The following is a 69,864-nucleotide window of genomic DNA, read 5'->3' on the forward strand; positions in this document are numbered from 1 at the left end:
CTGGTGGTGTCATGCACGGAGGCCTGGCGGTGTCATGCAGCACGGAGGCCTGGCAGTGTCATGCAGCACAGCGGCCTGGCAGTGTCATGCAGCACGGAGGCCTGGCGGTGTCATGCAGCACGGAGGCCTGGCGGTGTCATGCACGGAGGCCTGGCGGTGTCATGCAGCACGGAGGCCTGGCGGTGTCATGCAGCACGGAGGCCTGGCGGTATCATGCAGCACGGAGGCCTGGCGGTGTCATGCAGCACGGAGGCCTGGCGGTGTCATGCAGCACGGAGGCCTGGCGGTGTCATGCAGCACGGAGGCCTGGCGGTGTCATGCACGGAGGCCTGGCGGTGTCATGCAGCACGGAGGCCTGGCGGTGTCATGCAGCACGGAGGCCTGGCGGTGTCATGCACGGAGGCCTGGCGGTGTCATGCAGCACGGAGGCCTGGCGGTGTCATGCAGCACAGCAGCCTGGCAGTGTCATGCAGCACGGAGGCTTGGCAGTGTCATGCAGCACGGAGGCCTGGCGGTGTCATGCATGGAGGCCTGGCGGTGTCATGCAGCACGGAGGCCTGGCGGTGTCATGCAGCACGGAGGCCTGGCGGTGTCATGCACAGAGGCCTGGCGGTGTCATGCAGCACGGAGGCCTGGCGGTGTCATGCACGGAGGCCTGACGGTGTCATGCACGGAGGCCTGGCGGTGTCATGCAGCACGGAGGCCTGGCGGTGTCATGCAGCACGGAGGCCAGGCGGTGTCATGCAGCAAGGAGGCCTGGCGGTGTCATGCACGGAGGCCTGGCGGTGTCATGCAGCACAGAGGCCTGGCGGTGTCATGCAGCACGGAGGCCTGGCGGTGTCATGCATGGAGGCCTGGCGGTGTCATGCAGCACGGAGGCCTGGCGGTGTCATGCAGCACGGAGGCCTGGCGGTGTCATGCAGCACGGAGGCCTGGCGGTGTCATGCACGGAGGCCTGGCGGTGTCATGCAGCACGGAGGCCTGGCGGTGTCATGCAGCACGGAGGCCTAGCGGTGTGTTCTGCTCGACTTTCCTGGCCCTCTTTTGAGGGAAGGTGATTGGAGGTGACTTCAGTCTACTATCATTCCAGTGTGAGGGTTGGAACCGTGAATAGTGCCTATTTACAAGGCATTTTGACATAATTCTGTATTCCTCTCCTTAGATTAGGGCTCATAAACTTATGCTAGGGGATAGATTCATTAGTACTAGGGAAAATCTGTCCTTTTGTAAGGGTATTAGTATACTTTCTATTGAATTATGCTTAGTTCTGGTCTGGTAGGCCTCAAATGGGAGAGACTCCATCTTTCTTTCTGCTCCGGCAGCTTGAGACGCTTCTAGGTCAAATGTAATGTTTTAGTTATGAGGTGTTGTTCGCCTGGAGAGAACCGCAGCATGCAGCACGGAGGCCTGGCGGTGTCATACAGAGGCCTGGTGGTGTCATGCAGCACGGAGGCCTGGCGGTGTCATGCAGCACGGAGGCCTGGCGGTGTCATGCAGCATGGAGGCCTGGCGGTGTCATGCAGCACGGAGGCCTGGCGGTGTCATGCAGCACGGAGGCCTGGCGGTGTCATGCACGGAGGCCTGGCGGTGTCATGCAGCACGGAGGCCTGGCGGTGTCATACAGAGGCCTGGTGGTGTCATGCACGGAGGCCTGGCGGTGTCATGCAGCACGGAGGCCTGGCAGTGTCATGCAGCACAGCGGCCTGGCAGTGTCATGCAGCACGGAGGCCTGGCGGTGTCATGCAGCACGGAGGCCTGGCGGTGTCATGCACGGAGGCCTGGCGGTGTCATGCAGCACGGAGGCCTGGCGGTGTCATGCAGCACGGAGGCCTGGCGGTATCATGCAGCACGGAGGCCTGGCGGTGTCATGCAGCACGGAGGCCTGGCGGTGTCATGCAGCACGGAGGCCTGGCGGTGTCATGCAGCACGGAGGCCTGGCGGTGTCATGCACGGAGGCCTGGCGGTGTCATGCAGCACGGAGGCCTGGCGGTGTCATGCAGCACGGAGGCCTGGCGGTGTCATGCACGGAGGCCTGGCGGTGTCATGCAGCACGGAGGCCTGGCGGTGTCATGCAGCACAGCAGCCTGGCAGTGTCATGCAGCACGGAGGCTTGGCGGTGTCATGCAGCACGGAGGCCTGGCGGTGTCATGCATGGAGGCCTGGCGGTGTCATGCAGCACGGAGGCCTGGCGGTGTCATGCAGCACGGAGGCCTGGCGGTGTCATGCACAGAGGCCTGGCGGTGTCATGCAGCACGGAGGCCTGGCGGTGTCATGCACGGAGGCCTGACGGTGTCATGCACGGAGGCCTGGCGGTGTCATGCAGCACGGAGGCCTGGCGGTGTCATGCAGCACGGAGGCCAGGCGGTGTCATGCAGCAAGGAGGCCTGGCGGTGTCATGCACGGAGGCCTGGCGGTGTCATGCAGCACAGAGGCCTGGCGGTGTCATGCAGCACGGAGGCCTGGCGGTGTCATGCATGGAGGCCTGGCGGTGTCATGCAGCACGGAGGCCTGGCGGTGTCATGCAGCACGGAGGCCTGGCGGTGTCATGCAGCACGGAGGCCTGGCGGTGTCATGCACGGAGGCCTGGCGGTGTCATGCAGCACGGAGGCCTGGCGGTGTCATGCAGCACGGAGGCCTAGCGGTGTGTTCTGCTCGACTTTCCTGGCCCTCTTTTGAGGGAAGGTGATTGGAGGTGACTTCAGTCTACTATCATTCCAGTGTGAGGGTTGGAACCGTGAATAGTGCCTATTTACAAGGCATTTTGACATAATTCTGTATTCCTCTCCTTAGATTAGGGCTCATAAACTTATGCTAGGGGATAGATTCATTAGTACTAGGGAAAATCTGTCCTTTTGTAAGGGTATTAGTATACTTTCTATTGAATTATGCTTAGTTCTGGTCTGGTAGGCCTCAAACGGGAGAGACTCCATCTTTCTTTCTGCTCCGGCAGCTTGAGACGCTTCTAGGTCAAATGTAATGTTTTAGTTATGAGGTGTTGTTCGCCTGGAGAGAACCGGCTCAGGCTGGCCCTTGTCGAAGGATTGTATTTTTCTTCATGCCGAAGACACAACATCAGGCCGGCCGGCTGGGAACGTGTCCTTGGTACGGGGAGGTACAAGAATTTGGAGGGCGGCAGGCTACTGGCCGTATTTTTCCATGAAGGAACAAGCTTCTATATTAGTGAAAGCACGAAGCAGTTGTGGAGTCAGTCCGTAGGCGGCATCCAGCCGTCAGCAGCGAAGCTATTAATTATTTCAGGGAAGATAGTCACCATTCCAAAGACTGAGAAGAATTAAGAAACTGATACTCTCTTAGAAAGATTGAAGTTATTTTAGTGGAGACGGCTGGAGAGCTTTGACATTAAGATCAGAGCATAAAGAGTGAAGCAGTTAGTTGAACGAACGACGATCCGAGAGGCTAAAACTGAACTACCAAATTGAAGCTGGGAAGTGAAGAGGGTCCGTGAGTGAGACGAGAGAGGAGTAGCGCAGAACATCCAGAGAGAGAGAGAGTAGTCAAAGGGAGAAAGGTTCCAGTGACTTGGAGAAGGGTGAAGGGAACAGCGCATAACGGTGCAGACGTGTATCTGTGACTGCGGAGGTGTGACTTCAAGACGAGCCAAGGCACCAACGAGAAGGGAACCTAGATGACTGCTGAGTCCAGAATTCATATTAATAAGGTGACGTCGACCCTTTCTTATTAGAGTGCACATTCTAATCTTTCACTTTCCTTTGCAGGCTATGTGTTATCGTATGGTGTTATATAATTGTTTGTCGTTTTGAGAAATAAAGTACCCCAGTTCTTAGTGAACCAACATGTGCTTCGTATTCTTGCATGAAAAGGTAACCTGTTCTTCTAGTCAGGTGCTACTATGTGAACAGATGCTAACCCTGGTCAGGTAAGTGGTAACTGAATAAGGGAGAGAGGAGCCCTTGGATTGAAGGATAGGTTGTACGTTATCTAATTTGGCAATTATTGTGTGATCCATAATATTGTAGTACTATACCCCTGGTGAATAGCGAGAAACTGCCGTTGGGGTAGAGGAGTCTGGGTCCGTCTAGGACCGCGAGGCTGGATAAACTGCCGTTGGGGTAGAGGAGTCTGGGTCCGTCTGGGACCGCGAGGCCGGATAAACTGCCATTGGGGTAGAGGAGTCTGGGTCCGTCTGGGACCGCGAGGCCGGATAAACTGCCGTTGGGGTAGAGGAGTCTGGGTCTGAATGATCGCGAGACTGATTGATTGACATCATAGGAAGTCTGGGTATGTACATTATGAATTCCCTGTCCTTAGGTGGTAGATATATGCTGTTACCTGCTGTAAATAGGCCCTAGGGGGGGGGGGGGTTACGTTTTGGCTGAGTTGGTAATGCTCTGATGAGTTGATCCTATCTAATCTGAGAAATCAGTCAGAACACGGTGTCATGCACGGAGGCCTGGCGGTGTCATGCAGCACGGAGGCCTAGCGGTGTCATGCAGCACGGAGGCCTGGCGGTGTCATGCTGCACGGAGGCCTGGCGATGTCATGCAGCACGGAGGCCTGGCGGTGTCATGCAGCACGGAGGCCTGGCGGTGTCATGCAGCACGGAGGCCTGGCGGTGTCATGCACGGAGGCCTGGGGGTGTCATGCAGCACGGAGGCCTGGCGGTGTCATGCACGGAGGCCTGGCGGTGTCATGCAGCACGGAGGCCTGGCGGTGTCATGCAGCACGGAGGCCTGGCGGTGTCATGCAGCATGGAGGCCTGGCGGTGTCATGCAGCACGGAGGCCTGGCGGTGTCATGCAGCACGGAGGCCTGGCGGTGTCATGCAGCACGGAGGCCTGGCGGTGTCATGCAGCACGGAGGCCTGGCGGTGTCATGCAGCACGGAGTCCTGGCGGTGTCATACAGCACGGAGGCCTGGCGGTGTCATGCAGCACAGAGGCCTGGCGGTGTCATGCACGGAGGCCTGGCGGTGTCATGCAGCACGGAGGCCTGGCGGTGTCATGCACGGAGGCCTGGCGGTGTCATGCAGCACGGAGGCCTGGCGGTGTCAAGTCAAGTCAAGTCAAGTCATAAAATTTGTATAGCGCGCTACATACCCAGAGGGTTTCAAGGCGCTAAGGAAGGGGAGGAGGATTATTTGTCAAATATCCACGTTTTAAGCTGCTTTCTGAACGCTAGGTGATTCTGGGTGAGGCGAAGGTAAGCGGGGAGTGAGTTCCAAGTTTTGGCAGCCAGGTATGAAAAGGATCTGCCTCCCATGGTGGTCTTGTTGATGCGAGGTACCGTGGCGAAGGCTTGGCTGGAAGAGCGAAGTTGGCGGGAGGGGGTGTAGAAGGACAGTCGAAAGTTGAGGCAATCTGGTCCGATGTCGTAGAGTGATTTGTGTGCGTGGGTTAGCAGTCGGAAAGTGATCCTCTTATTGACGGGTAGCCAGTGGAGGTCTTTAAGGTGACCAGAGATGTGTTCGTTGCGTGGGATGTCTAATATGAGCCTGGCTGAGGCGTTTTGGATTCGTTGTAGTTTCGCACGGAGGCATGGCGGTGTCATGCAGCACAGAGGCCTGGCGGTGTCATGCACGGAGGCCTGGCGGTGTCATGCACGGAGGCCTGGCGGTGTCATGCACGGAGGCCTGGCGGTGTCATGCACGGAGGCCTGGCGGTGTCATGCACGGAGGCCTGGCTGTGTCATGCACGGAGGCCTGGCGGTGTCATGCAGCATGGAGGCCTGGCGGTGTCATGCAGCACGGAGGCCTGGCGGTGTCATGCAGCACGGAGGCCTGGCGGTGTCATGCAGCACGCGGCCTGGTGGTGTCATGCACGGAGGCCTGGTGGTGTCATGCACGGAGGCCTGGCGGTGTCATGCAGCACGGAGGCCTGGCGGTGTCATGCTGCACAGCGGCCTGGCGGTGTCATGCAGCACGGAGGCCTGGCGGTGTCATGCAGCACAGAGGCCTGGCGGTGTCATGCACGGAGGCCTGGCGGTGTCATGCAGCACGGAGGCCTGGCGGTGTCATGTACAGAGGCCTGGTGGTGTCATGCACGGAGGCCTGGCGGTGTCATGCAGCACGGAGACCTGGCGGTGTCATGCAGCACAGCGGCCTGGCAGTGTCATGCAGCACGGAGGCCTGGCGGTGTCATGCAGCACGGAGGCCTGGCGGTGTCATGCACGGAGGCCTGGCGGTGTCATGCAGCACGGAGGCCTGGCGGTGTCATGCAGCACGGAGGCCTGGCGGTGTCATGCAGCACGGAGGCCTGGCGGTGTCATGCAGCACGGAGGCCTGGCGGTGTCATGCAGCACGGAGGCCTGGCGATGTCATGCACGGAGGCCTGGCGGTGTCATGCAGCACGGAGGCCTGGCGGTGTCATGCAGCACGGAGGCCTGGCGGTGTCATGCACGGAGGCCTGGCGGTGTCATGCAGCACGGAGGCCTGGCGGTGTCATGCAGCACAGTGGCCTGGCAGTGTCATGCAGCACGGAGGCCTGGCGGTGTCATGCAGCACGGAGGCCTGGCGGTGTCATGCACGGAGGCCTGGCGGTGTCATGCAGCATGGAGGCCTGGCGGTGTCATGCAGCACGGAGGCCTGGCGGTGTCATGCACGGAGGCCTGGCGGTGTCATGCAGCACGGAGGCCTGGCGGTGTCATGCAGCACGGAGGCCTGGCGGTGTCATGCAGCACGGAGGCCTGGCGGTGTCATGCAGCACGGAGGCCTGGCGGTGTCATGCAGCACGGAGGCCTGGCGGTGTCATGCACGGAGGCCTGGCGGTGTCATGCAGCACGGAGGCCTGGCGGTGTCATGCACGGAGGCCTGGCGGTGTCATGCACGGAGGCCTGGCGGTGTCATGCAGCACGGAGGCCTGGCGGTGTCATGTACAGAGGCCTGGTGGTGTCATGCACGGAGGCCTGGTGGTGTCATGCAGCACGGAGGCCTGGCGGTGTCATGCAGCACAGCGGCCTGGCAGTGTCATGCAGCACGGAGGCCTGGCGGTGTCATGCAGCACGGAGGCCTGGCGGTGTCATGCACGGAGGCCTGGCGGTGTCATGCAGCACGGAGACCTGGCGGTGTCATGCAGCACGGAGGCCTGGCGGTGTCATGCAGCACGGAGGCCTGGCGGTGTCATGCAGCACGGAGGCCTGGCGGTGTCATGCAGCACGGAGGCCTGGCGGTGTCATGCACGGAGGCCTGGCGGTGTCATGCAGCACGGAGGCCTGGCGGTGTCATGCAGCACGGAGGCCCGGCGGTGTCATGCAGCACGGAGGCCTGGCGGTGTCATGCAGCATGGAGGCCTGGCGGTGTCATGCACGGAGGCCTGGTGGTGTCATGCAGCACGGAGGCCTGGCGGTGTCATGCAGCACAGCGGCCTGGCAGTGTCATGCAGCACGGAGGCCTGGCGGTGTCATGCAGCACGGAGGCCTGGCGGTGTCATGCACGGAGGCCTGGCGGTGTCATGCAGCACGGAGGCCTGGCGGTGTCATGCAGCACGGAGGCCTGGCGGTGTCATGCAGCACGGAGGCCTGGCGGTGTCATGCAGCACGGAGGCCTGGCGGTGTCATGCAGCACGGAGGCCTGGCGGTGTCATGCACGGAGGCCTGGCGGTGTCATGCAGCACGGAGGCCTGGCGGTGTCATGCACGGAGGCCTGGCGGTGTCATGCAGCATGGAGGCCTGGCGGTGTCATGCAGCACAGCGGCCTAGCAGTGTCATGCAGCACGGAGGCCTGGCGGTGTCATGCAGCACGGAGGCCTGGCGGTGTCATGCACGGAGGCCTGGCGGTGTCATGCAGCACGGAGGCCTGGCGGTGTCATGCAGCACGGAGGCCTGGCGGTGTCATGCACAGAGGCCTGGCGGTGTCATGCAGCACGGAGGCCTGGCGGTGTCATGCAGCACGGAGGCCTGGTGGTGTCATGCAGCACAGCGGCCTGGCGGTGTCATGCAGCACGGAGGCCTGGCGGTGTCATGCAGCACGGAGGCCTGGCGGTGTCATGCACGGAGGCCTGGTGGTGCCATGCACGGAGGCCTGGCGGTGTCATGCAGGGAGGCCTGGCGGTGTCATGCAGCACGGAGGCCTGGCGGTGTCATGCAGCACGGAGGCCTGGCGGTGTCATGCAGCACGGAGGCCTGGCGGTGTCATGCAGCACGGAGGCCTGGCGGTGTCATGCAGCACGGAGGCCTGGCGGTGTCATGCAGCACAGCGGCCTGGCGGTGTCATGCAGCACAGCGGCCTGGCGGTGTCATGCAGCACAGCGGCCTGGCGGTGTCATGCAGCACGGAGGCCTGGCGGTGTCATGCAGCACGGAGGCCTGGCGGTGTCATGTACAGAGGCCTGGTGGTGTCATGCACGGAGGCCTGGTGGTGTCATGCAGCACGGAGGCCTGGCGGTGTCATGCAGCACAGCGGCCTGGCAGTGTCATGCAGCACGGAGGCCTGGCGGTGTCATGCAGCACGGAGGCCTGGCGGTGTCATGCACGGAGGCCTGGCGGTGTCATGCAGCACGGAGGCCTGGCGGTGTCATGCAGCACGGAGGCCTGGCGGTGTCATGCAGCACGGAGGCCTGGCGGTGTCATGCAGCACGGGGGCCTGGCGGTGTCATGCAGCATGGAGGCCTGGCGGTGTCATGCATGGATGCCTGGCGGTGTCATGCGCGGAGGTCTGGCGGTGTCATGCAGCATGGAGGCCTGGCGGTGTCATGCAGCACGGAGGCCTGGCGGTGTCATGCAGCACGGAGGCAGGCCTGGTGGTGTCATGCACGGAGGCCTGGCGGTGTCATGCAGCACGGAGGCCTGGCGGTGTCATGCAGCACGGAGGCCTGGCGGTGTCATGCAGCACAGCGGCCTGGCAGTGTCATGCAGCACGGAGGCCTGGCGGTGTCATGCAGCACAGAGGCCTGGTGGTGTCATGCAGCACGGAGGCCTGGCGGTGTCATGCAGCACGGAGGCCTGGCGGTGTCATGCACGGAGGCCTGGCGGTGTCATGCACGGAGGCATGGCGGTGTCATGCAGCACGGAGGCCTGGCGGTGTCATGCACGGAGGCCTGGCGGTGTCATGCACGGAGGCCTGACGGTGTCATGCACGGAGGCCTGGCGGTGTCATGCACGGAGGCCTGGCGGTGTCATGCAGCATGGAGGCCTGGCGGTGTCATGCAGCACGGAGGCCTGGCGGTGTCATGCAGCACGGAGGCCTGGCGGTGTCATGCACGGAGTCCTGGTGGTGTCATGCACGGAGGCCTGGCGGTGTCATGCAGCACGGAGGCCTGGCGGTGTCATGCAGCACAGCGGCCTGGCAGTGTCATGCAGCACGGAGGCCTGGCGGTGTCATGCAGCACGGCGGCCTGGCAGTGTCATGCAGCACGGAGGCCTGGCGGTGTCATGCAGCACGGAGGCCTGGCGGTGTCATGCAGCACGGAGGCCTGGCGGTGTCATGCAGCACGGAGGCCTGGCGGTGTCATGCACGGAGGCCTGGCGGTGTCATGCAGCACGGAGGCCTGGCGGTGTCATGTAGCACGGAGGCCTGGCGGTATCATGCAGCACGGAGGCCTGGCGGTGTCATGCAGCACGGAAGCCTGGCGGTGTCATGCACGGAGGCCTGGCGGTGTCATGCAGCACGGAGGCCTGGCGGTGTCATGCAGCACGGAGGCCTGGCGGTGTCATGCAGCACGGAGGCCTGGCGGTGTCATGCAGCACGGAGGCCTGGCGGTGTCATGCAGCACGGAGGCCTGGCGGTGTCATGCACGGAGGCCTGGCGGTGTCATGCACGGAGGCCTGGCTGTGTCATGCACGGAGGCCTGGCGGTGTCATGCAGCATGGAGGCCTGGCGGTGTCATGCAGCACGGAGGCCTGGCGGTGTCATGCAGCACGGAGGCCTGGCGGTGTCATGCAGCACGCGGCCTGGTGGTGTCATGCACGGAGGCCTGGTGGTGTCATGCACGGAGGCCTGGCGGTGTCATGCAGCACGGAGGCCTGGCGGTGTCATGCAGCACGGAGGCCTGGCGGTGTCATGCACGGAGGCCTGGTGGTGCCATGCACGGAGGCCTGGCGGTGTCATGCACGGAGGCCTGGCGGTGTCATGCAGCACGGAGGCCTGGCGGTGTCATGCAGCACGGAGGCCTGGCGGTGTCATGCAGCACGGAGGCCTGGCGGTGTCATGCAGCACGGAGGCCTGGCGGTGTCATGCAGCACGGAGGCCTGGCGGTGTCATGCAGCACAGCGGCCTGGCGGTGTCATGCAGCACAGCGGCCTGGCGGTGTCATGCAGCACAGCGGCCTGGCGGTGTCATGCAGCACGGAGGCCTGGCGGTGTCATGCAGCACGGAGGCCTGGCGGTGTCATGTACAGAGGCCTGGTGGTGTCATGCACGGAGGCCTGGTGGTGTCATGCAGCACGGAGGCCTGGCGGTGTCATGCAGCACAGCGGCCTGGCAGTGTCATGCAGCACGGAGGCCTGGCGGTGTCATGCAGCACGGAGGCCTGGCGGTGTCATGCACGGAGGCCTGGCGGTGTCATGCAGCACGGAGGCCTGGCGGTGTCATGCAGCACGGAGGCCTGGCGGTGTCATGCAGCACGGAGGCCTGGCGGTGTCATGCAGCACGGAGGCCTGGCGGTGTCATGCACGGAGGCCTGGCGGTGTCATGCAGCACGGAGGCCTGGCGGTGTCATGCAGCACGGAGGCCCGGCGGTGTCATGCAGCACGGAGGCCTGGTGGTGTCATGCAGCACGGAGGCCTGGCGGTGTCATGCAGCACGGAGGCCTGGCGGTGTCATGCACGGAGGCCTGGTGGTGTCATGCAGCACGGAGGCCTGGCGGTGTCATGCAGCACAGCGGCCTGGCAGTGTCATGCAGCACGGAGGCCTGGCGGTGTCATGCAGCACGGAGGCCTGGCGGTGTCATGCACAGAGGCCTGGCGGTGTCATGCAGCACGGAGGCCTGGTGGTGTCATGCAGCACGGAGGCCTGGCGGTGTCATGCAGCACGGAGGCCTGGCGGTGTCATGCAGCACGGAGGCCTGGCGGTGTCATGCACGGAGGCCTGGCGGTGTCATGCAGCACGGAGGCCTGGCGGTGTCATGCAGCACGGAGGCCTGGCGGTGTCATGCACGGAGGCCTGGCGGTGTCATGCAGCACGGAGGCCTGGCGGTGTCATGCAGCACGGAGGCCTGGCGGTGTCATGCACGGAGGCCTGGCGGTGTCATGCAGCACGGAGGCCTGGCGGTGTCATGCAGCACGGAGGCCTGGCGGTGTCATGCACAGAGGCCTGGCGGTGTCATGCACGGAAGCCTGGCGGTGTCATGCACGGAGGCCTGGCGGTGTCATGCAGCATGGAGGCCTGGCGGTGTCATGCAGCACGGAGGCCTGGCGGTGTCATGCAGCACGGAGGCCTGGCGGTGTCATGCAGCACGGAGGCCTGGCGGTGTCATGCAGCACGGAGGCCTGGCGGTGTCATGCAGCACGGAGGCCTGGCGGTGTCATGCAGCACAGCGGCCTGGCGGTGTCATGCAGCACAGCGGCCTGGCGGTGTCATGCAGCACAGCGGCCTGGCGGTGTCATGCAGCACGGAGGCCTGGCGGTGTCATGCAGCACGGAGGCCTGGCGGTGTCATGCAGCACGGAGGCCTGGCGGTGTCATGCAGCACGGAGGCCTGGCGGTGTCATGCAGCACGGAGGCCTGGCGGTGTCATGCAGCACGGAGGCCTGGCGGTGTCATGCAGCACGGAGGCCTGGCGGTGTCATGCAGCATGGAGGCCTGGCGGTGTCATGCAGCACTGAGGCCTGACGGTGTCATGCAGCACGGAGGCCTAGCCGTGTCATGCAGCACGGAGGCCTGGCGGTGTCATGCAGCACAGCGGCCTGGCGGTGTCATGCAGCACGGAGGCCTGGCGGTGTCATGCAGCATGGAGGCCTGGCGGTGTCATGCAGCACGGAGGCCTGGCGGTGTCATGCAGCACGGAGGCCTGGCGGTGTCATGCAGCACGGAGGCCTGGCGGTGTCATGCAGCACGGAGGCCTGGCGGTGTCATGCAGCACGGAGGCCTGGCGGTGTCATGCAGCACGGAGGCCTGGCGGTGTCATGCAGCACGGAGGCCTGGCGGTGTCATGCAGCACGGAGGCCTGGCGGTGTCATGCAGCACTGAGGCCTGACGGTGTCATGCAGCACGGAGGCCTAGCGGTGTCATGCAGCACGGAGGCCTGGCGGTGTCATGCAGCACGGAGGCCTGGCGGTGTCATGCACGGAGGCCTGGCGGTGTCATGCACGGAGGCCTGGCGGTGTCATGCAGCACGGAGGCCTGGCGGTGTCATGCAGCACGGAGGCCTGGCGGTGTCATGCAGCACGGAGGCCTGGCGGTGTCATGCAGCACTGAGGCCTGGCGGTGTCATGCAGCACGGAGGCCTGGCGGTGTCATGCAGCACGGAGGCCTGGCGGTGTCATGCACAGAGGCCTGGCGGTGTCATGCAGCATGGAGGCCTGGTGGTGTCATGCAGCACGGAGGCCTGGCGGTGTCATGCAGCACGGAGGCCTGGCGGTGTCATGCAGCACGGAGGCCTGGCGGTGTCATGCAGCACGGAGGCCTGTCGGTGTCATGCAGCACGGAGGCCTGTTGGTGTCATGCAGCACGGAGGCCTGTCGGTGTCATGCAGCACGGAGGCCTGTCGGTGTCATGCAGCACAGAGGCCTGGCGGTGTCATGCAGCACGGAGGCCTGGCGGTGTCATGCAGCACGGAGGCCTGGCGGTGTCATGCAGCACGGAGGTCTGGCGGTGTCATGCAGCACGGAGGCCTGGCGGTGTCATGCAGCACGGAGGCCTGGCGGTGTCATGCAGCACGGAGGCCTGGCGGTGTCATGCAGCACGGAGGCCTGGCGGTGTCATGCACGGAGGCCTGGCGGTGTCATGCAGCACGGAGGCCTGGCGGTGTCATGCAGCACGGAGGCCTGGCGGTGTCATGCAGCACGGCGGCCTGGCGGTGTCATGCAGCACGGCGGCCTGGCGGTGTCATGCAGCACGGAGGCCTGGCGGTGTCATGCAGCACGGAGGCCTGGCGGTGTCATGCAGCACGGAGGCCTGGCGGTGTCATGCAGCACGGAGGCCTGGCGGTGTCAAGCACGGAGGCCTGGCGGTGTCATGCACGGAGGCCTGGCGGTGTCATGCAGCACGGAGGCCTGGCGGTGTCATGCAGCACGGAGGCCTGGCGGTGTCATGCACGGAGGCCTGACGGTGTCATGCAGCACAGAGGCCTGGCGGTGTCATGCAGCACGGAGGCCTGGCGGTGTGTTCTGCTCGACTTTCCTGGCCCTCTTTTGAGGGAAGGTGATTGGAGGTGACTTCAGTCTACTATCATTCCAGTGTGAGGGTTGGAACCGTGAATAGTGCCTATTTACAAGGCATTTTGACATAATTCTGTATTCCTCTCCTTAGATTAGGGCTTATAAACTTATGCTAGGGGATAGATTCATTAGTACTAGGGACAATCTGTCCTTTTGTAAGGGTATTAGTATACTTTCTATGGAATTATGCTTAGTTCGGGTCTGGTAGGCCTCAAACGGGAGAGACTCCATCTTTCTTTCTGCTCCGGCAGCTTGAGACGCTTCTAGGTCAAATGTAATGTTTTAGTTATGAGGTGTTGTTCGCCTGGAGAGAACCGGCTCAGGCTGGCCCTTGTCGAAGGATTGTATTTTTCTTCATGCCGAAGACACAACATCAGGCCGGCCGGCTGGGAACGTGTCCTTGGTACGGGGAGGTACAAGAATTTGGTGGGCGGCAGGCTACTGGCCGTAATTTTCCATGAAGGAACAAGCTTCTATATTAGTGAAAGCACGAAGCAGTTGTGGAGTCAGTCCGTAGGCGGCATCCAGCCGTCAGCAGCGAAGCTATTAATTATTTCAGGGAAGATAGTCGCCATTCCAAAGACTGAGAAGAATTAAGAAACTGATACTCTCTTAGAAAGATTGAAGTTATTTTAGTGGAGACGGCTGGAGAGCTTTGACATTAAGATCAGAGCATAAAGAGTGAAGCAGTTAGTTGAACGAATGACGATCCGAGAGGCTGAAACTGAACTACCAAATTGAAGCTGGGAAGTGAAGAAGGTCCGTGAGTGAGACGAGAGAGGAGTAGCGCAGAACATCCAGAGAGAGAGAGAGTAGTCAAAGGGAGAAAGGTTCCAGTGACTTGGAGAAGGGTGAAGGGAACAGCGCATAATGGTGCAGACGTGTATCTGTGACTGCGGAGGTGTGACTTCAAGACGAGCCAAGGCACCAACGAGAAGGGAACCTAGATGACTGCTGAGTCCAGACTTCATATTAATAAGGTGACGTCGACCCTTTCTTATTAGAGTGCACATTCTAATCTTTCACTTTCCTTTGCAGGCTATGTGTTATCGTATGGTGTTATATAATTGTTTGTCGTTTTGAGAAATAAAGTACCCCAGTTCTTAGTGAACCGACATGTGCTTCGTATTCTTGCATGAAAAGGTAACCTGTTCTTCTAGTCAGGTGCTACTATGTGAACAGATGCTAACCCTGGTCAGGTAAGTGGTAACTGAATAAGGGAGAGAGGAGCCCTTGGATTGAAGGATAGGTTGTACGTTATCTAATTTGGCAATTATTGTGTGATCCATAATATTGTAGTACTATACCCCTGGTGAATAGCGAGAAACTGCCGTTGGGGTAGAGGAGTCTGGGTCCGTCTAGGACCGCGAGGCCGGATAAACTGCCGTTGGGGTAGAGGAGTCTGGGTCCGTCTGGGACCGCGAGTCCGGATAAACTGATCCCTTTATGTAATGGTAATCATAGGATAAACTGCCGTTGGGGTAGAGGAGTCTGGGTCCGTCTGGGACCGCGAGGCCGGATAAACTGCCGTTGGGGTAGAGGAGTCTGGGTCCGTCTGGGACCGCGAGGCCGGATAAACTGCCGTTGGGGTAGAGGAGTCTGGGTCCGTCTGGGACCGCGAGGCCGGATAAACTGCCGTTGGGGTAGAGGAGTCTGGGTCCGTCTGGGACCGCGAGGCCGGATAAACTGCCGTTGGGGTAGAGGAGTCTGGGTCCGTCTGGGACCGCGAGGCCGGATAAACTGCCGTTGGGGTAGAGGAGTCTGGGTCTGAATGATCGCGAGACTGATTGATTGACATCAAAGGAAGTCTGGGTATGTACATTATGAATTCCCTGTCCTTAGGTGGTAGATATATGCTGTTACCTGCTGTAAATAGGCCCTAGGGGGGGGGGGGGGTTACGTTTTGGCTGAGTTGGTAATGCTCTGATGAGTTGATCCTATCTAATCTGAGAAATCAGTCAGAACACGGTGTCATGCACGGAGGCCTGGCGGTGTCATGCAGCACGGAGGCCTAGCGGTGTCATGCAGCATGGAGGCCTGGCGGTGTCATGCTGCACGGAGGCCTGGCGATGTCATGCAGCACGGAGGCCTGGCGGTGTCATGCAGCACGGAGGCCTGGCGGTGTCATGCAGCACGGAGGCCTGGCGGTGTCATGCAGTACGGAGGCCTGGCGGTGTCATGCAGCACAGAGGCCTGGCGGTGTCATGCACGGAGGCCTGGCGGTGTCATGCAGCACGGAGGCCTGGCGGTGTCATGCACGGAGGCCTGGCGGTGTCATGCAGCACGGAGGCCTGGCGGTGTCATGCAGCACGGAGGCCTGGCGGTGTCATGCAGCACGGAGGCCTGGCGGTGTCATGCAGCACGGAGGCCTGGCGGTGTCATGCAGCACGGAGGCCTGGCGGTGTCATGCACGGAGGCCTGGCGGTGTCATGCAGCACGGAGGCCTGGCGGTGTCATGCAGCACGGAGGCCCGGCGGTGTCATGCAGCACGGAGGCCTGGTGGTGTCATGCAGCACGGAGGCCTGGCGGTGTCATGCAGCATGGAGGCCTGGCGGTGTCATGCACGGAGGCCTGGTGGTGTCATGCAGCACGGAGGCCTGGCGGTGTCATGCAGCACAGCGGCCTGGCAGTGTCATGCAGCACGGAGGCCTGGCGGTGTCATGCAGCACGGAGGCCTGGCGGTGTCATGCACGGAGGCCTGGCGGTGTCATGCAGCACGGAGGCCTGGCGGTGTCATGCAGCACGGAGGCCTGGCGGTGTCATGCAGCACGGAGGCCTGGCGGTGTCATGCAGCACGGAGGCCTGGCGGTGTCATGCAGCACGGAGGCCTGGCGGTGTCATGCACGGAGGCCTGGCGGTGTCATGCAGCACGGAGGCCTGGCAGTGTCATGCAGCACGGAGGCCTGGCGGTGTCATGCACGGAGGCCTGGCGGTGTCATGCAGCATGGAGGCCTGGCGGTGTCATGCAGCACAGCGGCCTGGCAGTGTCATGCAGCACGGAGGCCTGGCGGTGTCATGCAGCACGGAGGCCTGGCGGTGTCATGCACGGAGGCCTGGCGGTGTCATGCAGCACGGAGGCCTGGCGGTGTCATGCAGCACGGAGGCCTGGTGGTGTCATGCACAGAGGCCTGGCGGTGTCATGCAGCACGGAGGCCTGGCGGTGTCATGCAGCACGGAGGCCTGGTGGTGTCATGCAGCACAGCGGCCTGGCGGTGTCATGCAGCACGGAGGCCTGGCGGTGTCATGCAGCACGGAGGCCTGGCGGTGTCATGCACGGAGGCCTGGTGGTGCCATGCACGGAGGCCTGGCGGTGTCATGCACGGAGGCCTGGCGGTGTCATGCAGCACGGAGGCCTGGCGGTGTCATGCAGCACGGAGGCCTGGCGGTGTCATGCAGCACGAAGGCCTGGCGGTGTCATGCAGCACGGAGGCCTGGCGGTGTCATGCAGCACGGAGGCCTGGCGGTGTCATGCAGCACAGCGGCCTGGCGGTGTCATGCAGCACAGCGGCCTGGCGGTGTCATGCAGCACAGCGGCCTGGCGGTGTCATGCAGCACGGAGGCCTGGCGGTGTCATGCAGCACGGAGGCCTGGCGGTGTCATGTACAGAGGCCTGGTGGTGTCATGCACGGAGGCCTGGTGGTGTCATGCAGCACGGAGGCCTGGCGGTGTCATGCAGCACAGCGGCCTGGCAGTGTCATGCAGCACGGAGGCCTGGCGGTGTCATGCAGCACGGAGGCCTGGCGGTGTCATGCACGGAGGACTGGCGGTGTCATGCAGCACGGAGGCCTGGCGGTGTCATGCAGCACGGAGGCCTGGCGGTGTCATGCAGCACGGAGGCCTGGCGGTGTCATGCAGCACGGAGGCCTGGCGGTGTCATGCAGCACGGAGGCCTGGCGGTGTCATGCACGGAGGCCTGGCGGTGTCATGCAGCACGGAGGCCTGGCGGTGTCATGCAGCACGGAGGCCCGGCGGTGTCATGCAGCACGGAGGCCTGGTGGTGTCATGCAGCACGGAGGCCTGGCGGTGTCATGCAGCACGGAGGCCTGGCGGTGTCATGCACGGAGGCCTGGTGATGTCATGCAGCACGGAGGCCTGGCGGTGTCATGCAGCACAGCGGCCTGGCAGTGTCATGCAGCACGGAGGCCTGGCGGTGTCATGCAGCACGGAGGCCTGGCGGTGTCATGCACGGAGGCCTGGCGGTGTCATGCAGCACGGAGGCCTGGTGGTGTCATGCAGCACGGAGGCCTGGCGGTGTCATGCAGCACGGAGGCCTGGCGGTGTCATGCAGCACGGAGGCCTGGCGGTGTCATGCACGGAGGCCTGGCGGTGTCATGCAGCACGGAGGCCTGGCGGTGTCATGCAGCACGGAGGCCTGGCGGTGTCATGCACGGAGGCCTGGCGGTGTCATGCAGCATGGAGGCCTGGCGGTGTCATGCAGCACAGCGGCCTGGCAGTGTCATGCAGCACGGAGGCCTGGCGGTGTCATGCAGCACGGAGGCCTGGCGGTGTCATGCACGGAGGCCTGGCGGTGTCATGCAGCACGGAGGCCTGGCGGTGTCATGCAGCACGGAGGCCTGGCGGTGTCATGCACAGAGGCCTGGCGGTGTCATGCAGCACGGAGGCCTGGCGGTGTCATGCAGCACGGAGGCCTGGTGGTGTCATGCAGCACAGAGGCCTGGCGGTGTCATGCAGCACAGCGGCCTGGCGGTGTCATGCAGCACGGAGGCCTGGCGGTGTCATGCAGCACGGAGGCCTGGCGGTGTCATGCACGGAGGCCTGGTGGTGCCATGCACGGAGGCCTGGCGGTGTCATGCACGGAGGCCTGGCGGTGTCATGCAGCACGGAGGCCTGGCGGTGTCATGCAGCACGGAGGCCTGGCGGTGTCATGCAGCACGGAGGCCTGGCGGTGTCATGCAGCACGGAGGCCTGGCGGTGTCATGCACGGAGGCCTGGCGGTGTCATGCAGCACGGAGGCCTGGCGGTGTCATGCAGCACGGAGGCCTGGCGGTGTCATGCACGGAGCCCTGGCGGTGTCATGCAGCACGGAGGCCTGGCGGTGTCATGCAGCACAGCGGCCTGGCAGTGTCATGCAGCACGGAGGCCTGGCGGTGTCATGCAGCACGGAGGCCTGGCGGTGTCATGCAGCACTGAGGCCTGACAGTGTCATGCAGCACGGAGGCCTAGCCGTGTCATGCAGCACGGAGGCCTGGCGGTGTCATGCAGCACAGCGGCCTGGCGGTGTCATGCAGCACGGAGGCCTGGCGGTGTCATGCAGCATGGAGGCCTGGCGGTGTCATGCAGCACGGAGGCCTGGCGGTGTCATGCAGCACGGAGGCCTGGCGGTGTCATGCAGCACGGAGGCCTGGCGGTGTCATGCAGCACGGAGGCCTGGCGGTGTCATGCAGCACGGAGGCCTGGCGGTGTCATGCAGCACGGAGGCCTGGCGGTGTCATGCAGCACGGAGGCCTGGCGGTGTCATGCAGCACGGAGGCCTGGCGGTGTCATGCAGCACTGAGGCCTGACGGTGTCATGCAGCACGGAGGCCTAGCGGTGTCATGCAGCACGGAGGCCTGGCGGTGTCATGCAGCACGGAGGCCTGGCGGTGTCATGCACGGAGGCCTGGCGGTGTCATGCACGGAGGCCTGGCGGTGTCATGCAGCACGGAGGCCTGGCGGTGTCATGCAGCACGGAGGCCTGGCGGTGTCATGCAGCACTAAGGCCTGGCGGTGTCATGCAGCACGGAGGCCTGGCGGTGTCATGCAGCACAGCGGCCTGGCGGTGTCATGCAGCACGGAGGCCTGGCGGTGTCATGCAGCACGGAGGCCTGGCGGTGTCATGCACGGAGGCCTGGTGGTGCCATGCACGGAGGCCTGGCGGTGTCATGCACGGAGGCCTGGCGGTGTCATGCAGCACGGAGGCCTGGCGGTGTCATGCAGCACGGAGGCCTGGCGGTGTCATGCAGCACGGAGGCCTGGCGGTGTCATGCAGCACGGAGGCCTGGCGGTGTCATGCACGGAGGCCTGGCGGTGTCATGCAGCACGGAGGCCTGGCGGTGTCATGCAGCACGGAGGCCTGGCGGTGTCATGCACGGAGCCCTGGCGGTGTCATGCAGCACGGAGGCCTGGCGGTGTCATGCAGCACAGCGGCCTGGCAGTGTCATGCAGCACGGAGGCCTGGCGGTGTCATGCAGCACGGAGGCCTGGCGGTGTCATGCAGCACTGAGGCCTGACGGTGTCATGCAGCACGGAGGCCTAGCCGTGTCATGCAGCACGGAGGCCTGGCGGTGTCATGCAGCACAGCGGCCTGGCGGTGTCATGCAGCACGGAGGCCTGGCGGTGTCATGCAGCATGGAGGCCTGGCGGTGTCATGCAGCACGGAGGCCTGGCGGTGTCATGCAGCACGGAGGCCTGGCGGTGTCATGCAGCACGGAGGCCTGGCGGTGTCATGCAGCACGGAGGCCTGGCGGTGTCATGCAGCACGGAGGCCTGGCGGTGTCATGCAGCACGGAGGCCTGGCGGTGTCATGCAGCACGGAGGCCTGGCGGTGTCATGCAGCACTGAGGCCTGACGGTGTCATGCAGCACGGAGGCCTGGCGGTGTCATGCAGCACGGAGGCCTGGCGGTGTCATGCAGCACGGAGGCCTGGCGGTGTCATGCACGGAGGCCTGGCGGTGTCATGCACGGAGGCCTGGCGGTGTCATGCAGCACGGAGGCCTGGCGGTGTCATGCAGCACGGAGGCCTGGCGGTGTCATGCAGCACGGAGGCCTGGCGGTGTCATGCAGCACTAAGGCCTGGCGGTGTCATGCAGCACGGAGGCCTGGCGGTGTCATGCAGCACGGAGGCCTGGCGGTGTCATGCACAGAGGCCTGGCGGTGTCATGCAGCACGGAGGCCTGGTGGTGTCATGCAGCACGGAGGCCTGGCGGTGTCATGCAGCACGGAGGCCTGGCGGTGTCATGCAGCACGGAGGCCTGGCGGTGTCATGCAGCACGGAGGCCTGTCGGTGTCATGCAGCACGGAGGCCTGGCGGTGTCATGCAGCACGGAGGCCTGGCGGTGTCATGCACGGAGGCCTGGCGGTGTCATGCAGCACAGAGGCCTGGCGGTGTCATGCAGCACAGAGGCCTGGCGGTGTCATGCAGCACGGAGGCCTGGCGGTGTCATGCAGCACGGAGGTCTGGCGGTGTCATGCAGCACGGAGGCCTGGCGGTGTCATGCAGCACGGAGGCCTGGCGGTGTCATGCAGCACGGAGGCCTGGCGGTGTCATGCAGCACGGAGGCCTGGCGGTGTCATGCACGGAGGCCTGGCGGTGTCATGCAGCACGGAGGCCTGGCGGTGTCATGCAGCACGGAGGCCTGGCGGTGTCATGCAGCACGGCGGCCTGGCGGTGTCATGCAGCACGGAGGCCTGGCGGTGTCATGCAGCACGGAGGCCTGGCGGTGTCATGCAGCACGGAGGCCTGGCGGTGTCATGCAGCACGGAGGCCTGGCGGTGTCATGCACGGAGGCCTGGAGGTGTCATGCACGGAGGCCTGGCGGTGTCATGCAGCACGGAGGCCTGGCGGTGTCATGCAGCACGGAGGCCTGGTGGTGTCATGCACGGAGGCCTGGCGGTGTCATGCAGCACAGAGGCCTGGCGGTGTCATGCAGCACGGAGGCCTGGCGGTGTGTTCTGCTCGACTTTCCTGGCCCTCTTTTGAGGGAAGGTGATTGGAGGTGACTTCAGTCTACTATCATTCCAGTGTGAGGGTTGGAACCGTGAATAGTGCCTATTTACAAGGCATTTTGACATAATTCTGTATTCCTCTCCTTAGATTAGGGCTTATAAACTTATGCTAGGGGATAGATTCATTAGTACTAGGGACAATCTGTCCTTTTGTAAGGGTATTAGTATACTTTCTATGGAATTATGCTTAGTTCGGGTCTGGTAGGCCTCAAACGGGAGAGACTCCATCTTTCTTTCTGCTCCGGCAGCTTGAGACGCTTCTAGGTCAAATGTAATGTTTTAGTTATGAGGTGTTGTTCGCCTGGAGAGAACCGGCTCAGGCTGGCCCTTGTCGAAGGATTGTATTTTTCTTCATGCCGAAGACACAACATCAGGCCGGCCGGCTGGGAACGTGTCCTTGGTACGGGGAGGTACAAGAATTTGGTGGGCGGCAGGCTACTGGCCGTAATTTTCCATGAAGGAACAAGCTTCTATATTAGTGAAAGCACGAAGCAGTTGTGGAGTCAGTCCGTAGGCGGCATCCAGCCGTCAGCAGCGAAGCTATTAATTATTTCAGGGAAGATAGTCGCCATTCCAAAGACTGAGAAGAATTAAGAAACTGATACTCTCTTAGAAAGATTGAAGTTATTTTAGTGGAGACGGCTGGAGAGCTTTGACATTAAGATCAGAGCATAAAGAGTGAAGCAGTTAGTTGAACGAATGACGATCCGAGAGGCTGAAACTGAACTACCAAATTGAAGCTGGGAAGTGAAGAAGGTCCGTGAGTGAGACGAGAGAGGAGTAGCGCAGAACATCCAGAGAGAGAGAGAGTAGTCAAAGGGAGAAAGGTTCCAGTGACTTGGAGAAGGGTGAAGGGAACAGCGCATAATGGTGCAGACGTGTATCTGTGACTGCGGAGGTGTGACTTCAAGACGAGCCAAGGCACCAACGAGAAGGGAACCTAGATGACTGCTGAGTCCAGACTTCATATTAATAAGGTGACGTCGACCCTTTCTTATTAGAGTGCACATTCTAATCTTTCACTTTCCTTTGCAGGCTATGTGTTATCGTATGGTGTTATATAATTGTTTGTCGTTTTGAGAAATAAAGTACCCCAGTTCTTAGTGAACCGACATGTGCTTCGTATTCTTGCATGAAAAGGTAACCTGTTCTTCTAGTCAGGTGCTACTATGTGAACAGATGCTAACCCTGGTCAGGTAAGTGGTAACTGAATAAGGGAGAGAGGAGCCCTTGGATTGAAGGATAGGTTGTACGTTATCTAATTTGGCAATTATTGTGTGATCCATAATATTGTAGTACTATACCCCTGGTGAATAGCGAGAAACTGCCGTTGGGGTAGAGGAGTCTGGGTCCGTCTAGGACCGCGAGGCCGGATAAACTGCCGTTGGGGTAGAGGAGTCTGGGTCCGTCTGGGACCGCGAGTCCGGATAAACTGATCCCTTTATGTAATGGTAATCATAGGATAAACTGCCGTTGGGGTAGAGGAGTCTGGGTCCGTCTGGGACCGCGAGGCCGGATAAACTGCCGTTGGGGTAGAGGAGTCTGGGTCCGTCTGGGACCGCGAGGCCGGATAAACTGCCGTTGGGGTAGAGGAGTCTGGGTCCGTCTGGGACCGCGAGGCCGGATAAACTGCCGTTGGGGTAGAGGAGTCTGGGTCCGTCTGGGACCGCGAGGCCGGATAAACTGCCGTTGGGGTAGAGGAGTCTGGGTCCGTCTGGGACCGCGAGGCCGGATAAACTGCCGTTGGGGTAGAGGAGTCTGGGTCTGAATGATCGCGAGACTGATTGATTGACATCAAAGGAAGTCTGGGTATGTACATTATGAATTCCCTGTCCTTAGGTGGTAGATATATGCTGTTACCTGCTGTAAATAGGCCCTAGGGGGGGGGGGGGTTACGTTTTGGCTGAGTTGGTAATGCTCTGATGAGTTGATCCTATCTAATCTGAGAAATCAGTCAGAACACGGTGTCATGCACGGAGGCCTGGCGGTGTCATGCAGCACGGAGGCCTAGCGGTGTCATGCAGCATGGAGGCCTGGCGGTGTCATGCTGCACGGAGGCCTGGCGATGTCATGCAGCACGGAGGCCTGGCGGTGTCATGCAGCACGGAGGCCTGGCGGTGTCATGCAGCACGGAGGCCTGGCGGTGTCATGCAGTACGGAGGCCTGGCGGTGTCATGCAGCACAGAGGCCTGGCGGTGTCATGCACGGAGGCCTGGCGGTGTCATGCAGCACGGAGGCCTGGCGGTGTCATGCACGGAGGCCTGGCGGTGTCATGCAGCACGGAGGCCTGGCGGTGTCATGCAGCACGGAGGCCTGCGGGTGTCATGCAGCACGGAGGCCTGGCGGTGTCATGCACGGAGGCATGGCGGTGTCATGCAGCACGGAGGCCTGGCGGTGTCATGCACGGAGGCCTGGCGGTGTCATGCACGGAGGCCTGGCGGTGTCATGCACGGAGGCCTGGCGGTGTCATGCAGCATGGAGGCCTGGCGGTGTCATGCAGCACAGAGGCCTGGCGGTGTCATGCAGCACGGAGGCCTGGCGGTGTCATGCAGCACGGAGGCCTGGCGGTGTCAGGCACGGAGGCCTGGTAGTGTCATGCAGCACGGAGGCCTGACGGTGTCATGCAGCACGGAGGCCTGGCGGTGTCATGCAGCACAGCGGCCTGGCGGTGTCAGGAAGCACGGAGGCCTGGCGGTGTCATGCAGCACGGAGGCCTGGCGGTGTCATACAGCACGGAGGCCTGGCGTTGTCATGCAGCACGGAGGCCTGGCGGTGTCATGCAGCACGGAGGCCTGGCGGTGTCATGCACGGAGGCCTGGCGGTGTCATGCACGGAGGCCTGGCGGTGTCATGCAGCACGGAGGCCTGGCGGTGTCATGTACAGAGGCCTGGTGGTGTCATGCACGGAGGCCTGGTGGTGTCATGCAGCACGGAGGCCTGGCGGTGTCATGCAGCACAGCGGCCTGGCAGTGTCATGCAGCACGGAGGCCTGGCGGTGTCATGCAGCACGGAGGCCTGGCGGTGTCATGCACGGAGGCCTGGCGGTGTCATGCAGCACGGAGGCCTGGCGGTGTCATGCAGCACGGAGGCCTGGCGGTGTCATGCAGCACGGAGGCCTGGCGGTGTCATGCAGCACGGAGGCCTGGCGGTGTCATGCAGCACGGAGGCCTGGCGGTGTCATGCACGGAGGCCTGGCGGTGTCATGCAGCACGGAGGCCTGGCGGTGTCATGCAGCACGGAGGCCCGGCGGTGTCATGCAGCACGGAGGCCTGGTGGTGTCATGCAGCACGGAGGCCTGGCGGTGTCATGCAGCATGGAGGCCTGGCGGTGTCATGCACGGAGGCCTGGTGGTGTCATGCAGCACGGAGGCCTGGCGGTGTCATGCAGCACGGAGGCCCGGCGGTGTCATGCAGCACGGAGGCCTGGTGGTGTCATGCAGCACGGAGGCCTGGCGGTGTCATGCAGCACGGAGGCCTGGCGGTGTCATGCACGGAGGCCTGGTGATGTCATGCAGCACGGAGGCCTGGCGGTGTCATGCAGCACAGCGGCCTGGCAGTGTCATGCAGCACGGAGGCCTGGCGGTGTCATGCAGCACGGAGGCCTGGCGGTGTCATGCACGGAGGCCTGGCGGTGTCATGCAGCACGGAGGCCTGGTGGTGTCATGCAGCACGGAGGCCTGGCGGTGTCATGCAGCACGGAGGCCTGGCGGTGTCATGCAGCACGGAGGCCTGGCGGTGTCATGCACGGAGGCCTGGCGGTGTCATGCAGCACGGAGGCCTGGCGGTGTCATGCAGCACGGAGGCCTGGCGGTGTCATGCACGGAGGCCTGGCGGTGTCATGCAGCATGGAGGCCTGGCGGTGTCATGCAGCACAGCGGCCTGGCAGTGTCATGCAGCACGGAGGCCTGGCGGTGTCATGCAGCACGGAGGCCTGGCGGTGTCATGCACGGAGGCCTGGCGGTGTCATGCAGCACGGAGGCCTGGCGGTGTCATGCAGCACGGAGGCCTGGCGGTGTCATGCACAGAGGCCTGGCGGTGTCATGCAGCACGGAGGCCTGGCGGTGTCATGCAGCACGGAGGCCTGGTGGTGTCATGCAGCACAGAGGCCTGGCGGTGTCATGCAGCACAGCGGCCTGGCGGTGTCATGCAGCACGGAGGCCTGGCGGTGTCATGCAGCACGGAGGCCTGGCGGTGTCATGCACGGAGGCCTGGTGGTGCCATGCACGGAGGCCTGGCGGTGTCATGCACGGAGGCCTGACACGCACGGAGGCCTGGCGGTGTCATGCAGCACGGAGGCCTGGCGGTGTCATGCAGCACGGAGGCCTGGCGGTGTCATGCACGGAGCCCTGGCGGTGTCATGCAGCACGGAGGCCTGGCGGTGTCATGCAGCACAGCGGCCTGGCAGTGTCATGCAGCACGGAGGCCTGGCGGTGTCATGCAGCACGGAGGCCTGGCGGTGTCATGCAGCACTGAGGCCTGACGGTGTCATGCAGCACGGAGGCCTAGCCGTGTCATGCAGCACGGAGGCCTGGCGGTGTCATGCAGCACAGCGGCCTGGCGGTGTCATGCAGCACGGAGGCCTGGCGGTGTCATGCAGCATGGAGGCCTGGCGGTGTCATGCAGCACGGAGGCCTGGCGGTGTCATGCAGCACGGAGGCCTGGCGGTGTCATGCAGCACGGAGGCCTGGCGGTGTCATGCAGCACGGAGGCCTGGCGGTGTCATGCAGCACGGAGGCCTGGCGGTGTCATGCAGCACGGAGGCCTGGCGGTGTCATGCAGCACGGAGGCCTGGCGGTGTCATGCAGCACTGAGGCCTGACGGTGTCATGCAGCACGGAGGCCTAGCGGTGTCATGCAGCACGGAGGCCTGGCGGTGTCATGCAGCACGGAGGCCTGGCGGTGTCATGCACGGAGGCCTGGCGGTGTCATGCACGGAGGCCTGGCGGTGTCATGCAGCACGGAGGCCTGGCGGTGTCATGCAGCACGGAGGCCTGGCGGTGTCATGCAGCACTAAGGCCTGGCGGTGTCATGCAGCACGGAGGCCTGGCGGTGTCATGCAGCACAGCGGCCTGGCGGTGTCATGCAGCACGGAGGCCTGGCGGTGTCATGCAGCACGGAGGCCTGGCGGTGTCATGCACGGAGGCCTGGTGGTGCCATGCACGGAGGCCTGGCGGTGTCATGCACGGAGGCCTGGCGGTGTCATGCAGCACGGAGGCCTGGCGGTGTCATGCAGCACGGAGGCCTGGCGGTGTCATGCAGCACGGAGGCCTGGCGGTGTCATGCAGCACGGAGGCCTGGCGGTGTCATGCACGGAGGCCTGGCGGTGTCATGCAGCACGGAGGCCTGGCGGTGTCATGCAGCACGGAGGCCTGGCGGTGTCATGCACGGAGCCCTGGCGGTGTCATGCAGCACGGAGGCCTGGCGGTGTCATGCAGCACAGCGGCCTGGCAGTGTCATGCAGCACGGAGGCCTGGCGGTGTCATGCAGCACGGAGGCCTGGCGGTGTCATGCAGCACTGAGGCCTGACGGTGTCATGCAGCACGGAGGCCTAGCCGTGTCATGCAGCACGGAGGCCTGGCGGTGTCATGCAGCACAGCGGCCTGGCGGTGTCATGCAGCACGGAGGCCTGGCGGTGTCATGCAGCATGGAGGCCTGGCGGTGTCATGCAGCACGGAGGCCTGGCGGTGTCATGCAGCACGGAGGCCTGGCGGTGTCATGCAGCACGGAGGCCTGGCGGTGTCATGCAGCACGGAGGCCTGGCGGTGTCATGCAGCACGGAGGCCTGGCGGTGTCATGCAGCACGGAGGCCTGGCGGTGTCATGCAGCACGGAGGCCTGGCGGTGTCATGCAGCACGGAGGCCTGGCGGTGTCATGCAGCACTGAGGCCTAGCGGTGTCATGCAGCACGGAGGCCTGGCGGTGTCATGCAGCACGGAGGCCTGGCGGTGTCATGCACGGAGGCCTGGCGGTGTCATGCACGGAGGCCTGGCGGTGTCATGCAGCACGGAGGCCTGGCGGTGTCATGCAGCATGGAGGCCTGGCGGTGTCATGCAGCACGGAGGCCTGGCGGTGTCATGCAGCACTAAGGCCTGGCGGTGTCATGCAGCACGGAGGCCTGGCGGTGTCATGCAGCACGGAGGCCTGGCGGTGTCATGCACAGAGGCCTGGCGGTGTCATGCAGCACGGAGGCCTGGTGGTGTCATGCAGCACGGAGGCCTGGCGGTGTCATGCAGCACGGAGGCCTGGCGGTGTCATGCAGCACGGAGGCCTGGCGGTGTCATGCAGCACGGAGGCCTGGCGGTGTCATGCAGCACGGAGGCCTGGCGGTGTCATGCACGGAGGCCTGGCGGTGTCATGCAGCACAGAGGCCTGGCGGTGTCATGCAGCACAGAGGCCTGGCGGTGTCATGCAGCACGGAGGCCTGGCGGTGTCATGCAGCACGGAGGTCTGGCGGTGTCATGCAGCACGGAGGCCTGGCGGTGTCATGCAGCACGGAGGCCTGGCGGTGTCATGCAGCACGGAGGCCTGGCGGTGTCATGCAGCACGGAGGCCTGGCGGTGTCATGCAGCACGGAGGCCTGGCGGTGTCATGCAGCACGGAGGCCTGGCGGTGTCATGCAGCACGGAGGCCTGGCGGTGTCATGCAGCACGGCGGCCTGGCGGTGTCATGCAGCACGGAGGCCTGGCGGTGTCATGCAGCACGGAGGCCTGGCGGTGTCATGCAGCACGGAGGCCTGGCGGTGTCATGCAGCACGGAGGCCTGGCGGTGTCATGCACGGAGGCCTGGAGGTGTCATGCACGGAGGCCTGGCGGTGTCATGCAGCACGGAGGCCTGGCGGTGTCATGCAGCACGGAGGCCTGGCGGTGTCATGCACGGAGGCCTGGCGGTGTCATGCAGCACAGAGGCCTGGCGGTGTCATGCAGCACGGAGGCCTGGCGGTGTGTTCTGCTCGACTTTCCTGGCCCTCTTTTGAGGGAAGGTGATTGGAGGTGACTTCAGTCTACTATCATTCCAGTGTGAGGGTTGGAACCGTGAATAGTGCCTATTTACAAGGCATTTTGACATAATTCTGTATTCCTCTCCTTAGATTAGGGCTTATAAACTTATGCTAGGGGATAGATTCATTAGTACTAGGGACAATCTGTCCTTTTGTAAGGGTATTAGTATACTTTCTATGGAATTATGCTTAGTTCGGGTCTGGTAGGCCTCAAACGGGAGAGACTCCATCTTTCTTTCTGCTCCGGCAGCTTGAGACGCTTCTAGGTCAAATGTAATGTTTTAGTTATGAGGTGTTGTTCGCCTGGAGAGAACCGGCTCAGGCTGGCCCTTGTCGAAGGATTGTATTTTTCTTCATGCCGAAGACACAACATCAGGCCGGCCGGCTGGGAACGTGTCCTTGGTACGGGGAGGTACAAGAATTTGGTGGGCGGCAGGCTACTGGCCGTAATTTTCCATGAAGGAACAAGCTTCTATATTAGTGAAAGCACGAAGCAGTTGTGGAGTCAGTCCGTAGGCGGCATCCAGCCGTCAGCAGCGAAGCTATTAATTATTTCAGGGAAGATAGTCGCCATTCCAAAGACTGAGAAGAATTAAGAAACTGATACTCTCTTAGAAAGATTGAAGTTATTTTAGTGGAGACGGCTGGAGAGCTTTGACATTAAGATCAGAGCATAAAGAGTGAAGCAGTTAGTTGAACGAATGACGATCCGAGAGGCTGAAACTGAACTACCAAATTGAAGCTGGGAAGTGAAGAAGGTCCGTGAGTGAGACGAGAGAGGAGTAGCGCAGAACATCCAGAGAGAGAGAGAGTAGTCAAAGGGAGAAAGGTTCCAGTGACTTGGAGAAGGGTGAAGGGAACAGCGCATAATGGTGCAGACGTGTATCTGTGACTGCGGAGGTGTGACTTCAAGACGAGCCAAGGCACCAACGAGAAGGGAACCTAGATGACTGCTGAGTCCAGACTTCATATTAATAAGGTGACGTCGACCCTTTCTTATTAGAGTGCACATTCTAATCTTTCACTTTCCTTTGCAGGCTATGTGTTATCGTATGGTGTTATATAATTGTTTGTCGTTTTGAGAAATAAAGTACCCCAGTTCTTAGTGAACCGACATGTGCTTCGTATTCTTGCATGAAAAGGTAACCTGTTCTTCTAGTCAGGTGCTACTATGTGAACAGATGCTAACCCTGGTCAGGTAAGTGGTAACTGAATAAGGGAGAGAGGAGCCCTTGGATTGAAGGATAGGTTGTACGTTATCTAATTTGGCAATTATTGTGTGATCCATAATATTGTAGTACTATACCCCTGGTGAATAGCGAGAAACTGCCGTTGGGGTAGAGGAGTCTGGGTCCGTCTAGGACCGCGAGGCCGGATAAACTGCCGTTGGGGTAGAGGAGTCTGGGTCCGTCTGGGACCGCGAGTCCGGATAAACTGATCCCTTTATGTAATGGTAATCATAGGATAAACTGCCGTTGGGGTAGAGGAGTCTGGGTCCGTCTGGGACCGCGAGGCCGGATAAACTGCCGTTGGGGTAGAGGAGTCTGGGTCCGTCTGGGACCGCGAGGCCGGATAAACTGCCGTTGGGGTAGAGGAGTCTGGGTCCGTCTGGGACCGCGAGGCCGGATAAACTGCCGTTGGGGTAGAGGAGTCTGGGTCCGTCTGGGACCGCGAGGCCGGATAAACTGCCGTTGGGGTAGAGGAGTCTGGGTCCGTCTGGGACCGCGAGGCCGGATAAACTGCCGTTGGGGTAGAGGAGTGTGGGTCTGAATGATCGCGAGACTGATTGATTGACATCAAAGGAAGTCTGGGTATGTACATTATGAATTCCCTGTCCTTAGGTGGTAGATATATGCTGTTACCTGCTGTAAATAGGCCCTAGGGGGGGGGGGGGTTACGTTTTGGCTGAGTTGGTAATGCTCTGATGAGTTGATCCTATCTAATCTGAGAAATCAGTCAGAACACGGTGTCATGCACGGAGGCCTGGCGGTGTCATGCAGCACGGAGGCCTAGCGGTGTCATGCAGCATGGAGGCCTGGCGGTGTCATGCTGCACGGAGGCCTGGCGATGTCATGCAGCACGGAGGCCTGGCGGTGTCATGCAGCACGGAGGCCTGGCGGTGTCATGCAGCACGGAGGCCTGGCGGTGTCATGCAGTACGGAGGCCTGGCGGTGTCATGCAGCACAGAGGCCTGGCGGTGTCATGCACGGAGGCCTGGCGGTGTCATGCAGCACGGAGGCCTGGCGGTGTCATGCACGGAGGCCTGGCGGTGTCATGCAGCACGGAGGCCTGGCGGTGTCATGCAGCACGGAGGCCTGCGGGTGTCATGCAGCACGGAGGCCTGGCGGTGTCATGCACGGAGGCATGGCGGTGTCATGCAGCACGGAGGCCTGGCGGTGTCATGCACGGAGGCCTGGCGGTGTCATGCACGGAGGCCTGGCGGTGTCATGCACGGAGGCCTGGCGGTGTCATGCAGCATGGAGGCCTGGCGGTGTCATGCAGCACAGAGGCCTGGCGGTGTCATGCAGCACGGAGGCCTGGCGGTGTCATGCAGCACGGAGGCCTGGCGGTGTCAGGCACGGAGGCCTGGTAGTGTCATGCAGCACGGAGGCCTGACGGTGTCATGCAGCACGGAGGCCTGGCGGTGTCATGCAGCACAGCGGCCTGGCGGTGTCAGGAAGCACGGAGGCCTGGCGGTGTCATGCAGCACGGAGGCCTGGCGGTGTCATACAGCACGGAGGCCTGGCGTTGTCATGCAGCACGGAGGCCTGGCGGTGTCATGCAGCACGGAGGCCTGGCGGTGTCATGCACGGAGGCCTGGCGGTGTCATGCACGGAGGCCTGGCGGTGTCATGCAGCACGGAGGCCTGGCGGTGTCATGTACAGAGGCCTGGTGGTGTCATGCACGGAGGCCTGGTGGTGTCATGCAGCACGGAGGCCTGGCGGTGTCATGCAGCACAGCGGCCTGGCAGTGTCATGCAGCACGGAGGCCTGGCGGTGTCATGCAGCACGGAGGCCTGGCGGTGTCATGCACGGAGGCCTGGCGGTGTCATGCAGCACGGAGGCCTGGCGGTGTCATGCAGCACGGAGGCCTGGCGGTGTCATGCAGCACGGAGGCCTGGCGGTGTCATGCAGCACGGAGGCCTGGCGGTGTCATGCAGCACGGAGGCCTGGCGGTGTCATGCACGGAGGCCTGGCGGTGTCATGCAGCACGGAGGCCTGGCGGTGTCATGCAGCACGGAGGCCCGGCGGTGTCATGCAGCACGGAGGCCTGGTGGTGTCATGCAGCACGGAGGCCTGGCGGTGTCATGCAGCATGGAGGCCTGGCGGTGTCATGCACGGAGGCCTGGTGGTGTCATGCAGCACGGAGGCCTGGCGGTGTCATGCAGCACAGCGGCCTGGCAGTGTCATGCAGCACGGAGGCCTGGCGGTGTCATGCAGCACGGAGGCCTGGCGGTGTCATGCACGGAGGCCTGGCGGTGTCATGCAGCACGGAGGCCTGGCGGTGTCATGCAGCACGGAGGCCTGGCGGTGTCATGCAGCACGGAGGCCTGGCGGTGTCATGCAGCACGGAGGCCTGGCGGTGTCATGCAGCACGGAGGCCTGGCGGTGTCATGCACGGAGGCCTGGCGGTGTCATGCAGCACGGAGGCCTGGCGGTGTCATGCAGCACGGAGGCCTGGCGGTGTCATGCACGGAGGCCTGGCGGTGTCATGCAGCATGGAGGCCTGGCGGTGTCATGCAGCACAGCGGCCTGGCAGTGTCATGCAGCACGGAGGCCTGGCGGTGTCATGCAGCACGGAGGCCTGGCGGTGTCATGCACGGAGGCCTGGCGGTGTCATGCAGCACGGAGGCCTGGCGGTGTCATGCAGCACGGAGGCCTGGCGGTGTCATGCACAGAGGCCTGGCGGTGTCATGCAGCACGGAGGCCTGGCGGTGTCATGCAGCACGGAGGCCTGGTGGTGTCATGCAGCACAGCGGCCTGGCGGTGTCATGCAGCACGGAGGCCTGGCGGTGTCATGCAGCACGGAGGCCTGGCGGTGTCATGCACGGAGGCCTGGTGGTGCCATGCACGGAGGCCTGGCGGTGTCATGCACGGAGGCCTGGCGGTGTCATGCAGCACGGAGGCCTGGCGGTGTCATGCAGCACGGAGGCCTGGCGGTGTCATGCAGCACGAAGGCCTGGCGGTGTCATGCAGCACGGAGGCCTGGCGGTGTCATGCAGCACGGAGGCCTGGCGGTGTCATGCAGCACAGCGGCCTGGCGGTGTCATGCAGCACAGCGGCCTGGCGGTGTCATGCAGCACAGCGGCCTGGCGGTGTCATGCAGCACGGAGGCCTGGCGGTGTCATGCAGCACGGAGGCCTGGCGGTGTCATGTACAGAGGCCTGGTGGTGTCATGCACGGAGGCCTGGTGGTGTCATGCAGCACGGAGGCCTGGCGGTGTCATGCAGCACAGCGGCCTGGCAGTGTCATGCAGCACGGAGGCCTGGCGGTGTCATGCAGCACGGAGGCCTGGCGGTGTCATGCACGGAGGCCTGGCGGTGTCATGCAGCACGGAGGCCTGGCGGTGTCATGCAGCACGGAGGCCTGGCGGTGTCATGCAGCACGGAGGCCTGGCGGTGTCATGCAGCACGGAGGCCTGGCGGTGTCATGCAGCACGGAGGCCTGGCGGTGTCATGCACGGAGGCCTGGCGGTGTCATGCAGCACGGAGGCCTGGCGGTGTCATGCAGCACGGAGGCCCGGCGGTGTCATGCAGCACGGAGGCCTGGTGGTGTCATGCAGCACGGAGGCCTGGCGGTGTCATGCAGCACGGAGGCCTGGCGGTGTCATGCACGGAGGCCTGGTGATGTCATGCAGCACGGAGGCCTGGCGGTGTCATGCAGCACAGCGGCCTGGCAGTGTCATGCAGCACGGAGGCCTGGCGGTGTCATGCAGCACGGAGGCCTGGCGGTGTCATGCACGGAGGCCTGGCGGTGTCATGCAGCACGGAGGCCTGGTGGTGTCATGCAGCACGGAGGCCTGGCGGTGTCATGCAGCACGGAGGCCTGGCGGTGTCATGCAGCACGGAGGCCTGGCGGTGTCATGCACGGAGGCCTGGCGGTGTCATGCAGCACGGAGGCCTGGTGGTGTCATGCAGCACGGAGGCCTGGCGGTGTCATGCACGGAGGCCTGGCGGTGTCATGCAGCATGGAGGCCTGGCGGTGTCATGCAGCACAGCGGCCTGGCAGTGTCATGCAGCACGGAGGCCTGGCGGTGTCATGCAGCACGGAGGCCTGGCGGTGTCATGCACGGAGGCCTGGCGGTGTCATGCAGCACGGAGGCCTGGCGGTGTCATGCAGCACGGAGGCCTGGCGGTGTCATGCACAGAGGCCTGGCGGTGTCATGCAGCACGGAGGCCTGGCGGTGTCATGCAGCACGGAGGCCTGGTGGTGTCATGCAGCACAGAGGCCTGGCGGTGTCATGCAGCACAGCGGCCTGGCGGTGTCATGCAGCACGGAGGCCTGGCGGTGTCATGCAGCACGGAGGCCTGGCGGTGTCATGCACGGAGGCCTGGTGGTGCCATGCACGGAGGCCTGGCGGTGTCATGCACGGAGGCCTGGCGGTGTCATGCAGCACGGAGACCTGGCGGTGTCATGCAGCACGGAGGCCTGGCGGTGTCATGCAGCACGGAGGCCTGGCGGTGTCATGCACGGAGGCCTGGCGGTGTCATGCAGCACGGAGGCCTGGCGGTGTCATGCAGCACGGAGGCCTGGCGGTGTCATGCACGGAGCCCTGGCGGTGTCATGCAGCACGGAGGCCTGGCGGTGTCATGCAGCACAGCGGCCTGGCAGTGTCATGCAGCACGGAGGCCTGGCGGTGTCATGCAGCACGGAGGCCTGGCGGTGTCATGCACGGAGGCCTGGCGGTGTCATGCAGCATGGAGGCCTGGCGGTGTCATGCAGCACGGAGGCCTGGCGGTGTCATGCACGGAGGCCTGGCGGTGTCATGCAGCACGGAGGCCTGGCGGTGTCATGCAGCACGGAGGCCTGGCGGTGTCATGCAGCACGGAGGCCTGGCGGTGTCATGCAGCACGGAGGCCTGGCGGTGTCATGCAGCACGGAGGCCTGGCGGTGTCATGCACGGAGGCCTGGCGGTGTCATGCACGGAGGCCTGGCGGTGTCATGCAGCACGGAGGCCTGGCGGTGTCATGTACAGAGGCCTGGTGGTGTCATGCACGGAGGCCTGGTGGTGTCATGCAGCATGGAGGCCTGGCAGTGTCATGCAGCACAGCGGCCTGGCAGTGTCATGCAGCACGGAGGCCTGGCGGTGTCATGCAGCACGGAGGCCTGGCGGTGTCATGCACGGAGGCCTGGCGGTGTCATGCAGCACGGAGGCCCGGCGGTGTCATGCAGCACGGAGGCCTGGCGGTGTCATGCAGCACGGAGGCCTGGCGGTGTCATGCAGCACGGAGGCCTGGCGGTGTCATGCACGGAGGCCTGGCGGTGTCATGCAGCACGGAGGCCTGGCGGTGTCATGCAGCACGGAGGCCTGGCGGTGTCATGCAGCATGGAGGCCTGGTGGTGTCATGCAGCACGGAGGCCTGGCGGTGTCATGCACGGAGGCCTGGCGGTGTCATGCAGCACAGAGGCCTGGCAGTGTCATGCACGGAGGCCTGGCGGTGTCATGCAGCACGGAGGCCTGGCGGTGTCATGCACGGAGGCCTGGCGGTGTCATGCAGCACGGAGGCCTGGCGGTGTCATGCACGGAGGCCTGGCGGTGTCATGCAGCATGGAGGCCTGGCGGTGTCATGCAGCACGGAGGCCTGGCGGTATCATGCAGCACGGAGGCCTGGCGGTGTCATGCAGCACGGAGGCCTGGCGGTGTCATGCACTGAGGCCTGGCGGTGTCATGCAGCACGGAGGCCTGGCGGTGTCATGCAGCACTGAGGCCTGGCGGTGTCATGCAGCACGGAGGCCTGGCGGTGTCATGCAGCACGGAGGCCTGGCGGTGTCATGCAGCACGAGGGCCTGGCGGTGTCATGCAGCACGGAGGCCTGGCGGTGTCATGCACGGAGGCCTGGCGGTGTCATGCAGCACAGAGGCCTGGCGGTGTCATGCAGCACGGAGGCCTGGCGGTGTCATGCACGGAGGCCTGGCGGTGTCATGCAGCACGGAGGCCTGGCGGTGTCATGCACGGAGGCCTGGCGGTGTCATGCAGCACGGAGGCCTGGCGGTGTCATGCAGCACGGAGGCCTGGCGGTGTCATGCACAGAGGCCTGGCGGTGTCATGCAGCACGGAGGCCTGGCGGTGTCATGCAGCACGGAGGCCTGGTGGTGTCATGCAGCACAGAGGCCTGGCGGTGTCATGCAGCACAGCGGCCTGGCGGTGTCATGCAGCACGGAGGCCTGGCGGTGTCATGCAGCACGGAGGCCTGGCGGTGTCATGCACGGAGGCCTGGTGGTGCCATGCACGGAGGCCTGGCGGTGTCATGCACGGAGGCCTGGCGGTGTCATGCAGCAAGGAGGCCTGGCGGTGTCATGCAGCACGGAGGCCTGGCGGTGTCATGCAGCACGGAGGCCTGGCGGTGTCATGCAGCACGGAGGCCTGGCGGTGTCATGCAGCACGGAGGCCTGGCGGTGTCATGCAGCACGGAGGCCTGGCGGTGTCATGCAGCACAGCGGCCTGGCGGTGTCATGCAGCACAGCGGCCTGGCGGTGTCATGCAGCACAGCGGCCTGGCGGTGTCATGCAGCACGGAGGCCTGGCGGTGTCATGCAGCATGGAGGCCTGGCGGTGTCATGCAGCACGGAGGCCTGGCGGTGTCATGCAGCACGGAGGCCTGGCGGTGTCATGCAGCACGGAGGCCTGGCGGTGTCATGCAGCACGGAGGCCTGGCGGTGTCATGCAGCACGGAGGCCTGGTGGTGTCATGCAGCACGGAGGCCTGGCGGTGTCATGCAGCACGGAGGCCTGGCGGTGTCATGCAGCACTGAGGCCTGACGGTGTCATGCAGCACGGAGGCCTAGCGGTGTCATGCAGCACGGAGGCCTGGCGGTGTCATGCAGCACGGAGGCCTGGCGGTGTCATGCACGGAGGCCTGGCGGTGTCATGCACGGAGGCCTGGCGGTGTCATGCAGCACGGAGGCCTGGCGGTGTCATGCAGCACGGAGGCCTGGCGGTGTCATGCAGCACGGAGGCCTGGCGGTGTCATGCAGCACGGAGGCCTGGCGGTGTCATGCAGCATGGAGGCCTGGCGGTGTCATGCAGCACGGAGGCCTGGCGGTGTCATGCACAGAGGCCTGGCGGTGTCATGCAGCACGGAGGCCTGGCGGTGTCATGCAGCACGGAGGCCTGGCGGTGTCATGCACGGAGGCCTGGCGGTGTCATGCAGCACGGAGGCCTGGCGGTGTCATGCAGCACGGAGGCCTGGCGGTGTCATGCAGCACGGAGGCCTGGCGGTGTCATGCACAGAGGCCTGGCGGTGTCATGCAGCACGGAGGCCTGGCGGTGTCATGCAGCACGGAGGCCTGGTGGTGTCATGCAGCACAGAGGCCTGGCGGTGTCATGCAGCACGGAGGCCTGGCGGTGTCATGCATGGAGGCCTGGCGGTGTCATGCAGCACGGAGGCCTGGCGGTGTCATGCAGCACGGAGGCCTGGCGGTGTCATGCAGCACTAAGGCCTGGCGGTGTCATGCAGCACGGAGGCCTGGCGGTGTCATGCAGCACGGAGGCCTGGCGGTGTCATGCACAGAGGCCTGGCGGTGTCATGCAGCACGGAGGCCTGGTGGTGTCATGCAGCACGGAGGCCTGGCGGTGTCATGCAGCACGGAGGCCTGGCGGTGTCATGCAGCACGGAGGCCTGGCGGTGTCATGCAGCACGGAGGCCTGTCGGTGTCATGCAGCACGGAGGCCTGTCGGTGTCATGCAGCACGGAGGCCTGTCGGTGTCATGCAGCACGGAGGCCTGTCGGTGTCATGCAGCACAGAGGCCTGGCGGTGTCATGCAGCACAGAGGCCTGGCGGTGTCATGCAGCACGGAGGCCTGGCGGTGTCATGCAGCACGGAGGTCTGGCGGTGTCATGCAGCACGGAGGCCTGGCGGTGTCATGCAGCACGGAGGCCTGGCGGTGTCATGCAGCACGGAGGCCTGGCGGTGTCATGCAGCACAGAGGCCTGGCGGTGTCATGCACGGAGGCCTGGCGGTGTCATGCAGCACAGAGGCCTGGCGGTGTCATGCAGCACGGAGGCCTGGCGGTGTCATGCAGCACGGAGGCCTGGCGGTGTCATGCAGCACGGCGGCCTGGCGGTGTCATGCAGCACGGAGGCCTGGCGGTGTCATGCAGCACGGAGGCCTGGCGGTGTCATGCAGCACGGAGGCCTGGCGGTGTCATGCAGCACGGAGGCCTGGCGGTGTCATGCACGGAGGCCTGGCGGTGTCATGCACGGAGGCCTGGCGGTGTCATGCAGCACGGAGGCCTGGCGGTGTCATGCAGCACGGAGGCCTGGCGGTGTCATGCACGGAGGCCTGGCGGTGTCATGCAGCACAGAGGCCTGGCGGTGTCATGCAGCACGGAGGCCTGGCGGTGTCATGCAGCACGGAGGCCTGGCGGTGTGTTCTGCTCGACTTTCCTGGCCCTCTTTTGAGGGAAGGTGATTGGAGGTGACTTCAGTCTACTATCATTCCAGTGTGAGGGTTGGAACCGTGAATAGTGCCTATTTACAAGGCATTTTGACATAATTCTGTATTCCTCTCCTTAGATTAGGGCTTATAAACTTATGCTAGGGGATAGATTCATTAGTACTAGGGACAATCTGTCCTTTTGTAAGGGTATTAGTATACTTTCTATGGAATTATGCTTAGTTCGGGTCTGGTAGGCCTCAAACGGGAGAGACTCCATCTTTCTTTCTGCTCCGGCAGCTTGAGACGCTTCTAGGTCAAATGTAATGTTTTAGTTATGAGGTGTTGTTCGCCTGGAGAGAACCGGCTCAGGCTGGCCCTTGTCGAAGGATTGTATTTTTCTTCATGCCGAAGACACAACATCAGGCCGGCCGGCTGGGAACGTGTCCTTGGTACGGGGAGGTACAAGAATTTGGTGGGCGGCAGGCTACTGGCCGTAATTTTCCATGAAGGAACAAGCTTCTATATTAGTGAAAGCACGAAGCAGTTGTGGAGTCAGTCCGTAGGCGGCATCCAGCCGTCAGCAGCGAAGCTATTAATTATTTCAGGGAAGATAGTCGCCATTCCAAAGACTGAGAAGAATTAAGAAACTGATACTCTCTTAGAAAGATTGAAGTTATTTTAGTGGAGACGGCTGGAGAGCTTTGACATTAAGATCAGAGCATAAAGAGTGAAGCAGTTAGTTGAACGAATGACGATCCGAGAGGCTGAAACTGAACTACCAAATTGAAGCTGGGAAGTGAAGAGGGTCCGTGAGTGAGACGAGAGAGGAGTAGCGCAGAACATCCAGAGAGAGAGAGAGTAGTCAAAGGGAGAAAGGTTCCAGTGACTTGGAGAAGGGTGAAGGGAACAGCGCATAATGGTGCAGACGTGTATCTGTGACTGCGGAGGTGTGACTTCAAGACGAGCCAAGGCACCAACGAGAAGGGAACCTAGATGACTGCTGAGTCCAGACTTCATATTAATAAGGTGACGTCGACCCTTTCTTATTAGAGTGCACATTCTAATCTTTCACTTTCCTTTGCAGGCTATGTGTTATCGTATGGTGTTATATAATTGTTTGTCGTTTTGAGAAATAAAGTACCCCAGTTCTTAGTGAACCGACATGTGCTTCCTATTCTTGCATGAAAAGGTAACCTGTTCTTCTAGTCAGGTGCTACTATGTGAACAGATGCTAACCCTGGTCAGGTAAGTGGTAACTGAATAAGGGAGAGAGGAGCCCTTGGATTGAAGGATAGGTTGTACGTTATCTAATTTGGCAATTATTGTGTGATCCATAATATTGTAGTACTATACCCCTGGTGAATAGCGAGAAACTGCCGTTGGGGTAGAGGAGTCTGGGTCCGTCTAGGACCGCGAGGCCGGATAAACTGCCGTTGGGGTAGAGGAGTCTGGGTCCGTCTGGGACCGCGAGTCCGGATAAACTGATCCCTTTATGTAATGGTAATCATAGGATAAACTGCCGTTGGGGTAGAGGAGTCTGGGTCCGTCTGGGACCGCGAGGCCGGATAAACTGCCGTTGGGGTAGAGGAGTCTGGGTCCGTCTGGGACCGCGAGGCCGGATAAACTGCCGTTGGGGTAGAGGAGTCTGGGTCCGTCTGGGACCGCGAGGCCGGATAAACTGCCGTTGGGGTAGAGGAGTCTGGGTCCGTCTGGGACCGCGAGGCCGGATAAACTGCCGTTGGGGTAGAGGAGTCTGGGTCTGAATGATCGCGAGACTGATTGATTGACATCATAGGAAGTCTGGGTATGTACATTATGAATTCCCTGTCCTTAGGTGGTAGATATATGCTGTTACCTGCTGTAAATAGGCCCTAGGGGGGGGGGGGGGGGGTTACGTTTTGGCTGAGTTGGTAATGCTCTGATGAGTTGATCCTATCTAATCTGAGAAATCAGTCAGAACACGGTGTCATGCACGGAGGCCTGGCGGTGTCATGCAGCACGGAGGCCTAGCGGTGTCATGCAGCATGGAGGCCTGGCGGTGTCATGCTGCACGGAGGCCTGGCGATGTCATGCAGCACGGAGGCCTGGCGGTGTCATGCAGCACGGAGGCCTGGCGGTGTCATGCAGCACGGAGGCCTGGCGGTGTCATGCAGTACGGAGGCCTGGCGGTGTCATGCAGCACAGAGGCCTGGCGGTGTCATGCACGGAGGCCTGGCGGTGTCATGCAGCACGGAGGCCTGGCGGTGTCATGCACGGAGGCCTGGCGGTGTCATGCAGCACGGAGGCCTGGCGGTGTCATGCAGCACGGAGGCCTGCGGGTGTCATGCAGCACGGAGGCCTGGCGGTGTCATGCACGGAGGCATGGTGGTGTCATGCAGCACGGAGGCCTGGCGGTGTCATGCACGGAGGCCTGGCGGTGTCATGCACGGAGGCCTGGCGGTGTCATGCACGGAGGCCTGGCGGTGTCATGCAGCATGGAGGCCTGGCGGTGTCATGCAGCACAGAGGCCTGGCGGTGTCATGCAGCACGGAGGCCTGGCGGTGTCATGCAGCACGGAGGCCTGGCGGTGTCAGGCACGGAGGCCTGGTGGTGTCATGCAGCACGGAGGCCTGACGGTGTCATGCAGCACGGAGGCCTGGCGGTGTCATGCAGCACAGCGGCCTGGCGGTGTCAGGAAGCACGGAGGCCTGGCGGTGTCATGCAGCACGGAGGCCTGGCGGTGTCATACAGCACGGAGGCCTGGCGTTGTCATGCAGCACGGAGGCCTGGCGGTGTCATGCAGCACGGAGGCCTGGCGGTGTCATGCACGGAGGCCTGGCGGTGTCATGCAGCATGGAGGCCTGGCGGTGTGATACTCTCTTAGAAAGATTGAAGTTATTTTAGTGGAGACGGCTGGAGAGCTTTGACATTAAGATCAGAGCATAAAGAGTGAAGCAGTTAGTTGAACGAACGACGATCCGAGAGGCTGAAACTGAACTACCAAATTGAAGCTGGGAAGTGAAGAGGGTCCGTGAGTGAGACGAGAGAGGAGTAGCGCAGAACATCCAGAGAGAGAGAGAGTAGTCAAAGGGAGAAAGGTTCCAGTGACTTGGAGAAGGGTGAAGGGAACAGCGCATAACGGTGCAGACGTGTATCTGTGACTGCGGAGGTGTGACTTCAAGACGAGCCAAGGCACCAACGAGAAGGGAACCTAGATGACTGCTGAGTCCAGACTTCATATTAATAAGGTGACGTCGACCCTTTCTTATTAGAGTGCACATTCTAATCTTTCACTTTCCTTTGCAGGCTATGTGTTATCGTATGGTGTTATATAATTGTTTGTCGTTTTGAGAAATAAAGTACCCCAGTTCTTAGTGAACCGACATGTGCTTCGTATTCTTGCATGAAAAGGTAACCTGTTCTTCTAGTCAGGTGCTACTATGTGAACAGATGCTAACCCTGGTCAGGTAAGTGGTAACTGAATAAGGGAGAGAGGAGCCCTTGGATTGAAGGATAGGTTGTACGTTATCTAATTTGGCAATTATTGTGTGATCCATAATATTGTAGTACTATTCCCCTGGTGAATAGCGAGAAACTGCCGTTGGGGTAGAGGAGTCTGGGTCCATCTAGGACCGCGAGGCCGGATAAACTGCCGTTGGGGTAGAGGAGTCTGGGTCCGTCTGGGAGCGCGAGGCCGGATAAACTGATCCCTTTATGTAATGGTAATCATAAGATAAACTGCTGTTGGGGTAGAGGAGTCTGGGTCCGTCTGGGACCGCGAGGCCGGATAAACTGCCGTTGGGGTAGAGGAGTCTGGGTCCGTCTGGGACCGCGAGGCCGGATAAACTGCCGTTGGGGTAGATGAGTCTGGGTCCGTCTGGGACCGCGAGGCCGGATAAACTGCCGTTGGGGTAGAGGAGTCTGGGTCCGTCTGGGACCGCGAGGCCGGATAAACTGCCATTGGGGTAGAGGAGTCTGGGTCCATCTGGGACCACAAGGCCGGATAAACTGCCGTTGGGGTAGAGGAGTCTGGGTCTGAATGATCGCGAGACTGATTGATTGACATCATAGGAAGTCTGGGTATGTACATTATGAATTCCCTGTCCTTAGGTGGTAGATATATGCTGTTACCTGCTGTAAATAGGCCTTAGGGGGGGGGAGGTGGTTACGTTTTGGCTGAGTTGGTAATGCTCTGATGAGTTGATCCTATCTAATCTGAGAAATCAGTCAGAACACGGTGTCATGCACGGAGGCCTGGCGGTGTCATGCAGCACGGAGGCCTAGCGGTGTCATGCAGCACGGAGGCCTGGCGGTGTCATGCAGCACGGAGGCCTGGCGGTGTCATGCAGCACGGAGGCCTGGCGGTGTCATGCAGCACGGAGGCCTGGCGGTGTCATGCACGGAGGCCTGGCGGTGTCATGCACGGAGGCCTGGCGGTGTCATGCAGCACGGAGGCCTGGCGGTGTCATGCACGGAGGCCTGGCGGTGTCATGCAGCACGGAGACCTGGTGGTGTCATGCACGGAGGCCTGGCGGTGTCATGCAGCACGGAGGCCTGGCGGTGTCATGCAGCACAGAGGCCTTGCGGTGTCATGCAGCACGGAGGCCTGGCGGTGTCATGCAGCACGGAGGCTTGGTGGTGTCATGCAGCACTGAGGCCTTGCGGTGTCATGCAGCACGGAGGCCTGGCGGTGTCATGCAGCACGGAGGCCTGGCGGTGTCATGCAGCACGGAGGCCTGGCGGTGTCATGCACGGAGGCCTGGCGGTGTCATGCAGCACAGAGGCCTGGCGGTGTCATGCACGGAGGCCTGGCGGTGTCATACAGCACGGAGGCCTGGCGGTGTCATGCAGCATGGAGGCCTGGCGGTGTCATGCACGGAGGCCTGGCGGTGTCATACAGCACGGAGGCCTGGCGGTGTCATGCAGCATGGAGGCCTGGCGGTGTCATGCAGCACGGAGGCCTGGCGGTGTCATGCAGCACGGAGGCCTGGCGGTGTCATGCAGCATGGAGGCCTGGCGGTGTCATGCAGCACGGAGGCCTGGCGGTGTCATGTAGCACGGAGGCCTGGTGGAGTCATGCAGCACGGAGGCCTGGCGGTGTCATGCACGGAGGCCTGGCGGTGTCATGCAGCACGTAGGCCTGGCGGTGTCATGCACAGAGGCCTGGCGGTGTCATGCAGCACGGAGGCCTGGCGGTGTCATGCACAGAGGCCTGGCGGTGGCATGCAGCACGGAGGCCTGGCGGTGGCATGCACGGAGGCCTGGTGGTGTCATGCAGAACGGAGGCCTGGCGGTGTCATGCAGCACGGAGGCCTGGCGGTGTCATGCAGCACGGAGGCCTGGCGGTGTCATGCATGGAGGCCTGGCGGTGTCATGCAGCACGGAGGCCTGGCGGTGTCATGCATGGAGGCCTGGCAGTGTCATGCAGCACGGAGGTCTGGCGGTGTCATGCACGGAGGCCTGGCGGTGTCATGCAGCATGGAGGCCTGGCGGTGTCATGCAGCACGGAGGCCTGGCGGTGTCATGCAGCACGGAGGCCTGGCGATGTCATGCAGCACGGAGGCCTGGCGGTGTCATGCACGGAGGCCTGGCGGTATCATGCAGCACGGAGGCCTGGCGGTGTCATGCAGCACGGAGGCCTGGCGGTGTCATGCACGGAGGCCTGGCGGTGTCATGCACAGAGGCCTGGCGGTGTCATGCAGCACGGAGGCCTGGCGGTGTCATGCAGCACGGCGGCCTGGCGGTGTCATGCAGCACGGAGGCCTGGCGGTGTCATGCAGCACGGAGGCCTGGCGGTGTCATGCAGCACGGAGGCCTGGCGGTGTCATGCAGCACGGAGGCCTGGCGGTGTCATGCAGCACGGAGGCCTGGCGGTGTCATGCAGCACGGAGGCCTGGCGGTGTCATGCAGCACGGAGGCCTGGCAGTGTCATGCAGCACGGAGGCCTGGCGGTGTCATGCAGCACAGAGGCCTGGCGGTGTCATGCAGCACGGAGGCCTGGCGGTGTGTTCTGCTCGACTTTTCCTGCCCTCTTTTGAGGGAAGGTGATTGGAGGTGACTTCAGTCTACTAGCATTCCAGTGTGAGGGTTGGAACCGTGAATATTTTGTTATAATTCTGTATTCCTCTCCTTAGATTAGGGCTTATAAACTTATGCTAGGGGATAGATTCATTAGTACTAGGGAAAATCTGTCCTTTTGTAAGGGTATTAGTATACTTTCTATTGAATTATGCTTAGTTCTGGTCTGGTAGGCCTCAAACGGGAGAGACTCCATCTTTCTTTCTGCTCCGGCAGCTTGAGACGCTTCTAGGTCAAATGTAATGTTTTAGTTATGAGGTGTTGTTCGCCTGGAGAGAACCGCAGCATGCAGCACGGAGGCCTGGCGGTGTCATACAGAGGCCTGGTGGTGTCATGCAGCACGGAGGCCTGGCGGTGTCATGCACGGAGGCCTGGCGGTGTCATGCAGCACGGAGGCCTGGCGGTGTCATGCACGGAGGCCTGGCGGTGTCATGCAGCACGGAGGCCTGGCGGTGTCATGCACGGAGGCCTGGCGGTGTCATGCACGGAGGCCTGGCGGTGTCATGCAGCACGGAGGCCTGGCGGTGTCATGCACGGAGGCCTGGCGGTGTCATGCAGCACGGAGGCCTGGCGGTGTCATGCAGCACGGAGGCCTGGCGGTGTCATGCACGGAGGCCTGGCGGTGTCATGCAGCACGGAGGCCTGGCGGTGTCATGCAGCACAGAGGCCTGGCGGTGTCATGCAGCACGGAGGCCTGGCGGTGTCATGCAGCACGGAGGCCTGGCGGTGTCATGCAGCACGGAGGCCTGGCGGTGTCATGCACGGAGGCCTGGCGGTGTCATGCACGGAGGCCTGGCGGTGTCATGCAGCACGGAGGCCTGGCGGTGCCATGCACGGAGGCCTGGCGGTGCCATGCACGGAGGCCTGGCGGTGTCATGCAGCACGGAGGCCTGGCGGTGTCATGCAGCACGGAGGCCTGGCGGTGTCATGCACAGAGGCCTGGCGGTGTCATGCAGCACGGAGGCCTGGCAGTGTCATGCAGCACGTAGGCCTGGCGGTGTCATGCACGGAGGCCTGGCGGTGTCATGCACGGAGGCCTGGCAGTGTCATGCACGAAGGCCTGGCGGTGTCATGCAAGGAGGCCTGGCGGTGTCATGCAGCACGGAGGCCTGGCGGTGTCATGCAGCACGGAGGCCTGGCGGTGTCATGCACGGAGGCCTGGCGGTGTCATGCAGCACGGAGGCCTGGCGGTGTCATGCAGCACGGAGGCCTGGCGGTGTCATGCAGCACGGAGGCCTGGCGGTGTCATGCTGCACGGAGGCCTGGCAGTGTCATGCACGGAGGCCTGGCAGTGTCATGCACGGAGGCCTGGCGGTGTCATGCAGCACGGAGGCCTGGCGGTGTCATGCAGCACGGAGGCCTGGCGGTGTCATGCACGGAGGCCTGGCGGTGTCATATAGCACGGAGGCCTGGCGGTGTCATGCAGCATGGAGGCCTGGCGGTGTCATGCAGCACGGAGGCCTGGCGGTGTCATGAAGCACGGAGGCCTGGCGGTGTCATGCAGCACGGAGGCCTGGCGGTGTCAAAATAGCAGTTTGGGCGTAGGTTGAGGGGAAAGGGGAATTAGGCCCTGTTTCTGAGGTGCATTTTTGCCATTGGCTTACATAGGCGGCCTGCAAGGTAGCAGTATTGCGTGTTTTTGTTGGGCAATTTGGGGGTGTTCTAGATTGTTGGGAGTGGGTTTAGGGGTCTGGGAGCACTGCTGGGAAGGTCTAATTTTGTGTCAAAATAGCAGTTTGGGCGTAGGTTGAGGGGAAAGGTGAATTAGGCCTTGTTTCTGAGGTGCATTGTTGCCATTGGCTTACATTGGCGGCCTGCAAGGTAGCAGTATTGCGTGTTTTTGGTGGGCAATTTGGGGGTGTTCTAGATTGTTGGGAGTGGGTTTAGGGGCCTGGGAGCACTGCTTGGAAGGTCTAATTTTGTGTCAAAATAGCAGTTTGGTCGTAGGTTGAGAGGAAAGGGAAATTAGGCCCTGTTTCTGAGGTGTTTTTTTGCCATTGGATACATTGGCGGCCTGCAAGGTAGCTGTATTGTGTGTTTTTGGGAAGCTTTTGTGGAGAAGTGTGGCTCAGGGGTTAGAGGCGGCAGACCCGGAAGCTGAGATCGGTCCTGGACCAGGGTTCAATTCCCCGCCTCGGCGGGTTCTGGGCTAAAAATTCCACGGACTCGATAATTCTCGCCCCGGTGCCTCCTCGACTCACGGGTTCACACTCTGCGACTCTGGGCAACAGCTTGCTTAATCTCCACAACGGCCCCTCGCAGCGGGATGCCTGACTTGAACCTTGTGGATACCCTGCTGTCTCACAGGGGAATATCAGGAAGGGTTCCCTAATGCAAGTGCCAGGAAACCCACTGCGGGTAGCTGTGCTCTATATAAGCTCAACTACATTTACATTTACATTTACATATTTGGGGGTGTTCTAGATTTTTGGGAGTGGGTTTAGGGGTGTGGGAGCACTGCTGGGAAGGTCTCATTTTGTGTCAAAATAGCAGTTTGGGCGTAGGTTGAGGGGAAAGGGGAATTAGGCCCTGTTTCTGAGGTGCATATTTGCCATTGGCTTACATTGGCAGCCTGCAAGGTAAATGCATTGTGTGTTTTCGGGAAGCTATTAGGGGGTGTTCTACATTTTTGGGAGTGGGTTTATGGGTCTGGGAGCACTGCTGGGAAGGTCTAATTTTGTGTCAAAATAGCAGTTTGGGCGTAGGTTGAGGGGAAAGGGGAATTAGGCCCTGTTTCTGAGGTGCATTTTTGCCATTGGCTTACATAGGCGGCCTGCAAGGCAGCTGTATTGCGTGTTTTCGGAAGCTGTTTGGGGGTGTTCTAGATTTTTGGAGTGGGTTTAGGGGTCTGGGAGTACTACTGGGAAGGTCTAATTTTGTGTAAAAATAGCAGTTTGGGCGTAGGTTGAGGGGAAAAGGGAATTAGTCCCTGTTTCTGAGGTGCATTTTGACCATTGGCTTACATTGGCGGCCTGCAAAGTAGCTATATTGCGTGTTTTTGGGAAGCTATTTAGGGGTGTTCTATATTTCTGGGAGTGAGTTTAGGGGCCTGGGGCACTGCTGGGAAGGTCTTATTTTGTGTCAAAATAGCACTTTGGCCGTAGGTTGAGGGGAAAGGTGAATTAGGCCCTGTTTCTGAGGTGCATTTTTGCCATTGTCTTACATTGGCGGCCTGCAAGGTAGCTGCATTGCATGTTGTTGGGAAGCTATTTGTGGGTGTTCTAGATTTCTGGGAGAGGGTTTAGGGGTCTGGGAGCACTGCTGAGAAGGTCTAATTTTGTGTCAAAATAGCAGTTTGGGCATAGGTTGAGGGGAAAGGGGAATTATGCCTTGTTTCTGAGGTGAATTTTTGCCATTGGCTTACATTGGCAGCTTGCAAGGTAGCAGTATTGCGTGTTTTTGGTGGGCAATTTGGGGGTGTTCTAGATCGTTGGGATTGGGTTTAGGGGCCTGGGAGCACTGCTGGGAAGGTCTTATTTTGTCTCAAAATAGCAGTTCGGGCGTAGGTTGAGGGGAAAGGGGAATTAGGCCCTGTTTCTGAGGTGCATTGTTGCCATTGGCTTATATTGGCGGCCTGCAAGGTAGCTGTATTGCGTATTTTTGGAAGCTATTTGGGGTTGTTCTAGATTTTTGGGAGTGGGTTTAGGGGTCTGGAAGAACTGCTGGGAAGGTCTTATGTTGTGCCTAAATATCAGTTTGGTCATAGGTTGAGGGGAAAGGGGAATTAGTCCCTGTTTCTGAGGTGCATTTTTGCCATTGGCTTACATTGGCGGCCTGCAAGACAGCTGTATTGCTTGTTTTGGGAAGCTGTTTGGGGGTGTTCTAGATTTTTGGGAGTGGGTTTAGGGGTCTGGGAGCACTGCTGGGAAGGTCTAATTTTGTCTCAAAATATCAGTTTGGTTGTAGGTTGAGGGGAAAAGGGAATTAGGCCTTGTTTCTGAGGTGCATTGTTGCCATTGGCTTACATTGGCGGCCTGCAAGGTAGCAGTATTGCGTGTATTTGGTGGGCAATTTGGGGGTGTTCTAGATTGTTGGGAGTGGGTTTAGGGGCCTGGGAGCACTGCTTTGAAGGTCTAATTTTGTGTCACAATAGCAGTTTGGGCGTAGGTTGAGGGGAAAAGGGAATTAGGCCTTGTTTCTGAGGTGCATTGTTGCCATTGGCTTACATTGGCGGCCTGCAAGGTAGCAGTATTGCGTGTTTTTGGTGAGCAATTTGGGGGTGTTCTAGATTGTTGGGAGTGGGTTTAGGGGTCTGGGAGCACTGCTGGGAAGGTCTAATTTTGTGTCAAAATAGCGGTTTGGTCGTAGGTTGAGAGGAAAGGGGAATTAGGCCCTGTTTCTGAGGTGTTTTTTTGCCATGGGATACATTGGCGGCCTGCAAGGTAGCTGTATTGCGTGTTTTTGGGAAGCTATTTGGGGGTGTTCTAGATTTTTGGGAGTGGGTTTAGGGGTGTGGGAGCACTGCTGGGAAGGTCTCATTTTGTGTCAAAATAGCAGTTTGGCCGTAGGTTGAGGGGAAAGGGGAATAAGGCCCTGTTTCTGAGGTGCATTTTTGCCATTGGCTTACTTTGGTTGCCTGCAAGGTAACTGTATTGCGTGTTTTTGGGTGGCTATTTGGGGGTGATCTAGATTTTTGGGAGTGGGTTTAGGGGTCTGGGAGCACTGCTGGGAAGGTCTAATTTTGTGTCAAAATAGCAGTTTGGGCGTAGGTTGAGGGGAAAGGGGAATTAGTCCCTGTTTCTGAGGTGCATTTTTGCCATTGGCTTACATTGGCGGCCTGCAAGACAGCTGTATTGCTTGTTTTGGGAAGCTGTTTGGGGGTGTTCTAGATTTTTGGGAGTGGGTTTAGGGGTCTAAGAGCACTGCTGGGAAGGTCTAATTTTGTCTCAAAATATCAGTTTGGTTGTAGGTTGAGGGGAAAAGGGAATTAGTCCCTGTTTCTGAGGTGCTTTTTGGCCATTGGCTTACATTGGCGGCCTGCAAAGTAGCTGTATTGCGTGTTTTTGGGAAGCTATTTGGGGGTGTTCTAGATTTTTGGGAGTGGGTTTAGGGGTCTGGGAGCACTGCTTGGAAGGTCTAATTTTGTGTCAAAATAGCAGTTTGGGCGTAGGTTGAGGGGAAAGGGGAATTAGGCCTTGTTTCTGAGGTGCATTGTTGCCATTGGCTTACATTGGCGGCCTGCAAGGTAGCAGTATTGCGTGTATTTGGTGGGCAATTTGGGGGTGTTCTAGATTGTTGGGAGTGGGTTTAGGGGCCTGGGAGCACTGCTTTGAAGGTCTAATTTTGTGTCACAATAGCAGTTTGGGCGTAGGTTGAGGGGAAAAGGGAATTAGGCCTTGTTTCTGAGGTGCATTGTTGCCATTGGCTTACATTGGCGGCCTGCAAGGTAGCAGTATTGCGTGTTTTTGGTGAGCAATTTGGGGGTGTTCTAGATTGTTGGGAGTGGGTTTAGGGGTCTGGGAGCACTGCTGGAAAGGTCTAATTTTGTGTCAAAATAGCGGTTTGGTCGTAGGTTGAGAGGAAAGGGGAATTAGGCCCTGTTTCTGAGGTGTTTTTTTGCCATGGGATACATTGGCGGCCTGCAAGGTAGCTGTATTGCGTGTTTTTGGGAAGCTATTTGGGGGTGTTCTAGATTTTTGGGAGTGGGTTTAGGGGTGTTGGAGCACTGCTGGGAAGGTCTCATTTTGTGTCCAAATAGCAGTTTGGCCGTAGGTTGAGGGGAAAGGGGAATAAGGCCCTGTTTCTGAGGTGCATTTTTGCCATTGGCTTACTTTTGGTGGCCTTCAAGGTAACTGTATTGCGTGTTTTTGGGTGGCTATTTGGGGGTGATCTAGATTTTTGGGAGTGGGTTTAGGGGTCTAGGAGCACTGCTGGGAAGGTCTAATTTTGTGTCAAAATAGCAGTTTGGGCGTAGGTTGAGGGGAAAGGGGAATTAGTCCCTGTTTCTGAGGTGCATTTTTGCCATTGGCTTATATTGGCGGCCTGCAAGACAGCTGTATTGCGTGTTTTGGGAAGCTGTTTGGGGGTGTTCTAGATTTTTGGGAGTGGGTTTAGGGGTGTGAGAGCACTGCTGGGAAGGTCTCATTTTGTGTCAAAATAGCAGTTTGAGGCGGGTGTGGGAGCACACGGCTTCACCTCCCAGCAGAGTCGCCCCTGGGCATCATGGTAGATGCAGTTCAGATCGACAAGCGAGGAACACTTGGAAAGTCTTGAGTGTTTCACCAGGTGGGTGCAGATTAGTGCTGGCCATCTCACGTGTTTCTGAATTATTATTCGTCATCAGCAGAGATTAGGCAAAATTCTTCGGGGTTGCTGAGCAGGCTGCCGTATTCTTGGAACGCAGTATCTCTCCTGGCGCGCAGGTGCCTCTCCACGAGCTCGTCAGCTCAAAGCGGCTCGAGGGAGCCTTTAAGTAAGAGGCGGGTGTGGGAGCACACTGCTTCACCTCCCAGCAGAGTCGCCCCTGGGCATCATGGTAGATGCAGTTCAGATCGACAAGCGAGTACACTTGGAAAGTCTTGAGTGTTTCACCAGGTGGGTGCAGATTAGTGCTGGCCATCTCTGGACACGTGTTTCTGAATTATTATTCGTCATCAGCAGAGATTAGGCAAAATTCTTCGGGGTTGCTGAGCAGGCTGCCGTATTCTTGGAACGCAGTATCTCTCCTGGCGCGCAGGTGCCTCTCCACGAGCTCGTCAGCTCAAAGCGGCTCGAGGGAGCCTTTAAGTAAGAGGCGGGTGTGGGAGCACACTGCTTCACCTCCCAGCAGAGTCGCCCCTGGGCATCATGGTAGATGCAGTTCAGATCGACAAGCGAGTACACTTGGAAAGTCTTGAGTGTTTCACCAGGTGGGTGCAGATTAGTGCTGGCCATCTCTGGACACGTGTTTCTGAATTATTATTCGTCATCAGAAGAGATTAGGCAAAATTCTTCGGGGTTGCTGAGCAGGCTGCCGTATTCTTGGAACGCAGTATCTCTCCTGGCGCGCAGGTGCCTCTCCACGAGCTCGTCAGCTCAAAGCGGCTCGAGGGAGCCTTTAAGTAAGAGGCGGGTGTGGGAGCACACTGCTTCACCTCCCAGCAGAGTCGCCCCTGGGCATTATGGTAGATGCAGTTCAGATCGACAAGCGAGTACACTTGGAAAGTCTTGAGTGTTTCACCAGGTGGGTGCAGATTAGTGCTGGCCATCTCTGGACACGTGTTTCTGAATTATTATTCGTCATCAGCAGAGATTACGCAAAATTCTTCGGGGTGGCTGAGCAGGCTGCCGTATTCTTGGAACGCAGTATCTCTCCTGGCGCGCAGGTGCCTCTCCACGAGCTCGTCAGCTCAAAGCGGCTCGAGGGAGCCTTTAAGTAAGAGGCAGGTGTGGGAGCACACTGCTTCACCTCCCAGCAGAGTCGCCCTTTGGCATCATGGTAGATGCAGTTCAGATCGACAAGCGAGTACACTTGGAAAGTCTTGAGTGTTTCACCAGTTGGGTGCAGATTAGTGCTGGCCATCTCTGGACACGTGTTTCTGAATTATTATTCGTCATCAGCAGAGATTAGGCAAAATTCTTCGGGGTTGCTGAGCAGGCTGCCGTATTCTTGGAACGCAGTATCTCTCCTGGCGCGCAGGTGCCTCTCCACGAGCTCGTCAGCTCAAAGCGGCTCGAGGGAGCCTTTAAGTAAGAGGCGGGTGTGGGAGCACACTGCTTCACCTCCCAGCAGAGTCGCCCCTGGGCATCATGGTAGATGCAGTTCAGATCGACAAGCGAGTACACTTGGAAAGTCTTGAGTGTTTCACCAGGTGGGTGCAGATTAGTGCTGGCCATCTCTGGACACGTGTTTCTGAATTATTATTCGTCATCAGCAGAGATTAGGCAAAATTCTTCGGCGTTGCTGAGCAGGCTGCCGTATTCTTGGAACGCAGTATCTCTCCTGGCACGCAGGTGCCTCTCCACGAGCTCGTCAGCTCAAAGCGGCTCGAGGGAGCTTTTAAGTAAGAGGCGGGTGTGGGAGCACACTGCTTCACCTTCCAGCAGAGTCGCCCCTGGGCATCATGGTAGATGCAGTTCAGATCGACAAGCGAGTACACTTGGAAAGTCTTGAGTGTTTCACCAGGTGGGTGCAGATTAGTGCTGGCCATCTCTGGACACGTGTTTCTGAATTATTATTCGTCATCAGCAGAGATTAGGCAAAATTCTTCGGGGTTGCTGAGCAGGCCGCCGTATTCTTGGAACGCAGTATCTCTCCTCTCTCAAATAGCAGTTTGGCCGTAGATTGAGGGGAAAGGGGAATTAGGCCCTGTTTGTGAGGTGCATTTTTGCCATTGGCTTACTTTGGTGGCCCGCAACGTAAATGTATTGTGTGTTTTTGGGAAGCTATTTGGGGGTGTTCTAGAATTTTGGGAGTGGGTTTAGGGGTCTGGGAGCACTGCTGGGAAGGTCTAATTTTGTGTCAAAATAGCAGTTTGGGCGTAGGTTGGGGTGAAAGGTGAATTAGGCCTTGTTTCTGAGGTGCATTGTTGCCATTGGCTTACATTGGCGGCCTGCAAGGTAGCAGTATTGCGTGTTTTTGGTGAGCAATTTGGGGGTGTTCTAGATTGTTGGGAGTGGGTTTAGGGGTCTGGGAGTACTGCTGGGAAGGTCTAATATTGTGTCAAAATAGCAGTTTGGTCGTAGGTTGAGAGGAAAGGGGAATTAGGCCCTGTTTCTGAGGTGTTTTTTTGCCATTGGATACATTGGCGGCCTGCAAGGTAGCTGTATTGCGTGTTTTTGGGAAGCTATTTGGGGGTGTTCTAGATTTTTGGGAGTGGGTTTAGGGGTGTGGGAGCACTTCTGGGAAGGTCTCATTTTGTGTCAAAATAGCAGTTTGGCCGTAGGTTGAGGGGAAAGGGGAATAAGGCCCTGTTTCTGAGGTGCATTTTTGCCATTGGCTGACTTTGGTGGCCTGCAAGGTAGCTGTATTGCGGGTTTTTGGGTGGCTATTTGGGGGTGATCTAGATTTTTGGGAGTGGGTTTAGGGGTCTGGGAGCACTGCTGGGAAGGTCTAATTTAGTATCAAAATAGCAGTTTGGGCGTAGGTTGCCGGGAAAGGGGAATTAGGCCCTGTTTCTGAGGTGCATTTTTGCCCTTGGCTTACATTGGCAGCCTGCAAGGTAAATGTATTGTGTGTTTTTGGGAAGCTATTTGGGAGTGTTCTAGATTTTTGGGAGTGGGTTTAGGGGTCTGGGAGCACTGCTGGGAAGGTCTAATTGTGTGTCAAAATAGCAGTTTGGTCCTAGGTTGAGGGGAAAGGGGAATTAGGCCCTGTTTCTGAGGTGTATTTTTGCCATTGGCTTACATTGGCGGCCTGCAAGGTAGCTGTATTGCATTTTTTCTTTAGAAGATATTTGGGGGTGTTCTAGATTTCTGGGAGTGGGCTTAGGGATCTGGGAGCAGTGCTGGGAAGGTCTAATGTTGTGCCTAAATATCAGTTTGGTCATAGGTTGAGGGGAAAGGGGAATTAGTCCCTGTTTCTGAGGTGCATTTTTGCCATTGGCTTACATTGGCTGCCTGCAAGACAGCTGTGTTGCGTGTTTTGGGAAGCTGTTTGGGGGTGTTCTAGATTTTTGGGAGTGGGTTTAGGGGTCTGGGAGCACTGCTGGGAAGGTCTAATTTTGTCTCAAAATAGCAGTTTGGTTGTAGGTTGAGGGGAAAAGGGAATTAGTCCCTGTTTCTGAGGTGCATTTCGGCCATAGGCTTACATTGGCGGCCTGCAAGGTAGCAGTATTGCGTGTTTTTGGGTGGCTATTTGGGGGTGATCTAGATTTTTGGGAGTGGGTTTAGGGGTCTGGGAGCACTGCTGGGAAGGTCTAATTTTGTGTCAAAATAGCAGTTTGGGCGTAGGGTAAGGGGAAAGGGGAATTAGTCCTTGTTTCTGAGGTGCATTTTTGCCATTGACTTACATTGGCGACCTAAAAGGTAGCAGTATTGCGTGTTTTGGGGAAGCTATTTAGGGGTGTTCTAGATTTCTGGGAGTGGGTTTAGGGATCTGGGAGCACTGCTGGGAAGGTCTTATTTTGTGTCAAAATAGCAATTTGGCGTAAGTTGAGGGGAAAGGGGAATTAGGCCCTGTTTCTGAGGTGCATCTTTGCCATTGGCTTACATTGGCGCCCTACAAGGTAGCAGTATTGCGTGTTTTTGGGAAGCTATTTGGGGGTGTTCTAGATTTTTGGGAGTGGGTTTAGGGGTATGGAGCACTGCTGGGAAGGTCTAATTATGTGTCAAAATAGCAGTTTGGTAGAAGGTTGAGGGGAAAAGGGAATTAGTCCCTGTTTCTGAGGTGCATTTTGACCATTGGCTTACATTGGCGGCCTGCAAAGTAGCTGTATTGCGTGTTTTTGGGAAGCTATTTAGGGGTGTTCTAGATTTCTGGGAGTGGGTTTAGGGGTCTGGGAGCACTGCTGGGAAGGACTAATTTTATGTCAAAATAGCAATTTGGGCGTAAGTTGAGGGGAAAGGGGAATTAGGCCCTGTTTCTGAGGTGCATTTTTGCCATTGGCTTACATTGGCGCCCTACAAGGTAGCAGTATTGCGTGTTTTGGGGAAGCTATTTAGGGGTGTTCTAGATTTCTGGGAGTGGGTTTAGGGATCTGGGAGCACTGCTGGGAAGGTCTTATTTTGTGTCAAAATAACAATTTGGCGTAAGTTGAGGGGAAAGGGGAATTAGGCCCTGTTTCTGAGGTGCATCTTAGCCATTGGCTTACATTGGCGCCCTACAAGGTAGCAGTATTGCGTGTTTTTGGGAAGCTATTTGGGGGTGTTCTAGATTTTTGGGAGTGGGTTTAGGGGTCTGGAGCACTGCTGGGAAGGTCTAATTTTGTGTCATTTTGGTAGAAGGTTGAGGGGAAAAGGGAATTAGTCCCTGTTTCTGAGGTGCATTTTGACCATTGGCTTACATTGGCGGCCTGCAAAGTAGCTGTATTGCGTGTTTTTGGGAAGCTATTTAGGGGTGTTCTAGATTTCTGGGAGTGGGTTTAGGGGTCTGGGAGCACTGCTGGGAAGGACTAATTTTATGTCAAAATAGCAATCTGGGCGTAAGTTGAGGGGAAAGGGGAATTAGGCCCTGTTTCTGAGGTGCATTTTTGCCATTGGCTTACATTGGCGCCCTACAAGGTAGCAGTATTGCGTGTTTTTAGGAAGCTATTTGGGGGTGTTCTAGATTTTTGGGAGTGGGTTTAGGGGTCTGGAGCACTGCTGGGAAGGTCTATTTTGTGTCAAAATAGCAGTTTGGGCGTAGGTTGCCGGAAAAGGGGAATTAGGCCCTGTTTCTGAGGTGCATTTTTGCCATTGGCTTACATTGGCAGCCTGCAAGGTAAATGTATTGTGTGTTTTTGGGAAGCTATTTGGGAGTGTTCTAGATTTTTGGGGGTGGGTTTAGGGGTCTGGGAGCACTGCTGGGAAGGTCTAATTGTGTGTCAAAATAGCAGTTTGGTCCTAGGTTGAGGGGAAAGTGGAATTAGGCCCTGTTTCTGAGGTGTATTTTTGCCATTGGCTTACATTGGCGGCCTGCAAGGTAGCAGTATTGCGTGTTTTTGGGAAGCTATTTGGGGGTGTTCTAGATTTTTGGGAGTGGGTTTAGGGGTCTGGAGCACTGCTGGGAAGGTCTCATTTTGTGTCAAAATAGCAGTTTGGGCGTAGGTTGAGGGGAAAGGTGAATTAGGCCTTGTTTCTGAGGTGCATTGTTGCCATTGGCTTACATTGGCGGCCTGCAAGGTAGCAGTATTGCGTGTTTTTGGGTGGCTATTTGGGGGTGATCTAGATTTTTGGGAGTGGGTTTAGGGGTCTGGGAGCACTGCTGGGAAGGTCTAATTTTGTGTCAAAATAGCAGTTTGGGCGTAGGGTGAGGGGAAAGGGGAATTAGTCCTTGTTTCTGAGGTGCATTTTTGCCATTGGCTTATATTGGCGGCCTGCAAGGCAGCTGTATTGCGTGTTTTGGGAAGCTTTTTGTGGGTGTTCTAGATTTTTGGGAGTGGGTTTAGGGGTGTGAGAGCACTGCTGGGAAGGTCTCATTTTGTGTCAAAATAGCAGTTTGGCCGTAGATTGAGGGGAAAGGGGAATTAGGCCCTGTTTCTGAGGTGCATTTTTGCCATTGGCTTACTTTGGTGGCCCGCAAGGTAAATGTATTGTGTGTTTTTGGGAAGCTATTTGGGGGTGTTCTAGATTTTTGGGAGTGGGTTTAGGGGTCTGGGAGCACTGCTGGGAAGGTCTAATTTTGTGTCAAAATAGCAGTTTGGGCGTAGGTTGAGGGGAAAGGGGAATTAGGCCTTGTTTCTGAGGTGCATTGTTGCTATTGGCTTACATTGGCGGCCTGCAAGGTAGCAGTATTGCGTGTTTTTGCTGAGCATTTTGGGGGTGTTCTAGATTGTTGGGAGTGGGTTTAGGGGTCTGGGAGCACTGCTGTGAAGGTCTAATTTTGTGTCAAAATAGCAGTTTGGGCGTAGGTTGAGGGGAAAGGGGAATTAGGCCTTGTTTCTGAGGTGCATTGTTGCCATTGGCTTACATTGGCGGCCTGCAAGGTAGCAGTATTGCGTGTTTTTGGTGAGCAATTTGGGGGTGTTCTAGATTGTTGGGAGTGGGTTTAGGGGTCTGGGAGCACTGCTGGGAAGGTCTAATTTTGTGTCAAAATAGCAGTTTGGACGTAGGTTGAGGGGAAAGGTGAATTAGGCCTTGTTTCTGAGGTGCATTGTTGCCATTGGCTTACATTGGCGGCCTGCAAGGTAGCAGTATTGCGTGTTTTTGGTGAACAATTTGGGGGTGTTCTAGATTGTTGGGAGTGGGTTTAGGGGTCTGGGAGCACTGCTGGGAAGGTCTAATTTTGTGTCAAAATAGCAGTTTAGGCGTAGGTTGAGAGGAAAGGGGAATTAGGCCCTGTTTCTGAGTTGTTTTTTTGCCATTGGATACATTGGCGGCCTGCAAGGTAGCTGTATTGCGTGTTTTTGGGAAGCTATTTGGGGGTGTTCTAGATTTTTGGGAGTGGGTTTAGGGGTGTGGGAGCACTGCTGGGAAGGTCTCATTTTGTGTCAAAATAGCAGTTTGGGCGTAGGTTGGGGGAAAAGGGGAATTAGGCCCTGTTTCTGAGGTGCATTTTTGCCATTGGCTTACTTTGGTGGCCTGCAAGGTAGCTGTATTGCGTGTTTTGGGGTGGCTATTTGGGGGTGATCTAGATTTTTGGGAGTGGGTTTAGGGGTCTGGGAGCACTGCTGGGAAGTTCTAATTTTGTATCAAAATAGCAGTTTGGGCGTAGGTTGAGGGGAAAGGGGAATTAGGCCCTGTTTCTGAGGTGCATTTTTGCCTTTGGCTTACATTGGCGGCCTGCAAGGTAGCTGTATTGCGTGTTTTTGGTAAGCTATTTGGGGGTGTTCTAGTTTTTTGGGAGTGGGTTTAGGGGTCTGGGAGCACTGCTGGGAAGGTCTAATTTTGTGTCAAAATATCAGTTTGGGCGTAGGTTGCCGGGAAAGGGGAATTATACCCTGTTTCTGAGGTGCATTTTTGCCATTGGCTTACATTGGCAGCCTGCAAGGTAAATGTATTGTGTGTATTTGGGAAGCTATTTGGGGGTGTTCTAGATTTTTGGGAGTGGGTTTAGGGGTCTGGGAGCACTGCTGGGAAGGTGTAATTTTGTGTCAAAATAGCAGTTTGGGCGTAGGTTGAGGGGAAAGGGGAATTAGGCCCTGTTTCTGAGGTGCATTTTTGCCATTGGCTTACATAGGCGGCCTGCAAGGCAGCTGTATTGCGTGTTTTGGGAAGATGTTTGGGGGTGTTCTAGATTTTTGGAGTGGGTTTAGGGGTCTGGGAGTACTGCTGGGAACGTCTAATCTTGTCTCAAAATAGCAGTTTGATTGAAGGTTGAGGGGAAAAGGGAATTAGTCCCTGTTTCTGAGGTGCATTTTGACCATTGGCTTACATTGGCGGCCTGCAAAGTAGCTGTATTGCGTGTTTTGGGAAGCTATTTAGGGGTGTTCTATATTTCTGGGAGTGAGTTTAGGGGCCTGGGGCACTGCTGGGAAGGTCTAATTTTGTGTCAAAATAGCACTTTGGCCGTAGGTTGAGGGGAAAGGTGAATTAGGCCCTGTTTCTGAGGTGCATTTTTGCCATTGTCTTACATTGGCGGCCTGAAAGGTAGCTGCATTGCATGTTGTTGGGAAGCTATTTGTGGGTGTTCTAGATTTCTGGGAGAGGGTTTAGGGGTCTGGGAGCACTGCTGGGAAGGTCTAATTTTGTGTCAAAATAGCAGTTTGGGCATAGGTTGAGGGGAAAGGGAAATTAGGCCTTGTTTCTGAGGTGCATTTTTGCCATTGGCTTACATTGGCGGCTTGCAAGGTAGCAGTATTGCGTGTTTTTGGTGGGCAATTTGGGGGTGTTCTAGATTGTTGGGAGTGGGTTTAGGGGCCTGGGAGCACTGCTGGGAAGGTCTAATTTTGTCTCAAAATAGCAGTTCGGGCGTAGGTTGAGGGGAAAGGGGAAATAGGCCCTGTTTCTGAGGTGCATTTTTGCCATTGGCTTATATTGGCGGCCTGCAAGGTAGCTGTATTGCGTGTGTTTGGAAGCTATTTGGGGTTGTTCTAGATTTTTGGGAGTGGGTTTAGGGGTCTGGAAGAACTGCTGGGAAGGTCTAATGTTGTGCCTAAACATCAGTTTGGTCATAGGTTGAGGGGAAAGGGGAATTAGTCCCTGTTTCTGAGGTGCATTTTTGCCATTGGCTTACATTGGCAGCCTGCAAGACAGCTGTATTGCGTGTTTTGGGAAGCTGTTTGGGGGTGTTCTAGATTTTTGGGAGTGGGTTTAGGGGTCTGGGAGCACTGCTAGGAAGGTCTAATTTTGTCTCAAAATATCAGTTTGGTTGTAGGTTCAGGGGAAAAGGGAATTAGTCCCTGTTTCTGAGGTGCATTTTGGCCATTGGCTTACATTGGCGGCCTGCAAAGTAGCTGTATTGCGTGTTTTTGGGAAGCTATTTGGGGGTGTTCTAGATTTTTGGGAGTGGGTTTAGGGGTGTGAGAGCACTGCTGGGAAGGTCTCATTTTATGTCAAAATAGCAGTTTGGCCGTAGAATGAGGGGAAAGGTGAATTAGGCCCTGTTTCTGAGGTGCATTTTTGCCATTGGCTTACTTTGGTGGCCCGCAAGGTAAATGTATTGTGTGTTTTTGGGAAGCTATTTGGGGGTGTTCTAGATTTTTGGGAGTGGGTTTAGGGGTCTGGGAGCACTGCTGGGAAGGTCTACTTTTGTGTCAAAATAGCAGTTTGGGCGTAGGTTGAGGGGAAAGGTGAATTAGGCCTTGTTTCTGAGGTGCATTGTTGCCATTGGCTTACATTGGCGGCCTGCAAGGTTGCAGTATTGCGTGTATTTGGTGGGCAATTTGGGGGTGTTCTAGATTGTTGGGAGTGGGTTTAGGGGCCTGGGAGCACTGCTTTGAAGGTCTAATTTTGTGTCAAAATAGCAGTTTGGGCGTAGGTTGAGGTGAAAGGGGAATTAGGCCTTGTTTCTGAGGTGCATTGTTGCCATTGGCTTACATTGGCGGCCTGCAAGGTAGCAGTATTGCGTGTTTTTGGTGAGCAATTTTGGGGTGTTCTAGATTGTTGGGAGTGGGTTTAGGGGTCTGGGAGCACTGCTGGGAAGGTCTAATTTTGTGTCAAAATAGCAGTTTGGTCGTAGGTTGAGAGGAAAGGGGAATTAGGCCCTGTTTCTGAGGTGTTTTTTGCCATTGGATACATTGGCGGCCTGCAAGGTAGCTGTATTGCGTGTTTTTGGAAAGCTATTTGGGGGTGTTCTAGATTTTTGGGAGTGGGTTTATGGGTGTGGGAGCACTGCTGGGAAGGTCTCATTTTGTGTCAAAATAGCAGTTTGGCCGTAGGTTGAGGGGAAAGGGGAATAAGGCCCTGTTTCTGAGGTGCATTTTTGCCATTGGCTTACTTTGGTGGCCCGCAAGGTAGCTGTATTGCCTGTTTTGGGGGGCTATTTGGGGATGATCTAGATATTTGGTAGTGGGTTTAGAGGCCTGGGAGCACTGCTGGGAAGGTCTAATTTTGTGTCAAAATAGCAGTTTGGGCGTAGGTTGCCGGGAAAGGGGAATTAGTCCCTGTTTCTGAGGTGCATTTTTGCCATTGGCTTATATTGGCGGCCTGCAAGACAGCTGTATTGCGTGTTTTGGGAAGCTGTTTGGGGGTGTTCTAGATTTTTGGGAGTGGGTTTAGGGGTGTGAGAGCACTGCTGGGAAGGTCTCATTTTGTGTCAAAATAGCAGTTTGGCCGTAGATTGAGGGGAAAGGGGAATTAGGCCCTGTTTCTGAGGTGCATTTTTGCCATTGGCTTACTTTGGTGGCCCGCAAGGTAGCTGTATTGCGTGTTTTGGGGGGCTATTTGGGGATGATCTAGATATTTGGGAGTGGGTTTAGGGGCCTGGGAGCACTGATGGGAAGGTCTAATTTTGTGTCAAAATAGCAGTTTGGGCGTAGGTTGCCGGGAAAGGGGAATTAAGCCTTGTTTCTGAGGTGCATTTTTCCCTTTGGCTTACATTGGCAGCCTGCAAGGTAAATGTATTGTGTGTTTTTGGGAAGCTATTTGGGGGTGTTCTAGAATTTTGGGAGTGGGTTTAGGGGTCTGGGAGCACTGCTGGGAAGGTCTAATTTTGTGTCAAAATAGCAGTTTAGGCGTAGGTTGAGGGGAAAATCGTCAATTAGGCCTTGTTTCTGAGGTGCATTGTTGCCATTGGCTTACATTGGGGGCCTGCAAGGTAGCAGTATTGCGTGTTTTTGGTGAGCAATTTGGGGGTGTTCTAGATTGTTGGGAGTGGGTTTAGGGGTCTGGGAGCACTGCTGGGAAGGTCTAATATTGTGTCAAAATAGCAGTTTGGTCGTAGGTTGAGAGGAAAGGGGAATTAGGCCCTGTTTCTGAGGTGTTTTTTTGCCATTGGATACATTGGCGGCCTGCAAGGTAGCTGTATTGCGTGTTTTTGGGAAGCTATTTGGGGTATTCTAGATTTTTGGGAGTGGGTTTAGGGGTGTGGGAGCACTGCTGGGAAGGTCTCATTTTGTGTCAAAATAGCAGTTTGGCCGTAGGTTGAGGGGAAAGGGGAATAAGGCCCTGTTTCTGAGGTGCATTTTTGCCATTGGCTTACTTTGGTGGCCTGCCAGGTAGCTGTATTGCGTGTTTTTGGGTGGCTATTTGGGGGTGATCTAGATTTTTGGGAGTGGGTTTAGGGGTCTGGGAGCACTGCTGGGAAGGTCTAATTTTGTGTCAAAATAGCAGTTTGGGCGTAGGGTGCCGGGAAAGGGGAATTAGGCCCTGTTTCTGAGGTGCATTTTTGCCATTGGCTTACATTGGCAGCCTGCAAGGTAAATGTATTGTGTGTTTTTGGGAAGCTATTTGGGAGTGTTCTAGATTTTTGGGAGTGGGTTTAGGGGTCTGGGAGCACTGCTGTGAAGGTCTAATTGTGTGTCAAAATAGCAGTTTGGTCCTAGGTTGAGGGGAAAGGGGAATTAGGCCCTGTTTCTGAGGTGTATTTTTGCCATTGGCTTACATTGGCGGCCTGCAAGGTAGCTGTATTGCATTTTTTTAGAAGCTATTTGGGGGTGTTCTAGATTTCTGGGAGTGGGCTTAGGGGTCTGGGAGCAGTGCTGGGAAGGTCTAATTTTATGTCAAAATAGCAATTTGATCGTAGGTTGAGGGGAAAGGGGAATTAGGCCCTGTTTCTGAGGTGCATTTTTGCCATTGGCTTACATTGGCGCCCTACAAGGTAGCAGTATTGCGTGTTTTGGGGAAGCTATTTAGGGGTGTTCTAGATTTCTGGGAGTGGGCTTAGGGGTCTGGGAGCAGTGCTGGGAAGGTCTAATTTTATGTCAAAATAGCAATTTGGTCGTAGGTTGAGGGGAAAGGGGAATTAGGCCCTGTTTCTGAGGTGCATTTTTGCCATTGGCTTACATTGGCGCCCTACAAGGTAGCAGTATTGCGTGTTGTGGGGAAGCTATTTAGGGGTGTTCTAGATTTCTGGGAGTGGGTTTAGGGATCTGGGAGCACTGCTGGGAAGGTCTTATTTTGTGTCAAAATAGCAATTTGGCGTAAGTTGAGGGGAAAGGGGAATTAGGCCCTGTTTCTGAGGTGCATCTTTGCCATTGGCTTACATTGGTGCCCTACAAGGTAGCAGTATTGCGTGTTTTTGGGAAGCTATTTGGGGGTGTTCTAGATTTTTGGGAGTGGGTTTAGGGGTCTGGAGCACTGCTGGGAAGGTCTAATTATGTGTCCAAATAGCAGTTTGGTAGAAGGTTGAGGGGAAAAGGGAATTAGTCCCTGTTTCTGAGGTGCATTTTGACCATTGGCTTACATTGGCGGCCTGCAAAGTAGCTGTATTGCGTGTTTTTGGGAAGCTATTTAGGGGTGTTCTAGATTTCTGGGAGTGGGTTTAGGGGTCTGGGAGCACTGCTGGGAAGGACTAATTTTATGTCAAAATAGCAATTTGGGCGTAAGTTGAGGGGAAAGGGGAATTAGGCCCTGTTTCTGAGGTGCATTTTTGCCATTGGCTTACATTGGCGCCCTACAAGGTAGCAGTATTGCGTGTTTTGGGGAAGCTATTTAGGGGTGTTCTAGATTTCTGGGAGTGGGTTTAGGGATCTGGGAGCACTGCTGGGAAGGTCTTATTTTGTGTCAAAATAGCAATTTGGCGTAAGTTGAGGTCAAAGGGGAATTAGGCCCTGTTTCTGAGGTGCATCTTTGCCATTGGCTTACATTGGCGCCCTACAAGGTAGCAGTATTGCGTGTTTTTGGGAAGCTTTTTGGGGGTGTTCTAGATTTTTGGGAGTGGGTTTAGGGGTCTGGAGCACTGCTGGGAAGGTCTAATTTTGTGTCAAAATAGCAGTTTGGTAGAAGGTTGAGGGGAAAAGGGAATTAGTCCCTGTTTCTGAGGTGCATTTTGACCATTGGCTTACATTTGCGGCCTGCAAAGTAGCTGTATTGCGTGTTTTTGGGAAGCTATTTAGGGGTGTTCTAGATTTCTGGGAGTGGGTTTAGGGGTCTGGGAGCACTGCTGGGAAGGACTAATTTTATGTCAAAATAGCAATTTGGGCGTAAGTTGAGGGGAAAGGGGAATTAGGCCCTGTTTCTGAGGTGCATTTTTGCCATTGGCTTACATTGGCGCCCTACAAGGTAGCAGTATTGCGTGTTTTTGGGAAGCTATTTGGGGGTGTTCTAGATTTTTGGGAGTGGGTTTAGGGGTCTGGAGCACTGCTGGGAAGGTCTATTTTGTGTCAAAATAGCAGTTTGGGCGTAGGTTGCCGGAAAAGGGGAATTAGGCCCTGTTTCTGAGGTGCATTTTTGCCATTGGCTTACATTGGCAGCCTGCAAGGTAAATGTATTGTGTGTTTTTGGGAAGCTATTTGGGAGTGTTCTAGATTTCTGGGAGTGGGCTTAGGGGTCTGGGAGCACTGCTGGGAAGGTCTCATTTTGTGTCAAAATAGCAGTTTGGGTGTAGGTTGAGGGAAAAGGGGAATTAGGCCGTTTCTGAGGTGCATTTCTGCCATTGGCTTACATTGGCAGCCTGCAGTGTAAATGTATTGTGTGTTTTTGGGAAGCTATTTGGGAGTGTTCTAGATTTTTGGGAGTGGATTTAGGGGTCTGGGAGCACTGCTGGGAATGTCTAATTTTGTGTCAAGATAGCAGTTTGAGCATAGGTTGCCGGGAAAGGGGAATTAGGCCCTGTTTCTGAGGTGCATTTTTGCCATTGGCTTACATTGGCAGCCTGCAAGGTAAATGTATTGTGTGTTTTTGGGAAGCTATTTGGGAGTGTTCTAGATTTTTGGGAGTGGGTTTAGGGGTCTGGGAGCACTGCTGGGAAGGTCTAATTGTGTGTCAAAATAGCAGTTTGGTCCTAGGTTGAGGGGAAAGGGGAATTAGGCCCTGTTTCTGAGGTGTATTTTTGCCATTGGCTTACATTGGCGGCCTGCAAGGTAGCTGTATTGCATTGTTTTTTAGAAGCTATTTGGGGGTGTTCTAGATTTCTGGGAGTGGGCTTAGGGGTCTGGGAGCAGTGCTGGGAAGGTCTTATTTGATGTCAAAATAGCAATTTGGTCGTAGGTTGAGCGGAAATGGGAATTAGGCCCTGTTTCTGAGGTGCATTTTTGCCATTGGGTTACATTGGCGCCCTACAAGGTAGCAGTATTGCGTGTTTTTGGGAAGCTATTTAGGGGTGTTCTAGATTTCTGGGATTGGGTTTAGGGATCTGGAAGCACTGCTGGGAAGGTCTTATTTTGTGTCAAAATAGCAATTTGGGCGTAAGTTGCGGGGAAAGGGGAATTAGGCCCTGTTTCTGAGGTGCATTTTTGCCATTGGCTTACATTGGCGCCCTACAAGGTAGCAGTATTGCGTGTTTTTGGGAAGCTATTTGGGGGTGTTCTAGATTTTTGGGAGTGGGTTTAGGGGTCTGGAGCACTGCTGGGAAGGTCTCATTTTGTGTCAAAATAGCAGTTTGGGCGTAGGTTGAGGGGAAAGGTGAATTAGGCCTTGTTTCTGAGGTGCATTGTTGCCATTGGCTTACATTGGCGGCCTGCAAGGTAGCAGTATTGCGTGTTTTTGGGTGGCTATTTGGGGGCGATCTAGATTTTTGGGAGTGGGTTTAGGGGTCTGGGAGCACTGCTGGGAAGGTCTAATTTTGTGTCAAAATAGCAGTTTGGGCGTAGGGTGAGGGGAAAGGGGAATTAGTCCTTGTTCCTGAGGTGCATTTTTGCCATTGGCTTATATTGGCGGCCTGCAAGGCAGCTGTATTGCGTGTTTTGGGAAGCTGTTTGCGGGTGTTCTAGATTTTTGGGAGTGGGTTTAGGGGTGTGAGAGCACTGCTGGGAAGGTCTCATTTTGTGTCAAAATAGCAGTTTGGCCGTAGGTTGAGGGGAAAGGGGAATTAGGCCCTGTTTCTGAGGTGCATTTTTGCCTTTGGCTTACATTGGCGGCCTGCAAGGTAGCTGTATTGCGTGTTTTTGGGAAGCTATTTGGGGTGTTCTAGTATTTTGGGAGTGGGTTTAGGGGTCTGGGAGCACTGCTGGGAAGGTCTAATTTTGTGTCAAAATATCAGTTTGGGCGTAGGTTGCCGGGAAAGGGGAATTATACCCTGTTTCTGAGGTGCATTTTTGCCATTGGCTTACATTGGCAGCCTGCAAGGTAAATGTATTGTGTGTATTTGGGAAGCTATTTGGGGGTGTTCTAGATTTTTGGGAGTGGGTTTAGGGGTCTGGGAGCACTGCTGGGAAGGTCTAATTTTGTGTCAAAATAGCAGTTTGGGCGTAGGTTGAGGGGAAAGGGGAATTAGGCCCTGTTTCTGAGGTGCATTTTTGCCATTGGCTTACATAGGCGGCCTGCAAGGCAGCTGTATTGCGTGTTTTGGGAAGATGTTTGGGGGTGTTCTAGATTTTCGGAGTGGGTTTAGGGGTCTGGGAGTACTGCTGGGAATGTCTAATCTTGTCTCAAAATAGCAGTTTGATTGAAGGTTGAGGGGAAAAGGGAATTAGTCCCTGTTTCTGAGGTGCATTTTGACCATTGGCTTACATTGGCGGCCTGCAAAGTAGCTGTATTGCGTGTTTTGGGAAGCTATTTAGGGGTGTTCTATATTTCTGGGAGTGAGTTTAGGGGCCTGGGGCACTGCTGGGAAGGTCTAATTTTGTGTCAAAATAGCACTTTGGCCGTAGGTTGAGGGGAAAGGTGAATTAGGCCCTGTTTCTGAGGTGCATTTTTGCCATTGTCTTACATTGGCGGCCTGCAAGGTAGCTGCATTGCATGTTGTTGGGAAGCTATTTGTGGGTGTTCTAGATTTCTGGGAGAGGGTTTAGGGGTCTGGGAGCACTGCTGGGAAGGTCTAATTTTGTGTCAAAATAGCAGTTTGGGCATAGGTTGAGGGGAAAGGGAAATTAGGCCTTGTTTCTGAGGTGCATTTTTGCCATTGGCTTACATTGGCGGCTTGCAAGGTAGCAGTATTGCGTGTTTTTGGTGGGCAATTTGGGGGTGTTCTAGATTGTTGGGAGTGGGTTTATGGGCCTGGGAGCACTGCTGGGAAGGTCTAATTTTGTCTCAAAATAGCAGTTCGGGCGTAGGTTGAGGGGAAAGGGGAATTAGGCCCTGTTTCTGAGGTGCATTTTTGCCATTGGCTTATATTGGCGGCCTGCAAGGTAGCTGTATTGCGTGTGTTTGGAAGCTATTTGGGGTTGTTCTAGATTTTTGGGAGTGGGTTTAGGGGTCTGGAAGAACTGCTGGGAAGGTCTAATGTTGTGCCTAAACATCAGTTTGGTCATAGGTTGAGGGGAAAGGGGAATTAGTCCCTGTTTCTGAGGTGCATTTTTGCCATTAGCTTACATTGGCAGCCTGCAAGACAGCTGTATTGCGTGTTTTGGGAAGCTGTTTGGGGGTGTTCTAGATTTTTGGGAGTGGGTTTAGGGGTCTGGGAGCACTGCTGGGAAGGTCTAATTTTGTCTCAAAATATCAGTTTGGTTGTAGGTTCAGGGGAAAAGGGAATTAGTCCCTGTTTCTGAGGTGCATTTTGGCCATTGGCTTACATTGGCGGCCTGCAAAGTAGCTGTATTGCGTGTTTTTGGGAAGCTATTTGGGGGTGTTCTAGATTTTTGGGAGTGGGTTTAGGGGTGTGAGAGCACTGCTGGGAAGGTCTCATTTTGTGTCAAAATAGCAGTTTGGCCGTAGAATGAGGGGAAAGGTGAATTAGGCCCTGTTTCTGAGGTGCATTTTTGCCATTGGCTTACTTTGGTGGCCCGCAAGGTAAATGTATTGTGTGTTTTTGGGAAGCTATTTGGGGGTGTTCTAGATTTTTGGGAGTGGGTTTAGGGGTCTGGGAGCACTGCTGGGAAGGTCTACTTTTGTGTCAAAATAGCAGTTTGGGCGTAGGTTGAGGGGAAAGGTGAATTAGGCCTTGTTTCTGAGGTGCATTGTTGCCATTGGCTTACATTGGCGGCCTGCAAGGTAGCAGTATTGCGTGTTTTTGGGTGGCTATTTAGGGGTGATCTAGATTTTTGGGAGTGGGTTTAGGGGTCTGGGAGCACTGCTGGGAAGGTCTAATTTTGTGTCAAAATAGCAGTTTGGGCGTAGGGTGAGGGGAAAGGGGAATTAGTCCTTGTTCCTGAGGTGCATTTTTGCCATTGGCTTATATTGGCGGCCTGCAAGGCAGCTGTATTGCGTGTTTTGGGAAGCTGTTTGCGGGTGTTCTAGATTTTTGGGAGTGGGTTTAGGGGTGTGAGAGCACTGCTGGGAAGGTCTCATTTTGTGTCAAAATAGCAGTTTGGCCGTAGGTTGAGGGGAAAGGGGAATTAGGCCCTGTTTCTGAGGTGCATTTTTGCCTTTGGCTTACATTGGCGGCCTGCAAGGTAGCTGTATTGCGTGTTTTTGGGAAGCTATTTGGGGTGTTCTAGTATTTTGGGAGTGGGTTTAGGGGTCTGGGAGCACTGCTGGGAAGGTCTAATTTTGTGTCAAAATATCAGTTTGGGCGTAGGTTGCCGGGAAAGGGGAATTATACCCTGTTTCTGAGGTGCATTTTTGCCATTGGCTTACATTGGCAGCCTGCAAGGTAAATGTATTGTGTGTATTTGGGAAGCTATTTGGGGGTGTTCTAGATTTTTGGGAGTGGGTTTAGGGGTCTGGGAGCACTGCTGGGAAGGTCTAATTGTGTGTCAAAATAGCAGTTTGGTCCTAGGTTGAGGGGAAAGGGGAATAAGCCCTGTTTCTGAGGTGTATTTTTGCCATTGGCTTACATTGGCGGCCTGCAAGGCAGCTGTATTGCGTGTTTTGGGAAGATGTTTTGGGGTGTTCTAGATTTTCGGAGTGGGTTTAGGGGTCTGGGAGTACTGCTGGGAATGTCTAATCTTGTCTCAAAATAGCAGTTTGATTGAAGGTTGAGGGGAAAAGGGAATTAGTCCCTGTTTCTGAGGTGCATTTTGACCATTGGCTTACATTGGCGGCCTGCAAAGTAGCTGTATTGCGTGTTTTGGGAAGCTATTTAGGGGTGTTCTATATTTCTGGGAGTGAGTTTAGGGGCCTGGGGCACTGCTGGGAAGGTCTAATTTTGTGTCAAAATAGCACTTTGGCCGTAGGTTGAGGGGAAAGGTGAATTAGGCCCTGTTTCTGAGGTGCATTTTTGCCATTGTCTTACATTGGCGGCCTGCAAGGTAGCTGCATTGCATGTTGTTGGGAAGCTATTTGTGGGTGTTCTAGATTTCTGGGAGAGGGTTTAGGGGTCTGGGAGCACTGCTGGGAAGGTCTAATTTTGTGTCAAAATAGCAGTTTGGGCATAGGTTGAGGGGAAAGGGAAATTAGGCCTTGTTTCTGAGGTGCATTTTTGCCATTGGCTTACATTGGCGGCTTGCAAGGTAGCAGTATTGCGTGTTTTTGGTGGGCAATTTGGGGGTGTTCTAGATTGGTGGGAGTGGGTTTATGGGCCTGGGAGCACTGCTGGGAAGGTCTAATTTTGTCTCAAAATAGCAGTTCGGGCGTAGGTTGAGGGGAAAGGGGAATTAGGCCCTGTTTCTGAGGTGCATTTTTGCCATTGGCTTATATTGGCGGCCTGCAAGGTAGCTGTATTGCGTGTGTTTGGAAGCTATTTGGGGTTGTTCTAGATTTTTGGGAGTGGGTTTAGGGGTCTGGAAGAACTGCTGGGAAGGTCTAATGTTGTGCCTAAACATCAGTTTGGTCATAGGTTGAGGGGAAAGGGGAATTAGTCCCTGTTTCTGAGGTGCATTTTTGCCATTGGCTTACATTGGCAGCCTGCAAGACAGCTGTATTGCGTGTTTTGGGAAGCTGTTTGGGGGTGTTCTAGATTTTTGGGAGTGGGTTTAGGGGTCTGGGAGCACTGCTGGGAAGGTCTAATTTTGTCTCAAAATATCAGTTTGGTTGTAGGTTCAGGGGAAAAGGGAATTAGTCCCTGTTTCTGAGGTGCATTTTGGCCATTGGCTTACATTGGCGGCCTGCAAAGTAGCTGTATTGCGTGTTTTTGGAAAGCTATTTGGGGGTGTTCTAGATTTTTGGGAGTGGGTTTAGGGGTGTGAGAGCACTGCTGGGAAGGTCTCATTTTGTGTCAAAATAGCAGTTTGGCCGTAGAATGAGGGGAAAGGTGAATTAGGCCCTGTTTCTGAGGTGCATTTTTGCCATTGGCTTACTTTGGTGGCCCGCAAGGTAAATGTATTGTGTGTTTTTGGGAAGCTATTTGGGGGTGTTCTAGATTTTTGGGAGTCGGTTTAGGGGTCTGGGAGCACTGCTGGGAAGGTCTACTTTTGTGTCAAAATAGCAGTTTGGGCGTAGGTTGAGGGGAAAGGTGAATTAGGCCTTGTTTCTGAGGTGCATTGTTGCCATTGGCTTACATTGGCGGCCTGCAAGGTAGCAGTATTGCGTGTATTTGGTGGGCAATTTGGGGGTGTTCTAGATTGTTGGGAGTGGGTTTAGGGGCCTGGGAGCACTGCTTTGAAGGTCTAACTTTGTGTCAAAATAGCAGTTTGGGCGTAGGTTGAGGTGAAAGGGGAATTAGGCTTTGTTTCTGAGGTGCATTGTTGCCATTGGCTTACATTGGCGGCCTGCAAGGTAGCAGTATTGCGTGTTTTTGGTGAGCAATTTGGGGGTGTTCTAGATTGTTGGGAGTGGGTTTAGGGGTCTGGGAGCACTGCTGGGAAGGTCTAATTTTGTGTCAAAATAGCAGTTTGGTCGTAGGTTGAGAGGAAAGGGGAATAAGGCCCTGTTTCTGAGGTGCATTTTTGCCATTGGCTTACTTTGGTGGCCCGCAAGGTAGCTGTATTGCGTGTTTTGGGGGGCTATTTGGGGATGATCTAGATATTTGGGAGTGGGTTTAGGGGCCTGGGAGAACTGATGGGAAGGTCTAATTTTGTGTCAAAATAGCAGTTTGGGCGTAGGTTGCCGGGAAAGGGGAATTAGTCCCTGTTTCTGAGGTGCATTTTTGCCATTGGCTTATATTGGCGGCCTGCAAGACAGCTGTATTGCGTGTTTTGGGAAGCTGTTTGGGGGTGTTCTAGATTTTTGGGAGTGGGTTTAGGGGTGTGAGAGCACTGCTGGGAAGGTCTCATTTTGTGTCAAAATAGCAGTTTGGCCGTAGATTGAGGGGAAAGGGGAATTAGGCCCTGTTTCTGAGGTGCATTTTTGCCATTGGCTTACTTTGGTGGCCCTCAAGGTAGCTGTATTGCGTGTTTTGGGGGGCTATTTGGGGAT

This window comes from Lissotriton vulgaris, unplaced genomic scaffold (assembly GCF_964263255.1).
Source record: "Lissotriton vulgaris unplaced genomic scaffold, aLisVul1.2 SCAFFOLD_739, whole genome shotgun sequence".
Lineage (NCBI taxonomy): Eukaryota > Metazoa > Chordata > Amphibia > Caudata > Salamandridae > Lissotriton > Lissotriton vulgaris.